The sequence below is a fragment of the Taudactylus pleione genome, unplaced genomic scaffold (assembly GCF_031769625.1).
Source record: "Taudactylus pleione unplaced genomic scaffold, aTauple2 ptg000266l, whole genome shotgun sequence".
Classification (NCBI taxonomy): Eukaryota; Metazoa; Chordata; class Amphibia; order Anura; family Myobatrachidae; genus Taudactylus; species Taudactylus pleione.
Window position 1 is genome coordinate 2,470,675 of NW_028284668.1, and position 72,089 is coordinate 2,542,763.

Sequence of the window (72,089 nt, forward strand, 5' to 3'; positions counted from 1 at the left end):
GGCTGGGACTACAGTAAATAAAGAGGGCTGCAGTACATAAAAGGGTGCTGCTGTGTTGTCCTGTCCATCAAGGGGCTGCAGTAACATCAAGGGGCTGGTCCTTCAGTACTTAAAGGGGTGCTGCTGTGTTGTCCAATAAAGGGGCTAGGGCTGCAGTACATAAAGGGGTGCTTTGTCAATCCATGGGTGCTCTTCCCCAGTACATAAATGGGTTTTGCTGTGTTGTCCTGTCCATCAATGGGCTGCAGTAACATCAAGGGGCTGGGGCTGCAGTAAATAAAGGAGTCCTGCTGTGTTGTCCATAAAGGGGCTAGGGCTGCAGTACATAAAGGGGTACTCTGTCAATCCATGGGTGCACTTCCCCAGTACATAAAGGGGTGCTGCTGTGCTGTCCTTCCATCAAGGGGATGGGGCTGTAGTAACATCAAGGGGTGGGGCTGCAGTACATGAAGGGGTACTTCTGTGTTGTACATAAAGGGGCTGGGGTTGCAGTACATAAAGGGGGGCTGCTGTGTTGTGCTGTTCTTCAAGGGGCTAGGGCTGCAGCACATTATGGGGTCCTGTGTCATGCAGGGGTGCTCTGTCAATCCAGGGGTGCTCTTTCCCAGTGTAAAAAAAAATGTTAATAAAAATATAATTCCACAAAAAATAAAGATCTTTTTTTCAGGTTTTTTTTTGTGTGTGCTATTATTGTTCGGTGACACTTCCAGCCAGACCACAGTTTATCATCCACGTATTGTGACACTATAAGTCGTAGTGCAGTGTGTTATTCTTATTCATAAAAAATATTGTGACATTGTAAATGGTAGCAAAGTGTGTTATTCTTTTCTTCTTATTCCTAAAACATATTGTGACACTGTAAGTGGAAACGCAGTGTAATATTCAACACGTATTGTGACACTGTAAGTCATTGATACCGCAGTGTAATATTAAAATTGACGTGTGTGCTGTTCCCCAATTCATTTGTGTTTGTTGATATGGAGAATGATCAGTTAAGAGGAGAGCAGGAACCACATAGTAGTGCTGGAGGTGCTGTCAGTGCCACCAGACATGACGATACTAGTCCGTCTACGCCATCTACTAAAGCCGATGTCCAAGGGCATACAGGGCTTAAGTCAGGGCATCTAAATTTAAAGTAGCAATCTTTTACATTGGTAAAGAAAAAAACATCAAAGGGAAAATTAGCTGCAAAATCTCTTTGTTTCAGCTCCTCCTTAAGTTTCTCATGCTGCTTTTCCAACAGTCTAATCAGGGGAATTACCTGACTAAAGCTGGCAGTATCTGTACTCACTTCACAGGTGACTACTTTGAAGGGTTTTAGCACTTTGCACAACATGGAAAGTATTTTACACTGAGCTTGAGTAAGGTGCATTCCCCCTCCTCTTCCTATTTCATAGTTTGCTCTGTAGCTTTGGATGGATTTTTGCTGTTCCTCCATCCATTGAAGCACATTGTAACTACCTCTTGCTTCAGCTGGTGGCAGGGCACATTCAACATTTCTTGCAGATGCTGCAATCTTCTACAAGTGCCTGCTGAATGTACAATGGCATTTTGGAGGATACTAATTCAGTTGTTTTTTTTTTAACGTCCCTGTAGGAATTGCTTTTCAAGTGAAGTGGAGTCTTGATAGGATTTGGTAGCGGGGACATAAAAACTGTTTAAAAATCACTTCATAATTGGCAGATATTAGATGCAGATCTAATACCATCATAGATGTTATGGCATCAGTGATCCACTGTGCAGCTGGGTGACTCCTGTCTTACTTAATCGCCCTTGCAAAGGATTGTTTAACAGTCAACAGTTTTTTTTTAACTACTACTAGTAGTCTCCCTTGTCCCCTTTTGGGATGAAGATCCACTCCCAGCAGTAGCAGCAGGCATAGCGCTCAAAGATTCTTCTGGGGCAAGGACTGATGTGAAAAAATTTTATTTATTTTTTGTCAATGCCTCCCCTCCTCCCTAATGAATTTGCTTCGGAATCAAAAAATTTAATTAAATTCACTACTAATCAAACCTTACTTTCCCTGCCTTCAGCTATATACATACTCCAACTCCCTATGGCCTCTTGAATAAGAAACACATTTGTTTCCTGATATGCCATGTTGGAGGTTGAACTGCCACAGCCGCTGAAATCTTCTACATGTGGTTGCTGAATGCCAAAAATGTCCAGAAATTTTTCTGGCCACAGACAGCATCCCCTATATGCCCCTTTTATTTAAAAAAAAAATTATGAAACACCAAGTTGATTCGGTGGGCAAAACATGGTAGATTTTAAAATGTACCCAATTTTTCATTGCTCCCAACCCCAATCGGTTGACTCAGGAACCTGGTGAATTGATAGGATGTTATAAATAATGGTTCAGCTCAAAAAAATGCCTGCCTCCTTTGTATGTTGGTGACTCTAAGTGGAATAACTGGATAATGTAGATTGTAGATGGTGGGTGTCATGAGAGAGACCAGAAATATGAACAGCAACACAGAGCATCTTCCTGCCAGGATATGTGCAATAAAGTGCAAATACGTTGAATACAAAAATTAGTTGTGTATATTGGACACATTACATACATATTTAAATGTTACATACAGTTCATAAAGCAGGTTGAGGTAAGCTGAAGCATGCCACCCATTGTTGACAAACAATTTCCAGTATGCTTGGCAAACAGCATGTATGTTGGGAGTTGTAGTTCAGCCGGAGAGCTACAGGCTGCTTTCCTCTGATTTAAACAGCAAGTCTTGGTCCCATTGTCCATACCCAGTGTGAACTATCTATCAGCACCTCCACAAGCAAGGCCACTGCATTTCTAGTAGATGTATAAAAAAACTCAAAGATGTCTTTTAGGAACTTGATGCTACATTGATCTTCCCTCATAAATTTTCTTGACAATCTAAACATTAAAAGAATAAATAAATTAAAAACGAATCAATCCTTCCCTGTCTTCAGTCCATAAACCTATTCCAACTCCATTGGGCCTCTGACCTAGTTCTTGATTAATGAAAACATTCTTAGTTTTTAAACTTCCTATTGGGTCAAAGAGTTTATTAAACTGCCATCCTACCTACCACTGTAGTGCCATGTTGGAAGCTGAAGTGCCACATGTTCGTGCCACCCATTGCTGTCGCTTAGCTTAGTCAGCCAGCTAGCTTGATGCAACCTTTTGGCCTAAACTGGATGAAATCAATTTTGTGAGATGTGAGGTGGTCAAAATTGACTGGAAATTACTGGAAATAAATGTTATTGAGGTTAATAATATTGTAGGAGCAAAAATAGGCCCAAATATCAGCTATTTTATAATTTTTTTATTCAAAAACAAAACACGCAAGGGTGGTTTTGTAAAACCAAGTCCAGATCCAAAACCTAGATGCAGATACTGGACCTGATTCTGACCCGGACACTAAGAAGCGGTGCGAAAGATCGGGATGCATTTGCTCGTTGCGCATAGACTGCCCAGCAGAGTGAGTAACAGGAGAAACCATTTGTGGGTGGTGACAGGGGCTGGCCACTAAAAATGGGGGAGTGGAGATGCGAACGCAGGCATGCCTGTGTATCCCAATGCCATTTCAGAGATGTGCATAATTAAAAGGAAGCGTCATTGTACACGTCACCTGGCTGCGTTCGCTTCCGATGGTACCCGATGTACCAGTGCTTGCATTCACATCCTGGAGATGACGTGCATAAGTGGTGGTCTTAAGACAGGCTGGTGGGCATCTGCATGCACATATTGGTCCCACGCCAAGTCATAGTGGGCGTGCTTATGCCTTGCGATCGCTTGCTGTGCCATCACTTAGCCAGATTCGCTAGGTGCGAAAGAACGCATCTAGCGAGCGGGTCTGAATGAGCTCCACAGATCCAAAACCAAAATACGGGGGTCAGCACACATCCCTAAATTGAATGACCCTGTTGACCTTATGTCTATGTCGACCCTTTGACCATGTCAACATTATGTCGGTCGACATTTTGGTGTCAACCTTATGATTGTTTAGATTTCCACTGTCTATATGTTGACTACATCCTGCATAAGGGGTAGCCATCTAAGGAGTGTGTTGGCGCACACTCTGCATACACTGTACGCATGTCTATGGTTTTCCTCCTCTGTCAGTTGCTTCATGCTGGCTTTCTGGATGATGCTGATGGTTATGGGCCTGATTCAGATGTGGATTCTAATGAAATTGCAGCTGCGATCATGTACACAGCCGCTGTGCGAAAAAATGCTAATGCTGTAGCCATCTAGAAAAGTACTGTATTCCCTCAGTGAGTTGCGTCGAGCACCCCATACGTCTTGGCACACCATGCTGCTACACTGCTCAAACATTGAGCCAGACTTGCTTTTAGACAGAAAGAGGGTATGGAGAAAGATGCATACAACTCTGCATACAGCAAATATGCACATGTATTTCTAAGCATGCAATGTTGGAGTAAATACAATTGATACAACTCAGCGTCAGGTCTAATGTATTTAAAGGCTAATGCAGGGTGAAGATTGCACATATTTCAAGGGTCTTCTGTTTGAGGGTCATTTTATCTTTATTTCTCTCCCAATAAAGGACCACACTACTGTACTCCACTAATTGTGGAAATCAGTTGGTTCGCATCAATTTTAAGTCCCTCCCTGAATTAAACCAATTTATTTAATACAAAAATAATTGAAATATGTATCACTTTATATGAAGGCAGGCCCAATGTCCACTTGCTTGCAGGAGTTACTGTATGTATGAAATACAAAAACAGTATTTTGGATTTAAAATATAAAGCTTAAATTAATGAGGGGGTGAGCCAAATATGAAAGTGTGCTTAGTGGTCACACTTTTATTGTGGAAGACCTGTACCTTTGAGCAGTCTCAAATGAGCAATAATGGTGCACACCAGATATTATTAGTATTATAATCAGCGGTGACTCCTATCCTCTTAGATGAGAGGTGTTGTCACCACCTTCGAAAACCACTCACCCGGCTTCTCCTGACTGCTCAATCGACCTGATAGGTGCCGGGACCGGAGGGTGTCACGACCAGAGTTTCTCGGCATGGTGGTCGACGGGTATTACCTGTGAGGTCACTATGGTGGGGGGCATCTGGCGGTGGCGCTGGTGTTTGGTGAGGGGCGTTGGCTGTGCGTGGTTCTGTGCGGGCATGTTGTCACTTTGGGCTGGTGAGGCCTGGTGGTGCTTCTGTTCCACTCCGGCATGGGCGCCGCCATCTTGCCTCCGGTCACGTGACCTAATCGCCCAATCCTGGTTTGTCACATTCTCTCTCTGGCCAGTCACGGCACAGCACTTGGTATTTAGGGAGGTTCAGAGCCTCACTTCATTGCCAGTGCAACGTGTTTCTCAGCATAGCTGAGAGAGAGTTCCCTGTGCTCACCACCTGTTTCCTGTAATACGTTACTTGCCTGCCTGCTTGTCTGCTCCAACCCCGCTGGACTACCCTGCATCCTCCATTACCTTCCCCTTGCCTGAGTACCTGAGTCTGCTGTTTATCCTGCACCTTGCCTCCACTGACACTCTGCTGGATAATCCTTCCTCAGCCTGCATTCTTCATTTCAGCCACTACACCTGATTTCTACAGCCTGTCATCATCTGGACATTTCCCTATTAACCAGTCACTACCTGGACAATTCCCATTGTCTGCCACTACCTGAACATTCTCTATTAACAAGTCACTTCCTGGACATTGTTTAAGTCCTGTCACTAACTGAACTTTTTCCCATTATTTCACCACAGCTTCAAAGTGCACTTAGTGCTATATCTGGACTTTAGTTTTTGTCATATTCATGTCTATCAAACCACTCATTAAAAGTTCCACCTTTTCATTTAAACCTGCTTCAGTATCTGCTCCTATCACAACCCCGGGCCCACAACAAAACCAGAACCTCACAGTGGGGCACTGTGCATGTGCATATCACCGGGTTCCAAAGGGCTGCATCATCTGCAGCCCCAAGGAGCCAGTTAGGGCTGGCAGAAAGGCAAATAAGTGGCTTATCACTGGAAGCCGCTCTGTGCTAATAGCAACCCAGACTGGCAGTCCCAGGGGGAGGAGACACCTTCCCCTGAGACTGACTGTTGTGTATGCAACTGGCAGATAGCGCTTCCAATAGGAAGCCACTGCCAGTAACAGTGTAGCCAGTGCAGTCACATACTGCACTGACTACACTGGTGTGGTGGATTTTACTGGGGGGGCTGCAGCCCTGCAGCCTTTAGGCAAAATCCACCACTGTGTATGACTGTCTTTACCCCAGGGTTTACAATTATTCAAATATCTTTCTTATTAAAGTTCACTTGCATTTGTGCCATCATTTTGTCATGAGCACCAACTTTTGAGACAGTCATTACACTGAGGTGGTGGATTTTACTGGGGGAGCTGCAGCTCTGCAGCCCCTAGGCAAAATCTGCCACTGATTATTATTATTATCCTTTATTTGTATGGCTCAATAAGGGTTCCGCAGCACTTTACAAAGTACATAAGCAAATGATCACACAAGAAAACAGTTATTAACAATACCAAACAATGCAGGACAAGGACATTGGTTATACACTTCGCAGCAGGGCATCAGCAACCAAGTGTTAGGTGCAGTTGTTGGGAGTTATCAATAAGTAATAGTGTAAGTAAAGGAAGGAGAAGCACATGAGGGAAGAGGGACAAAGAGGGACCATAAGCTTGCTTAAATCATCACCAGGATAATTTATTTGCACCAAAGATTCTGTACTGCCTGATATAAATTAAATACATGAACAGTAATCATAAAAACTGTTATGCTGGTACAATGAAGCAAAATAATGTATGAATGAAAACAATAAATCACATCGCACACAGGAAAAATGTTGCAACATACATGACAAGTCATATACAACTGAACAGAGTAATACTGTATATGCATGTATGCAATTAATAGAGGGTCTGATTCAGCAGTGCACTATCTGATCACAGAATCCCAATCATCTGGAATCCGCGCATGTGCAGAACAGGTCATGCGAAATTGCACTGATAATAAGCAGAGGCATTTGTGGGGCGGTTTGGGGGCAGGGATGGCCTACAAGTGGCAAGGCCATGATATGCATCCATGGACGCAGACTTCCTGACCTTGCAGCCTGAGAGGACCCGGCCAGGCTGCGGTAAGCTTTAACTACTATTGCCTGACCAAAGGGGCAACCATTGAGACCGCTGGTCACGGTAGTTGCAATGGTGATCAAGGCTATGACCTCAGTTGCAGCTATGTGACCTCAGTCACAGCGATGTGACCTCAGTCACAGCGCTGGGATCGCAGATGCAGAAAGGAGCTGTCAGACACCTCTTCCTGCATTTGCATTTTACAGGATGGAATTGCAAAGCCTCTTGTGTGCGGCTTTGCAAAATCTGTCCTCTGTTCAATCTTGCCCACAATGAATACCATGGCATACAGGACATGGTTGCCTAGCTTTTTTTTTCTCTTCCTGGGAGAAGCCCGGGTAAGAGAAGCAGGAGGTGGCAACAGGGGGCATTCAGCTCTGCCCCATTTGCTTAAATTTCAATAGGGGAGGTGCCAAATGATGCAATTCATAAAGAATCGTGTCATTAAGCCCCACCCCCTGTACAGAGAACTGCGATCGCCGCGGATATTCTCCCCATTATGCCCACTTCAGTAGGAAGTGGGCAGAATGCATGATAAGTGCCTACCCATCCGAGAGTGTGGGGGGTTACCTGAAAAATCGTGAGCCTCCCGCGAATTCCGGGAGGGTAGGCATGTATGATACAGGCATAGATAAGCATCATATATAACAAGACAAATACAACTGAGCAGAATAATAAATACATGGATGCAATTAATAGACCAGATCAAATGGCTTACAGAAATAATTAACATAGGGCATGACCTAGGAACATACGAGAAATATGATATTATTCAGTACAGAGAACTTCAAACAGCATGTGTTGTCATTGAAGAGAGAATACATAGCAGTGTAAGGGGCACAAGTGTTCATGTGGCATATTTTTCCAGGAGAATACAAAGCAACATATGGTTCTACTAACGTGTTTGTACCGCACACCAGAAAAGTGTATTTTTTTTTTGTGGACCAGTTACATTTTAATTGTGAAAAAAAGGGTGTATGGCTTGTGGGTTAGAGGAAAGCACCTTAAAGTTACATTTTAGTACAGGGGATCAAAGGTCATAAACATGCACTTAGGAAGAGTTTATTGTTGTCCAGGACTCCTCCATCTTTGCTGAACTTGAATCATGCGATATGCCTGTGGATTTCCAACACTGGTCTGCCACTTTAGGAGAAGAGTAATCACATTGATACAATTTTGTCTTTTTGATAAATCCTACTAATAGAGGCAAAATGTTTTAGCAAACCGCTGCCTGTCAATTAGGGTTGAGCGGGTTTGGTTCCCTGAGAACCATACCCACCCGAACTTTGGGGATCCGAGTAAGATCCAAGTCGGCTTGCGTTTTCCTGCCTGACTTGGATCTGAAAACGAGGCAAAATGTCATCATCCCGCTGTTGGATTCTCGCGGGTTTTGGATTCTATAAAGGTCCCGCGATCGCTGCCATTTTTCATTCAGGCTGTGGAGAGTGAAGAGTGAGGGAGCTGGGAGCTGTGCTGTGCTGCTATGCATAGGGGCTGGCTACAGTTGTGTTGCTTAAGGGCTGGCTGTTGTCCATAAAGGGGCTGGCTGGATGTTGTTGTGACTGAGGTTGTCCTGTCCATCCATAGGGGCTGGCTGTCTGTTGTCCATATATAGGAGCTGGCTGGCTGTTTTCCTGTCCATAGGGGCTGGCTGGCTGTAGTCCATACGGGGTGTCTGGCTGTTGTCCATAGGGGCTGGCTGTTCTGCTGTGTTAGACAAGAGAAAAAGGTTGTTCCCAAGCGCTCCTAATGGGAATGGTGGACAGTATTTTAAATGTCTTTCTTACACAGTTATCCGTGCGTGATGCAATAACACCACTAATCAATCCAAGTAGAATGCTCCTATATCAATGTCACTGATCCGGAAAAAGTTTGAAATAATTCACCATAACTTCTATTATATCAGGTCTTCATTCAAAATTTTGTTTAGATTCCTCCTTCCAGGGCAGCACCTCCTTTATACTGGTATCTTTCAATGTGCATACATGCAAAACAAAAAAGGGGGTTGCCACAATAGTGTGAAATCTTCACAATTTTTAATAAAGTTTAAAAAGTACAAATGGACCCGTACCATAAATGACCTTTCACGTGAGGTACACTGTAGAACATATAGGGGTATTAGTGTGCTCCCCCTATAGAGCGTTACCTTCCCAGTCTTAGGTACTCCAAGTATAATCACCATACAACCACCTACTTGGATTGATTAGTGGTGTTATTGCATCACGCACAGATAACTGCGTAAGAAAGACATTTAAAATACTGTCCACCATTTCCATTAGGAGCGCTTGGGAATAACCTTTTTCTCTTGTCTGACATTACGGTGGTGATTTGTGAAAACCACTTTTAGTTCCCTTGCTGCCCTATTTAATGTGGATCACTATTGTTTTATATTGATTTATCTGTTCTGCTGTGTTGTCCAGGGGGTGCTCTGTTCATAAGGGGTGCTCTTCACCCCCAGTGTAAAAAAAAAAATTCCTGTGCATGTTAGCAACACTTGTCAGCAACGTAGGTGTGCAGGGGCGTTGTGCTGCTGTCTGTTAAGGGGCTGCTGTCTCTTTCAGGGGTGCTCTTCACCCTCAGTGTGAAAAAAACAGAAAAACTTTTTTTTCTATGTGTGGTTGTGTTCATTATTCCCAACTTAGCTGCACTATAATTGCTTTGTGACACTGCTGTAAGACCGAGTGAGTATGGAGGACAGTCACATGACTGGAGAGCAGGATCCACATACCAGTCTTGTAGCTGCCGGCCAGCAGTCATGATGACGATGCAAGGCTGTCAACATAATCTATGAAGGCCGATGTACCAGGGCTTAAGTCAGGCCAAAAAGTCAGGCTAAAAACTCTAAAAGCTAAGTCAGCTTTAGCATAACAAAAGATTGGCAATATGCCATTCACTACACAAAGTGGCAAGGAAAGGATAATGCCTTGGCCTTTATTTATGACTGGTGATGATTTAAGCACTTCTGCTTGTAGAAGAGGTACAAAAAAAATTTAAATTGTCTCCGAAAAGTCACAGATCCTCGAGGAGAGTCCAAGTGTGTCCGCGGTTGCCATGTGTGAGCCTGACCTTTCTAATACTGTACTTGAAGAGGATCGTACTTCCACCATTTGTGTGCCCTCTGCAAATGTGGGGATGAGCAGCACAAGTCAACATGCTGATGTAGAAATCGAGGATGCTTTTGTGGAATTGCGCCAGGAAGATATTTATGTAGTTGGCGATAACAACAACAACAAGGATGATGAGGATGTTGATGATGATGAGGATGTTAATGAGGATCTTGATGCCGAGGATGTTTGTGCAAAAACTGTAAATCACAATCAGACAACAGTTGTTGCCCATGGTTGGAAAAATCCCATTGTTGGCATACGTGAACAGTTACATGAACAGTTAAAAACCAAATTACATTTATCTGGATCTAACCATCTTCTTTTTTCATCTCTCAGGTTTGTGATCTCCACCCTCCTGCAATCATACTCTGAACTTTATTCATTCAACTTATTTAAATGTATGTGATCTCCACCCTCCTGCAATCATACTCTGAACTTTATTCATTCAACTTATTTAAATGTATGTGATCTCCACCCTCCTGCAATCATACTCTGAACTTTATTAATTCAACTTATTTAAATGTATGTGATATCTTAAATTGTTGCAATAGTTATTTCCTATATTTGTGATGTTGTTGTTAGTGAAGCACAGTTTATGATGGCAAACTGGGCTCTTCTTTACATAGTCAAACACAAGGCAATTTAACACCATAGGTCAGCTGGACATGTCCTCAGTCAGATGACTGAGGAAGCGATAGTGAAACGCGTGTCTCAGACCCGCGAATCCGGCTGTGTACAGGCAGGATTCTCCTAAGCAGCACACTGACAGGTTCTTCTTGTGGCAGATTACACCGGCTCCCTGTATGTGAGCACCCAGGTACTTTCTTTATACTCATTTTTCCAGCGCACTTAGCGGCTACACAGTACAGAGATGAGATAGTGACCCTGCAATACCTTTAGGGCAACAGAGTTCCACTCACTCTATGTTAGCCACATTGCAGCTATACTTATTTTTTTTCTTCTAATCACTGCATACGTTAATCTGGGTTTCCCACCACTCACCACTACCTTATGGTATATGATTGGCAGCAGCACAGACCGCAATCCTATGCTGTGCTATTAAATCTATTTATTGCATAACTATTTCTATGAGTACTCTCATTGGGGTTCGGCCATTAGAGGCTCCTGCACTATTCATACCAGGATCCCTCTTTTGAACGGGGTCTAAAAGCAGATACTCATTATACTTATTCCCTACCCTGGGGGTGCCAAATAGTACGCGCACGTGCCATTCTATGATATATTATAATGGCACGCAGCAGCTGCTGTTCTGGAGATTCCACATAAGGGAGTAGTTGAACTTTATCTGTACCTTACTGTCCATCAGTACCTGGGTAACCTCACAGGTGGCTTGTGTGCTATCTGCCTCTCACAACAACCTGTGATTGACATACATTATCATATATTAAGGGTCATTTATTCTTGATTTTTATATTATTTTTGACTTACTTGACCTCTTTACCGTGTATAAATAAGCATCAACATGTACCAGGAATCTTGTTGTGTTACCTCACCCAAACTATATTGAAGACAGATTACTTTTTTCTGAGGAGCTTTTTTATGTCTGTGTCTGCTGCATTTTTTGATCAGCCATTGCGCTAATATAATATTATGTAGTCATTGGACTTTGAGACCTTTTGTTGTGTTTTGGTTTCAACACTATATGAGATAGAGAATTAGAGACCAATTTGTACTATTTCACTCAGCTTCACACATTTGTGTTATTTATTGTAATTATATGTCTTTTTCATGTTTTGTGTGTTTGTTTTTACTGCCGATATTTCACGGCTGTTATTTCAAACGTCAGGGCCATATTTATGGGTTCAGACTTGATATTGGCATTTTAATGTATACCCAATAAAAGTTATTTATTATCATATATTGTTCTCAAAATATATCATTATACCTGAGTGCCCCCGAAAAAGAGAGTTTTCTCTTTCTTCCCCTTACTACGTCAATTTGTACTCTCAAGGGGAGCACCTCCACACCTGATATAGACCTTTTTGATACCCGCAATAGGGTTTGATATTTACGATTGTGGATTGTCATAGTTTTCTTTTTATTTCATAACAACTTATACATATCAAAATATACAAGATCCTGTGCTCAAATTACATTCCCCCATTCCCCTTTTCCCTGGTTTTTTATGATATACAGTTCTTCCACAGGTACCATCCCTTACATTTACATAATTTGAAGTACATTCTATTAGGACTTTCACTCCTTTCTCTCTGCACATTGCTGCTATCTATTATCCACCTGGACCACCCAATCAATTTCTGGAACATTTTTCTGCCTGGCTCCCTCACTTCCTATCTTCTGATATCTCCACCATTATTATGGGTGATTTCAATATCCCCATTGACAGTCCACAATCCCCTCATGCCTCCAAACTTCTCTCCTTAACTTCCTCTCTTGGCCTCTCCCAATGGACTGAGGGCCTGATTCAGACCCGCTCATGTGCGCTGAGCGATCGCAAGCGGGTCGATGGTGCCCAAGTGCGCATGCGCACAACAGAGTTGGCTCTGTCGTGCACATGCGCGAGACCCGAATAACGATGGCTAAGCCGTCGTTAAGGGTTTCGCACCAAAGGGGGTGTGCTGTCAATGGTGATTAAGCCAAAAGCACTCCTGGGCTTGCGGCAGCAAGACCCTACCGCAGGATCTCGTCGAAAGCCCGATGGTCGCGATGGTCTTGACCATCACTACCATCATCATGGCCGCTCACCCACAGCTATGCGAGCGGCCAGGAGGCCGCTACAAAAGGTAGGAGGGACAGCCCTGATTCAGAGCGAGCGCTCTGTCAGACCGTCTGGCTCTGAATCAGGGCCTGACTCCTCTACTCATCAAGATGGCCACTGCCTTGATCTTGTATTTACCAGACTATGCTCAGTCTCTGATTTCACTAATTCTCCTTTCCCTCTCTCAGATCATAACCTTATCACCTGCACACTCACCTCCATTACATCAGCCTCAATGCCAAGCAAATCAACCAAACCTCCTCAAACCCGCAGAGATAGTAATGCTATTAATTTTGAACAACTATCTACCTCTCTGCAACAATCACTCTTACCTATTTCTAATTTCACTTCTCCTGAGACTGCTGTATCACACCTGAACCAGACCCTAGAACTAGCCCTTGATGAAGTAGCTCCAGCTACCCATCACATTCCGCGTAGACTTAGACGTCAACCGTGGCATTCCAAATTCACAAGACACCTACAAAAACTCTCACATAAAGTAGAACATCAGTGGCGAAAGTCTCATACTCCAAGTGACTTCCTCACATATAAGACTATCTACCACTCTTATCGTAATGCACTGGATAATGCCAAACAGATATATTTCCAATCTGTTATCTCTGCCCAAGCGTCTAACCCCAAGCGACTTTTTAATACATTTAAATCACTTCTTACCCCTCCATCACCCAACCCACCTGCTACTATCAGTGCACAAGATCTTGCTTCCTATTTCAAAAACAAGATTGATAATATCCGAAATGAAATGGTATGCACTTCCTCAGCCAGGGTCTTCTTCAATTCCCTACCTGAACCCAGTGGCACATTCTCATAATTTGACCCCACTAATGAAGATGAAGTAGCTACACTCTTCTCATCCTCCTACTCTACTACCTCTCCTCTTGATCCTATACCCTCACAAATCAGTAAAGCTCTGTCTCCTGTGCTCATTCCACACTTCCAAACATCTTTCCATCACTGTTCAAGAATGCAGTGATCACTCCCATTTTAAAAAAACAAAATTCTGACCCTAACTCTCTCTCAAATTACTGTCCTATCTCCCAGCTACCTTGCCCCTCCAAGCTACTGGAGAGACTTGCCTACACTCGCCTCACACACTTTCTTAACACCCACAACTTATTTAATCCACTTCAGTCAGGCTTTCGTTCCCAACACTCCACTGAGACAACACTGACTAAGGTAGTAAATGATCTGGTCACTGCCAAGGCTAAAGGCCATTATTCAATTCTATTTTTTCTAGATCTCTCAGCTGCCTTTGATACTGTTGACCACTCTCTTCTCATACAAACACTACAATCCATAGGTCTTCAAGACACAGCCCTTTCTTGGTTCTCATCCTACCTATCTAATCGCTCTTTCACTGTTCACTTTTCTGATTCTACCTCCACTTCGCTATCTCTATCAGTTGGAGTACCACAAGGTTCAGTATTAGGTCCTCTGCTTTTCTCAATATATACCACCTCTCTTGGCACACTAATCAGCTCTTTTGGTTTTCAGTATCATCTGTACGTGGACGATACTCAAATTTACCTATCCTCCCCAGATTTGTCACCATCTGTGCTGGTCCGTGTCACTGAATGTCTGTCTGCCATTTCATCTTGGATGTCATCTCACCACCTCAAACTTAATATATCCAAAACAGAATTAATTATATTTCCGCCAGCCAATAGCAGTTACCAACCTGATATCTCTATTACTGTTGACAACTCGACAATCAACCCCACCCCACAAGCTCGCTGCCTAGGTGTGATCCTTGACTCTGAACTGTCTTTTGTTCCCTACATTCAATCTGTCTCTAAATCCTGTTACATACATCTATGAAACATAGCCAACATTCGACCATATCTTACGCAAGACACTGCAAAAACTCTAATACACGCACTCATAATTTCCCGCATTAACTATTGCAATAGTCTCCTTATTGGTCTTCCCAAAAACAGGCTCTCCCCACTACAATCCATTTTGAATGCAGCTGCGAGGTTGATCTTTCTCACCAAATGTTCAGTGTCTGCTGATCCTCTGTCAGTCCCTCCATTGGCTGCCGGTCTTCTACCGTATTCAATTTAAAATACTTACACTCACACATAAAGCTATTAACCAAACCACACCAACATACATCTCTTCACTTATCTCAAAATATCTTCCAACCCGACATCTCCGTTCTGCACAAGATCTGCGTCTCTCATCTCCGCGCATTACTTGTTCCCATGCACAGTTACAGGACTTTTTTTGGCTGCACCCACCCTGTGGAATGCCCTCCCATGCACAATAAGACTTTCCACTAGTTTCCAAACATTCAAGCGTTCTCTGAAAACTCACCTCTTTAGACAAGCTTATCAGATTCCAGGACCGCCCACCTAACCTTTTATAGCTCCCTATCTAACTCTCTTCTTATAGTAAACACCTATCACATCTTCTCATTCTTCAATTAAACATTCTCCTAACCCTAGGCCAACTTTCCAGTGTGATTGGATTATACAGCCCACCAAGAATATCTGCAATTGGGCTCTACCAATTTGCAATATGTAGCACCTCTCCTTGTGTATCAACACCTATTTCCCTATAGATTGTAAGCTCTGTCAAGCAGGGCCCTCTTACCCTTATGTATGTCATGTATGTAAGTCTTTTACAACCCAGTATAATGTTAATCTTGATTCAAATTGTAAAACGCAACGGAATTTGCTGCGCTATATAAGAAACTGTTAATAAATAAATAATAAAATACGTGGGCAAAGGACCAAAAAATCCACATCTCAAGTGTGGAATCATTTCCACCCAAATCCGGACAACCTTTGCCAAGCCATTTCTAACCATTGCCATGTAACAGTGAGTAGAGGTAAGGACCTTAACCATCTTGGAACCACTTCCCTGTTACATCACTTGCAGCACATTCATCAAATTGGAAAGGGTATTGAAACTTTGGGGACAAAAAAACAAACAACAATCAGTCCAGTGTCAAAAAGCTGCTCCCTTCTATTTGGATCTAAGCACCTGCAATATCCCCCACCATCACCTGCATCATCATCAACATTCTCATTCATGATTGGAAGTAGTCCTACATCCAATATCATAAGTACTGACTCCTCTCCTATCCTTTGTTCCTCAGAAGGATCCTTGATTGTTATGCCTGCTGCTGCTCTTGGTATGAGTGGATCTTCATCCCAGAAGGGGACCAGGAAGAAGACTACTTTTAGTAGTTCAAGAAGTTCAACCAAACAATTGACTGTCACACATTCTTTGATTTGGCGAAAAAGTATGACGGCAAACACCTAGTTGCACAGCGGATTACTGATGCCATAACAACTATGCTGGTATTAGATGTGCATCCAGTATCCACCATTAATGATGTGGGTTTTACACAGTTAATGGAGGTCATGTTTGCCCGCTACCATGTCCTGTCTAGATTCCACTTCTCTAGAATAGCCATTCCCAATTTGTACAAAAACGTTATTAATGTCCTCCAAAATGCCATTGTGCCCACTGTCCACTTAACCACAGATATGTGGACAAGTGGGACAGGGCAAACTAAAGATTACATGACTGTGACAACCCACTGGCTAGGTGTATTGCCTCCAACAGTGCAAACAGCAGCAGCAGCTATCAAATGCCAGGCATACCGCTGAGACCCTCTTAGAAAAACTCTGGGAAATCATTGCAAAATGGCTTACCCCACTTGGACTCTCCTCAGGATTTGTGATTTCTGACAATGCCAGCAATATTGTGCGAGCATTACATGTGGGCAAATTTGAACACATCCCATGTTATGCTCACACAATTGATTTGGTGGTGCAACATTGTTTAAAAAATAACAGGGGTGTGGAGGAGATGCTCTCGGTGGCCCGAAAGATTTCAGGACATTGCCCTGCCATCAGCTGAAGCAAGAGGTAGTAACTAGGTGGAATTCTACCCTCTATATGTTTCAGTGGATGGAGGAGCAGAAAAAAGCCATCCAAGGCTACACTATGGCCTATGACATAGGGAAAGGAGCTGGAATATACGTTAGTCAAGCACAGTGGAGAATCATTTCCATGTTGTTCAAGGTTCTCAAACCCTTCGAACTTGACACACGTGAAGTTAGCTCAGACACTGCCAGCTTGAGTCAGGTCATTCCCCTAATCAGACTTTTGCAAAAGCAGCTGGAAAAACTGAAGGAGGAGCTGAAATGGAGTGATTCCACTAACTATGTGGGACTTGTAGATCAAGCCTTTCATTTGATTTGACAGGATCCCAGGGTCGTCAATCTCTTGAAATAAGATCACTATATTTTCCGACCATACTTGATCCTATGTTTAAGTCATACCTTGTGTCTTTCTTTCCGATGGACATAAATCTGAAAAGATGCAAAGAGCTGGTGGTGAAAAAATTGTCAGCTCATGTGGACACGGCAGCATCTCGTCCTTCAGTTTCTACAGCTGCCAGGAAAAAACATTTTCCTAAGAGACCCACTGCTGGTGGTGATGCAGATCAGTCAGCAAAAACTAATGAGATCTCGTTGGGTCTGAAAGAACTGCCTACAATGAGTGACATGTCTACCATGACTTTGTATGATATGGTCACCATTCAGAGAATGGTGGATGACTATTTTAGGGATAGCATCTAAATAGGCATGTCAGACAGTCCGTTTCACTACTGGCAGGAAAAAGAGGCAATTTGTAGTCCCTTTCACAAACTGGCTTTGCTGTACTTAAGTTTCCCACCCTCCAGTGTGTACTCTGAAAGAGTTTTCAGCACAATGATCAGTGATTGTCGTAGGAAGTTACTTCCCCAAAATGTGGAAAAGATGATGTTCATCAAAATTAATTACAAATTCCATGAGGAAGACCTTTACCAGCACTTAAGGCCAAAAAATACAGCAGCATCTGTAATGGTGGATTCCAGTGGGGACAAATTCATATTGTGTGAAGAAGAGGAGGATGCGCACACTGATGGGGATGTTGACGATGGCGATGACAGCATTGAATAATCTATTGTATTGTAAAGCCAGTTTGTGTATGGGATCATTGTTACCAATGTCCACTGCGCATTGGCAGCTTGTTTTGTGGGGTGTCCAAACAAACCAATCACATCAGCCACAAGTGGCAGTCCCTGTCTCTGAAGTGATTGGTTTGTTAAACTGTGAATGTCCTGTTTCATATATACAACATAAGGGTGGGTTGGAGGGCCCAAGGACAATTCCATCTTGCACATTTTTCCTTTCCATTATGTGCTGGTTGGGGCATTCCTGTCTAACATTTTTAATGTTATGGTTTATGAATGTCCAGAAATTGTAATGGTCACAGACAGCATCTCCTGCATGCCTCTTTCATTTTTTTTAAAGAAAATTCTGAACCAATTGCTGCTTGTTGTGTCAACCTGACGGCACAAGTCGCACAACAGTGACATTCAGCCAAGAGCTCTCAGCCCTTACGGCTGCTCCATGGCCCAAAGGCCGCGTCCTTCTTCACTGCCCAAAGCCCACCTGTCGTCACTCCTCACCAGACCTCAAGGCTGTAATGGCCACAAATTGCCAAGAGTTCCAGGCCTCAAGGTTGTTGAAGGACTAATCATAGCTCTGTATTCCACTACTACTCAGCCTGGAGGCTGCATCAACAATTAACTGTCAACTATCAATTCTTCAGCCAGTGGCTGCACCAATTATCAATTCTTCAGCCAGGGGCTGCACCAACTATCAAGTATCAACTCTTCTTACTTCAGCCAGTGGCTGCACCAACTATCAACTATCAATTCTTCAATCCTCAAGGGGTACCCCAGCCATCATCTTTGAACAGTCCTCAACTCTATTTATCACTCAGTTTTGAGCCAGATAGCTGGATGCAACCTTTTGGCCCTTAACTAGATGGAAAAAAAAATCAATATTGTGAGCTGTGTTGTGGTCAAAATTGAGTGGAAACTAATGGAAATAAATGTTACTGAGGTTAATAATACTGTAGGAACATAAAAGGCCAATTTTATGTGATTTTAGCTGTTTTTATGAGTTTATAAAAAAAAATCCAGATCCAAAATCAAAACCGAAAAATAAAACACAGAGGTGAGGTTTTGGCAAAACCAATCCAGATCCAAAACCAGGGGAGATCCAGAGCCAAAACCAAAACCAAAACACGGAGTCAGCGCACATCTCTACTGTCAATACCTACCTTTTGAAACTTTCCACATTGTGCAATACAATACAGCCATCAGTCTATTGTCACTTGCTCAGATTAAAGCAGTTGCTCCTAGACACACTTGTAAGATCATACCAGGACAGTTCTACAGTTCAGTTGCATAACCACACAGTGGGAATGTCTTTCAGCTGCACCTATCTGGATCCCCATCAAGCAATGTCTGTCTCCATGCCAGATATTATACTGGTAAATAGGATTCCTTCACATTAATCTTTTGGATCTCCAATATTATTGTGCAGTTTTAGGACTTGAGCAAACTTTTTCTGTCTGGACTACACTTGATGTCAGATTCTGAGATTCGTTTAGACTCAGAACTAGAACCACTGAGCTAGATTGGCTGTTGCTGGAGTAATGAAGTGAAGTGGTTGTTGGAATATTGCAACAGACTGACTCATTTATTAAGCAGACTTAAGCTGGGTACACACTGACAGAAACATTGGGCGATCAATTGATCGGCCAATATATCTGCTGCCCCTCGGCCAGTGTGTACCCGCGATATCGCATTGGCTGTGCTGCACAGCCGATGGACAGATATGTCTGCAGACATATCTGTCCATAGGCAAGAGTTTTGTCGGGTGGTATGCAGACCGCCCATACACACACAGCGGCAGCCGCGAGGAGGGGGGTGGGACATGCCCCTGACCCACCCACAGGCCACCAGGTCCCGCCCCCCGGCTGCCGGGACCTGAGGGCACAAGCAGATGATGGCCGTTCAGTGTATATGAATGACCATCATCTGCAGATATATCTCTCAGGTGTGTACCCACCTTTGCAGTATGTTGATCATCGCGAATTGTAAAAGCACTGGCAGCTATTTATAATAACAGTAAAAGAAAAAACTAAGGGGAGGTGCTAATTAATTAATTGAAAAAACATAACAACTAGCAGCAAAACAAAAACAGATCTTGTGCCAGCTCTAATAAACCAACATGAAATTTTAGACAATAGTTTTGCACTCTTAACCTTACAAATGAATTTCAGATCAAATAAACAATCTTTTTACTCCTACACCTATAATTGCATATGGTAGAAAGAATAAGCAAGGTGCCAGTCTCTGGAATAAAAATGACTTTATAAATCATTGTCCTAAAAATACATTTAGACTTACAGCAAGTAAATCACAACATAAAAATGCATATAATACATTAATATACTTTTACTGATCATCCACTGTAAAACTTCCTGTACAGTATGTCCCTTTGCATGATACAAAATAAAACAATGGCCACTTGTATATATATATCACTCCTACTAGAAGATGTCAGTTATTCACTTTAAGAAATACCTCTCATGCACCAATATTGGAAAGTTTATACAGATTTTTGTTGGTTAGCTGCAGTAGTATAGCATAAAGTCATGAATTATTTTCCGCTATAAGGCTCCACGTTGTATCCACATATAAGATGCCTGTTTATTTTTGGTCACTCATATGGGTCACAGTATTACATCCTTATGGCCAGAATGACAACATTGATTTTGAGTCTTTTGCCTAGGGTCAGGAATTGGCTGACCCCAAGACTCCATGCTGGTTGTTTTTAGGGGGGTTCAAGGTCAGTCAGTAGACATTTTGGTCATTTATTAATAGGCATAGGTTTATTCAATATACTGTATCCTACTTGTATGTCCTCTCTTTATCTTTTTCATCTACTTTAGTTCCGTATTGGAGGTGATGTAGTACTGTTGTGCTGGATTTTGTTCCATCATACAGTGTGAGCTGTTCCATTATCTAAGTGTATATTAATACAGTGTTATATTTGATCCATTTAACATATACCGGTTATGGCCCTGGTGTAGTGACATGCTTTTAGTCTTTCTCATGACATCAGTGAGGTTAGGTTAATTACTCAAATACATTGGGAAACGTGAGGATTAAGTTCACCTCAATTTATGTATCAGCAGGACATATAGTGAATTTGGTATATGATTGGTTTAGAGAATATGAGACCAGGGATCGAATCCCAAGAGGGATCATTAGGTTATATTTTGGTTTTCAACTATGAAGTTTGATATAAGCTGTGACTGATCCCTCAATATTATTTTTCATGTGGGACTTTTTAGACCATATCAGTATTGACAGTTTATAGCATTTTGGGCAGCGCTAAGACACCCAATACGGAACCTTGGAGAGGTAAGTTTTAGAAAATATGGGTGCAGGGTGTGTGGTGTAGGCCCCTCCTGGACTCAAGGGCCCGTGAGCACCGCACACCCTGCACCCATTATAGATATGCCCCTGACTGGATAAGTGACAATGGCTAGAAATAAATTTCAAAGAAATCCATTTGCATTTTGTAGCAACAATGGAGGTCAATTCAGAGAACACAAAGTAGAACACTTGCTAAGACAACTCGGCATAGCGGCTCGCCCCCCCAAACATTTCAATGGAGTGGCAGCTGAGGACTATCAGGGCTGTGCAGCTTTATAGTAATAGGCTGCACAGCCCCTGCACCGCATGGAGGAGGTGTAATGTGCAGTCTTTAAGTTAAAACACTGCACATTACACTTCCTCCGTGTGGTGCAGGGTCTGTGCAGCCTGTTACTATAAAGACCCTGAACAGTCCGCGTCCATCTCTTAGGTCAGATTGATGGGAGGGGAGGTGCGGTGCCAAACAACTTTATGCTGCCCCAAACATAAAATCGTTCCAACTCCCTGTGCAAACCAGATAGCAAAGATACAGAGAGTATGGCAGATGAAGTAAGGTGCTCAACCAGAGAAAATAAAGGTAAAGAACCTGTGTGCCTTTCATCTAAAGCTAACACAGTTGAGATGCGTGGGAGGTGTTATCTGACTTGCCAGGAGAGATTGACAGATGGATAGAGGCAGCAAAAGAAGAAATTAATCCATGCATGACAACCAGACATGAACCTTGGCTGGGCTGTCAGCAGGAAGAGAAACCAAGGGCTGCCAGTGGACATGATCGGGGATATTCTCACCAGGCCATTGGCAGGAGAGAGACATTGCAGACTATCTGAATAAATTGGTCTCTTGAAGAAAACTATAAAACTGTCTCAGAGAGCCAATCAGAGTGCAGCCCTTGCCCAGCAGCAGTCACTCACACAGCAGAGACACACTCTCTCACTGTCAGTGTCAGCTGTGTCTCTGCTCCTCACTGCCTGGCTGTAACACACTGGACTCACTTCAGTGGCCTCCCCACCAGTGCCGGGCATGATAAACTCCGGAGCCTTACTGTATATGTTAACAGCAGTGCTGCTAGCTACACTAGGGAGAATACAGTATGTATGTTGCTCCGGGCCCCGTTCGAGCCACACGCTGATCCCACCCCATGCCAACCGCTGCAGGGTTTTTTGCACATGCACAAATCATATGAATAGTTTTTACCATAGAATACTGTTGATGTGACGGTTAGTTACCATCACATCAAAACTTTCAATGGTGGAAGTCCAGCCATCATTTGATGGTGAGCTTCCAATGTCCATCCCTACTCCCTACCTACTAGAAAATAATATTTTATAAGTCAGAATACTTGAAAATAGTGCCAGCCGATCTTAGAAGCACACGCGGCAAAGATGCCATTTTGTGGCAAATTGCAATATTTTGACCTTTTCTTTGGGGGGGGGGGAGGACCCTCTCTTAAACATCTACCCCGAAGTTTTGTATCTGAGTTCAACTAAAGCATTTTCACCTAAAAACAACTTCATTGCCAAAATATGTACCCCAAAACCGTGGCTTCACCTGATTATAAAATATCCTAATTTGTGTCAAAATTTCAAAACTTCAATTGTCCGCTGGGGATAGTAAAAATTATTCACCCGAGCTGAAATTTTGCACACAAGTCCAAGTACTGTGATGCCTCAGGCCATACCCTTAGTGTGTATCCATAACACAAGTACTGTGACGTCTTAGGCCATACCTTTAGTGTGTATCCATAACACAAGTACTGTGACGTCTTAGGCCATACCTTTAGTGTGTATCCATAACACAAGTACTGTGACGTCTCAGGCCGTACCCTTAGTGTGTATCCCTAACACAAGTACTGTGATGACTCAGGCCGTACCCTTAGTGTGTATCCGTAACACAAGTACTGTGACGTCTCAGGCCATACCCTTAGTGTGTATCCATAACACAAGTACTGTGACGTCTTAGGCCATACCTTTAGTGTGTATCCATAACACAAGTACTGTGATGTCTCAGGCCGTACCCTTAGTGTGTATCCGTAACACAAGTACTGTGATGCCTCAGGCCGTACCCTTAGTGTGTATCCGTAACACAAGTACTGTGATGCCTCAGGCCGTACCCTTAGTGTGTATCCGTAACACAAGTACTGTGATGTCTCAGGCCATACCCTTAGTGTGTATCCATAACACAAGTACTGTGACGTCTCAGGCCGTACCCTTAGTGTGTATCCGTAACACAAGTACTGTGACGTCTCAGGCCGTACCCTTAGTGTGAATTCATTACACAAGTACTGTGACTCCTCAGGCCGTACCCCAGTGTGTATCCATAACAAAAGTACTGTGATGCCTCAGGCCGTACCCTTAGTGTGTATCCGTAACACAAGTACTGTGATGCAGCAGGCCATACCCCAGGCTTGCCTACCCTCCCGATTTGGCCGGGAGCCTCCCGATTTTCGGGTGCCGCTCCCGGCCCCCCGGAAAGGCAGGCAAGCCTCCCGGAAGCTTGAGACCCTCCCCACCTCCCCCCTGACAAAAACGGAAACCCCCGCAGCGGGGGACCCGGTGACGCGATTCGTGCAGAATGGCCCCGCCCCCTGCTTCACAATGCTGAAAATAATAGCATTGTGAAGAGGGGGCGGAGTCACGATGACGCGATCGTGCGTCCCCGCCCCCATCCCCGCCCTCAGTGTGCCACCAAATGGCCGCCCCCACCCTGGCTCCGCCCCCAATGGCCGGCCCCGCCCCCTGCTATTAGCCGACAATCAGCTCCCTCCCGGAAGGCTGGAGCTGATTGTCGGCAAGTATGCCATACCCTTAGTGTGAATTCATTACACAAGTACTGTGACTCCTCAGGCCGTACCCCAGTGTGTATCCATAACAAAAGTACTGTGATGTCTCAGGCTGAATCCCAGTTTATATCCATAATGTGAGTACAGTAACACCGCAGGCCTTACCCTTTGTGTGTTTTAGTAGTTTAATAAACTGCCATACTGTCTGCCACTGCAGTGCCACTCTGTATCCTAGATGTGCCATGTTGGAAGCTGAACTGCCACATGTTTGTGATGCCCACTGCTGTCGCTTAGCTTAGTCAGCCAACTAGCTTGGTGCAACTTTTCGGCCTAAACTGGATGAAATCAAAATTGTGAGCTGTGAGGAGGTCAAAACTGACTGGAAATTAATGTTATTGCGGTTAATAATACTATAGGAACAAAATTATGTGATTTCAGCTGTTTTTATAATATTTTAGAAAAAAGATGCAGATCCAAAACCAAACCAAAACCAAAACACGCAAGGGTTGTTTTGGCAAAACCAAATCCAGATCCAAAACATGAAGAAGATACAGATCCAAAACTAAAACCAAAACATGGGGGTCTCTCTATATTATAAGGGCATAGTCATGCCCTTATATTAAGGCTGGTGTTTAAGGGGCTACACCTCAAAAGCTATTAAAGATACCGAGCTGAAATTTGGAAAGGACTGGTAGAACTGTTGCTCGGTGCTGCTCAAGGCAAAAAATAAAAAATGAGGAATTGGGAGTAATCTAAAGTTCCAAATGTCAGTTTTTTCTGACACTCTCAGTCAGGACCACTTTTCTGCTGTTCTCTATGGGGGATTTTTGGGAAGGCATAAGTCAGGGTACAGGGCGAATTTAGACTTGGGGTTTGTTTTATTATGTAGCTCTTGTTCCAGGGTAGGGTATCTTTGGGTTTTAGGTAATTGAGAAAGTTACAGTTTTTAAACTATTATCTCACAATTGCTCCATTATAGAGATAGGAAGCTTCAATTTGTTGCGCAGCCTCAGTAGGTGCCTCCAGCAAGTGTGGCTTCACTTGGATGCACCAAGATGGCTGGCCAGTGTGGGTGGTACCGGCGGTGGGACCCATTAGAAAGAAGCGGCCATTAGCTGCAGCTGGTACCAGGGGGGGGGGTAGCAGGCATTAGCGGTGGTGGTGTGGACCCAGTCCTGGTGGTGCTAAACACAGGAAAAATTATGTAGAGGTCCCCTGTATTAAGCACAACCAGCACTGGGCTGTTCAGAAACAGTTCTACTGTACTTGCCAAAATATGGGGGACATATGATGTAGGGCTCTGAGCCGGTCCTGGTTCTGGAAATCAGGGGGAAAAAATGCATAGGGTTCACCTGTATGTACCAGAACCTAATTTTTTCTAGTGGCAGGCTAATGCCACAGCCAGGGAAGCCATTTCACTGGGTTCCCCAGCCGTAGCATCAACCCTGACCACTAGTCAGCCCACGCTGGGGATCCCTGGTTTGCTGTGGAGCCCCCAATAAAGGGGTCCCCTTTTCCAGGGCACCCCAGACTGATAGCCTGGGGCTATCCTCAGCCCCCCTGGGTGGAAGGTGCTGGGTTCATTGTGAATAGTGTGGTGCATTTGTTGATAATAAAAATATTGTCTTTTGCTGTTGAACTGCGGGACCCAGCAAGCCTCCCACGCATGCTGGTACTTGGAGAACCACAAGTACCAGCATGTGGGGCATTACAGGCCCACTGGTACCTGTAGTACCACAGCAAAAGAAATATTAAAATACACACAATACACACACACCATTGAAAGTAAACGTTTATTAAACACATACATGCACACACACATGTACAGACACATGCACACACTATCTCACATATTCACCTAATATCCCTGAAGCCAATCATGTCCACTTATCCAAGTATATAATCCATAGGGTACCTGTGATTAAAAAAAATCCATACTCACCTGTTCCTATGGTGAATCAGGTCTTTTTCATTCCATGTAGCATCTCCGGTCTTGGCAAAAAAAAAAAATGAAGTACGGAGACCCACGAACATTAGTACTGTCCTCTACCCAAATGACAGCTCAGCCGTAGGATTTCACTATAGAAATCCCGGTGCTGAGCGTTCATTGGCTGAGAGAGGCGAGCCTTCTGCCTCTCAGCCAATTATGATGAACCACGAAAGTAACTTAAGGTTACTTCCGTGCCCATTTCAAAATTTGCGCCTCAGAACCATATTTAAAATATAGAGATGGCCGTCATCTCCCCGCCCCCTCGGCTGGCTTATATAAGCCAGCATGAGGCAACGGCATGGCAGTCCGTCGGCGAGGAGGCAGCAGTGAAGAGCTGCTGTAGGAAGAAGATGCAGGGGAAGTCCTGGATGGGCGGCACCCTCCAGGTAAAGATGCCGTGGAAGTCCTGGGGAAGAGCTTAAAGTCTGCTGGCCCCCAGATGAAGGTGTAGAAAAATAATTTATTAAAACAAACGATGTTCTTGTCTCCTTTATGCCCCGCTTGCTGGTACTTGTGGTTCTCCAAGTACCAGCATGCAGGGGAGGCTTGCTGGGACCTGTAGTCCTACTGCAAAAGACCATATTTAATCTTTGATATGCACCACATTATACACAAGGAACCCTGCACCCACCGGCTAAGAGTGCCGGGGATAGGGCACCCCTTCATGGGGGGGTCCTTAGCTCCCCAGGGATCCCTGGCCTGGGCTGACTAGTGGTCAGAGGTGATGCTATGGCTGGGGCACCCTGGCTGTGGCATTACCACCCCCCCACTATAAAGGGTCCGGTGCTGGTTCTGGTAAGAATACAGGGGAACCCTACACATTTTTCCCCATGTATTTCCAGAACCAGGACTAGCTAAGAGCCCAGTGCTGGTTGCTCTTAATACAGGGGACCTTTATGTTGTTTGTTCCATGTATTTTGGCAAACAGGACTGGTCCTGAAAAATGCGGTGCTGGTTGTGCTTCATACAGGGGACCCCTATATTGTTTGCCCCATGTATTTAGCACAACCAGTACTGGGTCTCCAAAGCCTGGGACTGGTTGAGCTGGGGAGGAAGGGGATTACACCATTTTGTTCCAATACTTTTATTCTTTTTCTAACACAGCTGTACAGACAGATTTCACTGATGCGTCCATGCATCTGTGTCTTTTATCACAGGTGCTTGCCGCACAGATCGCACTAATCCATGCGGGCATCTGTGTTTTGATGCATGCAGGGATACTAGGTGAGTATTTGAGATAGTGAGTGTGCATGTATGTGTTAATAAACTTTTACTTTCATGGTGTGTGTGTAATGTATTTTTTATATGTCTTTTGCCATGGAACTACAGGTACCAGTGGGCCCATAATGCCCCGAATGCTGGTACTTGGTGTTCTCCAAGCAAAGACAATATTTTTACTATTATCAATTGCACCACACTACATAATCAACCTGGCACCCACCTGCCAGGGGTGCTGGAGATAGCCCCAGGCTATCAGTCTAGACCTGGGGGGCCCTGGAGTGGGGGACCCCTTTATTGGGGGGTCCCCACCTCCCCAGAAATCCCTGGGCTGGGCTGACTAGCAGTCAGGGTTGACGCTTTGGTGGGAGAACCCAGTAAAATGGCTCCCCTGGCTGTGGCATTAGCCCCCCACTAGAAAAAGTCTGGTGCTGATTCTGGATACTATAGGGGGACCCTACACTTTTATCCCCTGTATTTCCAAAACCTGGACCAGATCAGCTGAGCCCAGTGCTGGTTGTGCTAAATACAGGGACCCCTATGTCTTTTGTCCACGGTATTTTGGCAACCAGGACTGGCTCTGAAATGCCCGGTGCTGGTTGTGCTTAATAGAGTGGACCCCTATCTCATTTGTCCCCTGTATTTTCACAACCAGGACCGGCGGTGCAAATCCCGGGACTAGTTGTGCTTTAGTGAGGAGGGTGGGGACACAACATTTTTTTTTTTATTATTTTCACTTGTTTTAATTTTTTTAACACATAGATGCATGGACGTATCTCACTGATTCATCCATGCATCTGTATTTTATTGATTTTTATTCTCAAATGCAAGCCACAAGGATCGCACTGATCCATGCGTGCATCTCTGAATCATTTATTTTACACACTACATCATGAATCTCTATCTTTAGAACTTGCATGATAGTTCTTATGTCAAAATGTGCTGTTTAAGCAGCATATCATATCCTGGAGTGCCGTGGAGTGTTCAAGGGAAATCATTCATGATTTTGCAATGTGAGCACATCATTGTATGTGTAGGGGCCTTAAGAAGCAGTTCGGCATTGGGACCATCAGTGCCAGTGAGCCCCTCTGTTCCCTGCTGCTGCCCCTGTGCATTGCCCTGCTTCTGCTTCTGCTCCGCACCCCTGCTGCTACTCCTGTGCACTGCCCTACTGCCCACATGCCAGCAGCCTGCCCCCATGGCCGTCACTTTCTCTGCACCCCCGAAACACTCCTGTGGGCTGTCCCCTCCAACACCAGAGCTAGTGTACCATTTTGTTGTTCTCCCCTCCCCCTAAAAAAGCAATGAAATTCCTTACAGTTTCTCATGTCCCATTAAGGCTTCTTAGACTTTTTAAACTTAAAAAAGCAATGAAATTATGATCATTTAGGCTGACGCCTTAATGGACATGTTCCTTGCGCAATACAGAAATGGAATGCTATCACACCCTGTGACAGAGTGAGATTGCAGTCACTCACAAAATGATGGAGCTGCTAATTCACAGAATTGTGTGCTCATTGGAATTTTGTGAGCGACAGCAATCTCACTCTGTGAGAGTTCTGATTCTGCAGTTAACCAAAGGGTGTGATGGTATACCATTTCTTTATTGCACAAGGAACACGTCGATTTAGGTGTCAGTCTTAATGATCAGAATTTTATTGCTTTTTTAAGTTTGAGTGGCAGAAATGCAGTAGGTTTTGTGAAAGTTCAGATCATATCTATAAAGCCTTAATGGGACATGTAAAACCGTAAGATTTTTGTCTATGGAATATATATACACACATTAGGTGAAGTACCCGGCATTGTTTAAATCTTCAAGTTATTAAGCTTTATTATGTGATGTAGTCCAAATCTATCCAGTAAAAGGCCCAGAACAGACACCCTGGGTTCTGCCTGGTACACTCTGCCATGAGGTCCGACCAGGACCCCAACCACTCCATTGGCATCCAAAACCAATTGCCACCCACCTGTGAAGATTTCATCCAAATCCATCCAATGGAAGGCCCAGAACAGGCTCTCTGGGTCTGGCCAGCATTCCTAGGTCAAAGTTCTGCCCAGCATACACCAACGAAAGTTCCAACTGGGACCCTAACCCCTAAAACCTGGCTAGGATCCAACTGGACCACCTCACATTGGTTTCATCCCAATCGGTGAAAGGGTGTCGAATGCATAACCAGAAAGAAAAATGGTAAAAAAAAATAATATATATATATATATATATATATATATACATATATATAGTGAGCCACTTTAGTGGGAAGAAGCACACACACCGGCAGTTTTGCAGGGTACTGTAAAAGTGGTCTTTATTCTCTCCCAGTGGTATACATAGCCTGATTCAGAGATGTATGCTAACACGATTGTTAGCGCACATGTTCGATGTTTGGAGGACTGCGCATGTGTAGCAGGTGTACTGCGCATGTGCAGCCCCCTGACTGCGAGCCAGCTTGCAGTGTGTCCCAGCTGCAGCCTGATTGACAGGCTGTGGCATTTGGGAGGCAGAGCAGCAAAGTTTCCATTTTCCTATAAGGACAAGGCCAGGGTCTGCGTGGGTGCATGCAGAATTCCTGGCCTCGTAAGCTGCCAGTACTCGGCCAAGCTGTGGAAAGCTTTAGCTCCTGCAGTCTGGCCAATGGAACATCGACCGTTTCGATGGTGACCAAAGGGGACCCCAGACTGTGACCTAGGTCGCAGCACTGGGATCATGCAAATGCAGCAAGGAGGTGTGTGACACCTCCTTCTGCATTTGCATTTTAAATTGACAGAATTGCACAGCTGCTTGTGTGCGGCTGTGCAATTCCGTCCATCTCTGAATCAAGCCCACAGTGTTGAACCTGTTGGTATCTTTTTTGTAACATGTTGCTCAGGTCCTGTTGTTCACCTTGCTCAGCACAAACTCCCTAATGCTTCCTAGTTTTCCACAGGCCTGTGTCGAAGCTGGATAATTGGCTGAGACAGAATCAGTTTAAAATTAGATCGGAGCGACGCCATCTTGCAAATGGCGACAAGACTCCATCTTAGAAATAGGTCACACAGCACCATTTTGTCAAAACCACATAGAACACAAAACACAACGCTAAATTGCTAATAGATAGCAATTTGTCAACACCACATAGTACACAAAACACAACGCTAAATTGTTAATAAACAGCACGGCCAGCTTTTTAACAATCTTCCCCAAACACATACCGACAGTGTTTAACATACATAAAAATGACTTTCCAACACATTAAAATCACTACAGACTTAAATAATGAATAGTAGCAAATTAGTGGTGTTTTCCCTGCATTCACATTAACACATACATGCGATGTTAAACAGTGCACAACGCAATATAGCTAACTATTAGCACGTTCAGCTTTTTAACGATCCTTACACAACCAATCCCGACTTAGGGCCTGATTCAGAGCCGGAGGCAAAACTGTGTTCGCCTGCAGTAGGTACGACCGTCAAAATGTCAAATCAAGCGCTCGCACATGTGGTCGCTCGTAGTGAGTCTTCCGCCTCATATTTCCCCAACCCCTCCTCTAGCTAACGAGCGTCCGAAATAGCGAGCGCTCTACTAATTTTTTGTTGATGTGTTCGCTCACACAAGTACTACCGGAAGTAGGCCTGTCATTTGTCGATTGCCTTGTTTCTCGTTCCGTGAATCGGTTGGTGCCAATCATTACCTTAATTTACTTAATTGTTGGTCGAATGTTTTCAATCTTGTTTGTTTTTTGAACGTCAATAAACTTTATTGTTTGTTTTGTGTACAATTTGTTCCGTAGATTTGGTCTGCTTTTAAGGGCAAACTTGTTGTTTCTTTTAATTCCACAGACTGTTTATTTGTTTTTGTTTTTTTTTATTTGGTTTATAATATAGAAAATCTTTTTTTTTTTTTTTTTTTTCGGATTGTTGCTAACGCACCAAAATGCATCAAGCCAATCCTACGTCACAATATATTTTTATGGGTTGTTCACATGACTCACACATTAACCAATAGGATTGTTCATGTTATTTCTGAAAGTACATTAGCCAATCAAAATTTAGGGGTCCCTGTAATAAAACTGATGTGTGTAAAAAAAAAAACATTGCCATCATGAGAACCAGTGCTTTTACACGGCGTGAGCTGCTGGTGCTCGCCAAAGTCATGGATAGCCGGATAACGGATAGGCCACCCCCGTCACCAACATCCTAAAGCGACGGGCGTATGCTGAGGTGCGGTGGAGGCTGCGTACTTTGGGGTATCGCCGGACCATCAGACAATTGGAGCGCCATTGGTCCGATTTGCGGCGCAGGTCCCCGCACCTGCTTGCGCATCTTCGGATGAGGATCCGTCAGCGTAAGTGTATATTTGAATGTTTAAATATCTATGTCAATCTTATTTTTATTTTTGTCTATGCTAATGTAAATTTGCATTAATGCGTGTGCATGTGTGCAGTATGCGTTTTTATTTTGCTAAATGAGATCTTGTTAATGTAAATTTATTGCTTTTTTGGGGGGGGGTTAATGTTTTACATTTCAAATTTTTTTTGCAATACATATTTGGTAATATTCCAAACTATACATCATTTAGGTCAGGAGCGGAGGCAGAGACGTCATCGGAGGCCTGCCCGACCCCACTCCCCAACTCCCACCATGTCCTCCCCTGCCCACTCCTCCCAAATTTCTCCACCCTCCCCTGACCTGGACATCCCTCTTTCAAATCCCTCTCCTAGACCCCAATCCCAAATTTCCCCTCCCTCCCCTGTCCTCCCCATCCACATTTCCACACCCTCCCCTGATCCACCCACTCTTTTTTCAACTCCCTCCCCTTTATCCCCATCTCAAATAACCCCTGCTTATTCCTCAATCCATTGGCCGACATCTTCTGAGGAGGAGGATCTTGCCCAACCTGTCCCTGTTCCTGAAGCTGCAGGTAATTTGTTTTACATGTGTGCAAGTAATTTCTGAAAAGGTGCCCTATATGCATACACTGTGGTATCCTGGAATACAATCTAAGGGCATTACCAATTTGAACAATTATGTGGGGGGTTTTTTGGACATTCATCACATGGTTTTTTTAATTTGGTTTAAATGTAAAATTTAAGGTCCATTTTTAACATTACAATGTCTTCCATTTTTTATTAAATTTTGGGGTGTACAACAAAATGTTTTTGTTTTTTTGGGGGGTGTTTTCTACATTCTTCTTTACCAAATTAATTTTTTCATGACCACAAATGCCACAGCCCAATACAAGTTTCTTGTTGCTTTTTTTAATTTGTTGTATTAAATCAAAATACAAATTGTGTAAGGATTATTTCAGATGCCAAAGTGATTGTTCAACCCACTATTCTCATGTTGTTGCTTCTTTTTTTGGGGGGGGCAATTGGTAATTTAGGATATTTCTTTTAACCACAACATTTTGATCAAAAATTTTGCATGGTATGTTAATTATTTTTCATAATAAATAATACTGTCCTTTTTTTGATTTAAAAAAAAAAAAGTATATTAATACACAGATTTCTCTTTCAACAGAGCCAAGGATGTGGGATCATGTGATTTTGGCTGAACTCCACAATATGCGTGGCCATTTGATACACATTCTTGTGGCCATGAACCATTTGGTGTCCTTATTGCGCCATTAATATTGTTTTTGTGTTGATTTTGTTATTAAAATTTTTTACATTCAAAAAATCTAATTTATTGCCTCAAACATTAGCTACCAAGGACAATCAATTTGTTTGCATGTGTTAAATGTTTTTTGCTTCATTTTTTTGTGTTTTTGCTTATGAAAATGCAAACAATTTTCCAGACAAAAAAGTTTGAAATTTTTAGGGTCCAAAATTTTAGAAATATTTTTAAAAAATGATATAACATACAGTCTGAGTGGATTTCCAGAAATTGGAGACATAACTTAAAATTTCTAATCTTTGGAAAATTGACATTAACACCATAATTGTTTGCTAGAATACCCTTATGTAGTTAATGCATTTTTACCCCAAAAAATTGCAAAACCGAAAATGGGAAAAGAAAGCAGAAAAAAGGTTGTCAAAACTATGCAAACATGTTGTTAATTTTTGGTTCTAAAAATTGAAAAACCAAAAAAAAAAAACACTTTACACTTGGAAACAAATTCAAAGGTACTGTCCATTTGTTAAAGGTTTTTGGTATATTTTAAACTTTAAAAAACACAAATAAAATTTTTCAAATTTTATTACACATTATCACAAAAAACAAGAAATATACACACAAAAGTAAAAATCACAAAATCAAGAACTGGTTGAAGATGTTGCATGCCAACATGTTGTCCAAATTCAGGATAAAAACACATTTGTCCAGGTGTTAAGTTCATTTTTGAGTCATTATTGTCACAGTCGTTCAATTTCAGGGAGTAAGCCGGTTGTTGTTTTGTTTGGGAAAAAACAAGAAAAGAAGCATTTTACAATTCAAAACATAGGATAGTTAACACACATAATTTGCCTTCTGCCCAATGTAAACAATTGTTAAAAAAAGGAAAATAAAATACATGAAAAAGCGAGAAACTACCTCATCACGTATGGCCCCCCCAGACACTGTCCTCCGACCAACCTCGGGGGGGGCATCCTCAAGCAAGGCATCCTCTGGCTGCATAGGGACACCACTACTTATGGCAATGTTGTGAAATATCCCACACAGGGCCACAATTTTGTAAACCATAGCCGGCAAATACATGAGGTTGTCACCAGAGCGGTGGAGGCATCTAAATCGGCCTTTTAAAAGGCCAATGCAGCGCTCCACCACCTGCCTGGTGGCAGTAAGTGCGGAATTATATTGACTTTGTGGCCCTGGTGTAGGAACCAAATAAGGAGTGAGCAGCCAGGGCGTGCAAGGGTAACCACTTACTCCTATGAAAATAAAAAAACATTCAGTACCATTTCTAAGTCAACAGTGTTTGTTTATAAAATTAAGGGTACCACTTAACCAGAAGCCACACATCACCAGCTTGTACGTTGTTTAATTTGTGCCAAAGCCCTGATTGCCGGATAACAAATGAATCATGTGCACTTCCTGGAAATTTGGCATTCAGGGACAGGATCTGGAGGGAGGCATCACATACCACCATTACATTCATTGAATGGAAATGTTTTCGGTTCCTAAACATTGCCTCCAGCGCTGCTGGAGGCTGAAGTGGTATGTGAGTGCCGTACACAACCCCTATGATGTGTGGGAAGCCTGCAATTTTGAAAAATTTCAGCTTAACCACATTAAGGGACCCCATATCCAATGGCATATTAATAAAATGATGGATGTGCTTAAATAGGGCATCCACTACCGCCTTCAGGATCCTTGAAAAGGAGGATTGGGAAATTCCCGCAATGATGCCAACTGTGGTCTGGAAGGATCCTGTGGCGCAAAAATGTAACACCGACATTAACTGCGTAAGTGGTGGTATTGCTGTTGGATTGTTAATTTGCCTTTCAAGATCACTCTCTATTAATGAAAGAGTGTCTAGGATGATTTGGGGTGGTAGGCAATAACGCCTTAAGACCACATCATCAGGCATTCCAAAAATGGTGACACGTGTTCTAAATATCTGGGGCCTTGCACACCTATGAGGCCTATGCCTAGGACAATGTTCAGGTTGGTCGGGGTCATGGACCATCGCCACTATAATTCGCCCAACATCAATCTGAAATGTTAGACAATGTAATTATTTTTTTGAAATTTAACAATGTGAAAATATACTTATCTTTTTTTCACATTAAGAAAAATCTTACAGGGTTAGGCAGTGAAATCTTAAAGTAAACCTAAGAATTTGAATTTCCATATAAAAAATTTAAAAATTTACACAAAATAAAGACAGGCTAAGGCTAAAATATAAAGAATGCATGTACTACATAGATGATGTTGTTATTCTAGGATTTTACATGAAAATTGTAATGGACACTTAAGCCACAGACAGGAGATATACAAACTATACGCAATACAGGTTACAAAATAACGCTTAATGGTACGCTTAAGCCACAGACAGGAGATGAACAAACTATACGCAATACAGGTTACAAAATAATGCTTAATGGTACGCTTAAGCCACAGACAGGAGATGAACAAACTATACGCAATACAGGTTACAAAATAACGCTTAATGGTACGCTTAAGCCACAGACAGGAGATGAACAAACTATATGCAATACATTTCAAATTTTTCATGAAACACAAAACATTTAAAAAAAACATGTTTTTACGTACACCTATCTGCATAGTGTGACCCCTTAAATAAACATGAAAAATTATTAAAAAATAACGGGGTCTCATGTATGACAAAAAACACCTACCGCACAAAGACGATAACACCAAAATAAACGATATCCACAACAGCAAACGCGAAAAAAAATAAACCTAAATAAAAGCAAAGTAAACACGTATTAACATTAAAAATGCTAAAAATATTTGCTAGTTATAATCGACCAAAAATGCTTTCACAAAAACTTACCTCAACAAAAAGAAACATTTGTGAAAGAAAAAATACGCAAAAATGCGAAAGAAAATAACCAAACAAAACAAAACTCACCAAAAAACCTCCAAACTCTCCTCCAACAACCACAACTACTACTCCGACTCACTCTCAAACACCAACAACTCCAACGACAACCACTACAAACAACCCACCCCGAAACAAGGCCACAAAAAAGCCTTAAATAGACCGAACTTTCCCGCTCAAATCAATGACGCACAATAGATGCACCCGTATAATGCACATGCATCTATAAAAACGTCACAAGAGCCCACAATGGGTCTGCTGAATTCAAGGGTTTAATCATGTCAACTGAACAGCAGCAAAGCCAAAATCCAGGACCTCACAGTAAGTAGCTCCAAAATTAAAGTTACCACCAAAAAAAATAAAATAAAATATATAATGTTTTTTTCTACATTTTTTTGTAAGGTGTTGAGACTGAGAATGAGGAAGCTGCGGGGCTTAGTACCCAGGCCAGGGCCAAACGCAAAAGGCAGCCGCAATTCACAAGAAAGGAGATGAAAGCTTTGGTGCAAAAGTTCATTGATAACCGGGGCACAGGCACCCTGAAATATGGGTGCAACCCAGAGATGGAAACTGTGGGAGGAAATAGCCAGTGCTGTCAATGGGGTTGGTGACTTTGTCCGTTCAACCAAAGAGGTCAAACGCCAGTACGTAAATGCTGTAACCTATTTCCACATTTTTATTAAATGATGACAAAATCTAACCCTACATTTTTTAACAACAGATGGAGCGACTTCAAATATTGGCTAAAACAAAAATTTGCAGATAGGGCTAGGCATGCAGGGGGACAGGTGGTGGGCCAACCACTGTGTCATTGGAGCTAACAGATTTGGAGGAGTTGGCACAGGGATGTATGCAGGAAGAGGAGGTGTTTGGCGTGTCCAACATGGACACAGACATGCCAGACTTTGCGGCTCCACATGTTGCCGCAGGTAATTTAGTAAAAAATGTTTGAAAACTTGTTCAAGTAAATTTACAAATGTACTAATATTTGTATTATCTATCTTTTTCAGACAGGCACAGAAGAGGATGAGTCTGCTCCAGAACTGAGTTTTGGCCGCAGTAGATCTGCTGCCTCCACAGGGGAGGAAGCAGTATATCCGGCTGGGGACCCTGTGGCGGACAGTCCAGGGCCTTCCCCCTCGCAGGCAGTGGCCCTTCTCACAGATCTCAATGAAAAAACGGATAAGAACACCGAGATTCTGATGAGGATGGACACCAATCTGCTACAGGTGGCGGATGCCCTGGAGGCAAATGCTGTGGCCAATGTCAGAATAGCTAATGCCCTGGAGCAGCTCGTCCACCTGCGCATGTTGGAGCCGGCCTCCCTTCCTGCCAGAACATCAGGGCCCTCCACCTCTGGCGCAACATCAGCCATCCCTCCAAATGTGCCTAGCCCTATTCCTAGGCCAGAGGAAACAACATCTACCTCTGGCCAGGCCAGGCGCACGACCAGACAGACAAAGTCATGCTCCCTCCAACATCAAGCCAAGCGGGGGAAAAGGCATTGACAGCACTGGCTAATTCCCCAAAATTCCATCTCTGTATTTGCCCCATATTTTTGCACCCCAAAACCTCCCTCTCCTTTCTTGTGAATTGTTTTTTTTTTTAATTACTTTGTATTTTTGCAAATGTAAAAAATTTAATTTTTTGCAGAACAAAAAGCCCCCCAAAAAATAAAAAATTGATTTAAATGTTTTTTTTAAATATAACCAAAAATCAAAAGTTGTGTGTCAATTTCATTATCAACTGGCTAAAAGGGACTGGAACAAACATACTTAAATACATACCAAAGGTCATATACTAAAAAAAAGATGAAAAAATAAAAACATCAGGTAACAGGTAAGTAAACAATAACACAAGCAAAGCAATTAGTAGTTGATTGTCTTTCAGTATTTAAAACAAAACGAAAAGAATATTTTACAAAAAAGTAGATTGGTGTTGGGCTATAAAAAAACAAAAGAAATCTGACAACAACATGCGTACGGAGTATATAAAAAAAATCAAGCATTTTTAACATAAGTGAAACATTTATTTGGTGATTGCTGTGATTTCAAAACACTAAAAAATAGGAACACAACATGCGTTCTAAATTTAGCTAATAAATCAGGGCCATTGCAAATCACCTTCTAACTAGTGAACCAATTATTAGGTGATTGGTCTTGTGCCTTCTTAAGGAGAATAGCAAAACATCGATTCGCTTAGGGAGCTACGAAGAGACCATCGTCTTTGCGAGATCCAATACCCTACCACAAGCTGAACGAGCAGTAATAATGGAAACTGGATCACACAGTGACGTATAAAAAATACCGTCCAAATTGGACGTTCGTTCAAGATAATACATGTACGCCCAAAAGACGGCTTGACACGCCTGCGTTTTCACTTCTCCACCCCCGTTACCACCCATATTATTTCTGTCAATCAAATTACATAGGTCACTTCCTGTTCGCTGTGTATACGAGTGAAAGAAAAATGACCGCAAAGATACGGACGCACATGCGCAATGATAACCGGACGCACGCGTGGTTAAAAAAAATCGAATGCGTACGAGCGAACGGCTGCTTGCGACCGGCTCTGAATCAGGCCCTTAGTCCCATACACTCAGAGATACCTTTCCAGCTGTGTTGCTCGCTAAGTACCCCACAGACCCCGAGACGCACAACGCTATTTATTTAGTGTCGTTCTCCCTTGCATACATACACTTAAAGCAATAGTTCTGTAGCGCAAAAGGGTTATTATTACATGATTCATTCACAATGCCAGCGTGTAAAGAAATGACTGTTTTCTGCAACTAAAGTTTAGTACATGATAAGCAAACCGTATTTGGTGTTTTACTGATCTACTCTGTCTCAACAGCTTTCCAGTGTCATCGGTGAGAAGATCACAACATGCATTCTCAAATTATGGACTGTAGAAAGTTAAAACACTAGAATGTACTTTGTGATGTTAGCAGACTAGATTTGCATGCGGCGGGAAAAAGTATACAAAGGGAGGTTGGAGACCGTTTGTATCCATTTGAAATTGTCCAATAAACCAAGCCAACTTTAAGAAGAACCAATGGAACCTCGCCAAACTTATCTATTGTATTCCCAATCCCTGCAATGGTATAAATGTGCGTACAGACTTCAATCTGGAGTCTTCTTGCTGATGCTGTTGATGGAGGTTTCTTGCTGATGCCGGTAACTGGTTCCAGGGCGCATGCGTATGTATAACTGTACTTTGGATCTGTATAATTTCTTTGCCCTAAATTGTCTTTAGATCACAGCATGTAACCTACTGTTTTTATGTTGAATATTATACTTTAGCGTATGCTTTGGAAACACATTTCAATGTCTGAAGGTTTTTATTTTACTGTGACTGCATACGCAAATAGCGTCAACTTAGAAGGTATAGGCAGGAGCATATAAAGGTTTAGAAGGTATAGGCAGGATTGTACAGAGGTTTAAAGTCAGTATCGTTAGTTGGGGGCTCATCGAGTTAAGTCACTATACCAATTTATATGATAAATATATACGGTTATCAATCTCTCATCAAAGGGTGGAGTGGCCACACGCAGTTTACCTGCAACCACTTGATGCTGAGAGATCGCTATCCATTATCGTGTGAGTTAAGGTATGCTGACTAGAATCCAGGGACAAGAAAGGAAAAAGTTTGTTTCCTTTGTTGATAGAATTGCATGCTAAAAGTGGTGCCGCAGTATTGCGTACACGGCTGGGTCGCATTTTTGCGTACACAGCAGAGACGCATTTTTGCATACGCAGTTAAGGGTAAGAGTCATACGGTTGTGTAGTAGTCGCATTATTGTGTATGCGACAAGTCGCACAATAGCGTCTACATATTTCCGATCTTGCTGCCACGTGTTTTAAACAAAGCCGTTGAGATTACATTATCAATTGTTGCCAATAACTGGGTTAATGGGTATTTTTCTGCGCAGGAAAAAAGTGTGTAACTGTGAGTATTTGTTTAGGGTGTAACACGGGACCTAAATGTTAAGGGTATCGTAGGACCCTTAAGTGCTATGCGCAGGAGTTGGCCTAGTGACTCGGTAGCAGCTTACGGTTTACTTTACACAAGGCAGGTGTATGGGTTGTTATTTTTGTTAGGGTTCAGCTCCCAGTGTGATTATAGTATTCAGTAATCAGTGTGTGTGATCTGTTAGGCTTATTTGAGCACTATAATTGAACCGCATAGTTTTGGGATAAACTGTGATTGTGAACTGGTGAGTGGGTGGACGAAATCAACTGGAAAACAAAGCGTACTTTGTTGCCCCCTAGCAGTTGAAACATAGTCAAAAAGGGATTGCTGCGTGGAAGCGGTCTTTCTTCCATAGGTGAGTGGAGGCATCTAGAGCTTTTCCATAGGGTTCGTGGATACACCCTTTTTCCAAGGCGTCCACAGGTAAGTGAAAGTATCTTGACTGTCTTTCACCAGTTTAAATCTTTATTGAAAAACGTAGGAGTTGTCCCAAGATGGGAGCCACGCAAACAATAGAGATGTTAGACAATGATGTGCTGCTAATGGAAGCGCCGCTTGGATCGGCCCGTCGTATTATGCATACTAAGTACGGTGCTTATGCAAAAAGGTATTGTGACGTATGGTTTAAGATAACGATGAAGAGTGTTAGGCCGTTTCCCAGAATTGGTAGTTTTGATAAAGATATATTGAACAATGTCCGAGATCACATCAGCCTGATGCGTTCTCGAGTGAAAAAGATAAAACGAATGTTTAAAATTGTGGCAGCATGAAGGGCATGCGTGGCTTAAAGGTGTGCAAGCGACGCCAACTGCTGTTGTGAATGCATTACCAGAAAGTACACCTGCAGCGCTAAATTGCAATGCGTGCAAGCCGCAAAATAGCGTGCACGTGCAGCAAAGGAGCATTGTGGAAGGTATTGCCAGTGGTTCACGTGCACCACCGCCACCTTATGTGGATGGAGGTGCAGGTTCAGTTATTGAAAAAACCCATAAAAATGTAACAAGTAATATGCACCCTCTCTTGAGTAACCGTAAGGAAAATGTTTATGATGTGGATGATGAGCCTATTGTTATGTCTGCCATTTCCCATGCTGTACACATGTTAGATGCAGCACCACGACAGGCACAAGTGGTGCCGCCATCTTCATCAGTAGTAGTACAGGAAGTGTTAACATCCACTGCACCTGTTAACTCTATATGTTGCAGTAACAGATTAAACCCCCAGGCAGGCAATAAGATCAAAAGTAGCACTGCGGCCAGTCTGCATCCCATCAGGACAATAACTGTTCCGAATGGGAATGTGGATGCGAACGGAGTAGTACCCACAAGGGAAGTAGTAATGCATTGTCCTTGGACAAGAATGGAGCTAAATTCCATAATGAATGATTTCCCCAATCCCAAAAAGGAATTAGCCAAATGTCAAAGATTTTTGAGAAATTTGGGTAGTTCTCATGAGCCAACCAACAAAGATTGGTGAGTAGTGTTAAGGGCTTGTCTTCCATGCAATATCGACGTGACAAAATTTATCATGGATTGTGTATTGGATGGAGACGTTCCCTTAACAGACCAAGTAAACCAAGATAATATTTCCCGCATCATAACTCAATTGGGTATATATTTTCCAGTAGTAGTTAACTGGAACAAAATTTTCACCATAAAGCAAAAGGAGATTGAATCTGCAGAAGATTATTGTGACCGGGCTCTGCAGACTATCACCCAGTACACTGGGTTAGAAGATATTAAAGATAGCACTCACCACAGGGGAATGAGTGTCACTATACTCACGGATAGTCTTAAAGAGAACCTAAAGATCCGGGTTCAGACCTCACAGCCTGGCTGGAGGGGAGTCACAATAGACACCCTCATAGAATCTGCAATTGAACATGACAAAAACATCTCTAAAAAGAGAGAGACCCAGAGCATGAAACTAATGGCTGTCAGTATTCAAGCTCTAGAAGGAATGACAGTAACATCACAGCCTGCACCCCCACTTGCACCAGCAGCTGAACAGTTACACATCCTCACTAACTCCACACCAACACAAATGCAGCCCTACCCCACTTATCACACACAGCCACAGGTCCCATACTATCCACAAACAACCCCATATCCCCCACAATATCCTTTCCCTCAATATCCTTACCCATACCCACCACCTTTCTCTCCTGCTCAACCCACACAACAATCATTTCATCCACTTCACCCACGAAAGTGTTTTAATTGCAACCAACCAGGACATGTAAGTAAGAACTGTACGGCAAAGAGGGTAGGACCCTCAAACCAGGGAGTACCTGGATATCCCCATAAAAGATATACATAGAGACCAGCCAATATCCAACAGGCACCAGCTCCAATTGTGTCCATTAATGCTTTGTTGGAGAGTGGGAGCCAACGCTAGGGGTCAGGTCATACCTGTAGTCTACAGATAGTCAGGTTAATAGGAAGTACTAGAGAAGAACTGGTAATGATGGTTGATGTAGCTGGTACTCAATATCCTTTTCTTGTAGACACAGGGGTGACCAGGTCAGTGATAAAATCTCCCATTAATTTACAGGTATACCAACGAGACACTACCAACAATGGGTGTAACAGGTAAAGTGCAACATTATCCTTTAACAAAATCCACAGAGGTTACTAATGGGCCATTGCATACCAGGAATTCTTTCCTCCTGGCAGCAGCAGCTCCTACTAACCTACCTGGAAGGGATTTGTTATGTAAGATGGGATGTGTCATATATTGTACGCCTGATGGTGTATTTTTAGATATCCCAGAGAAAGTTGCGCAGGAGGTGAGGGATGTGTTGGACACTCCCCAAATGATAATGTATCACTCTACCAGTTTAAGTGAAAATCCATCTCAGGTAGATCAAATGTTATCCCAAATTCCAGATTCACTTTGGACCAAGGATGGACAGGACACTGGATTAATGGCAAACGTAAGCCCTGTAATGATAAATTTAAAAGGCAGTAGGCAAGCTCCAAAAATTCCCCAGTACCCATTAAAACAGGAGGTAGAATTAGGGGTATATCCCATAATTGAGCGATTGCTGCAACAGGGAATTTTAGTTAAAAAAAAGCCAGTGTAGCCAACAGTCCCATCTTTCCTGTAAAGAAGAGTGGTGGGAAGGGTTATAGGCTGGTACAAGACCTTAGAGGTGTTAATAAGGTGGTAGAGAGCCAATTTCCCATAGTGCCAAATACAGCTGTCATTCTCATGCAAATACCACCAATTGCAACCCATTTTACTGTCATTGACCTATGTTCTGCTTTCTTCTTTGTGCCTCTTCATCCTGACTGTCAGTACTTATTCGCTTTCACATACAGGGGTGTACAATATATATGGACACGATTTCCCCAGGGTTTCATAGACAGCCCTAGTATCTTTTCCCAGGCCTTACACTGGATCTGTTCTAATACAATATGTAGACGATTTATTGCTATGTTCTTATTCGTTTATGTCATGTTTAAATGATACTAAACTTTTGTTGCTTCATCTCTCGCAAACAGGACACAAGGTTGCTAAGGACAAACTACAGCCGTGCCAATCCAGAGTAAAATACTTGGTACACTGCCTAACCCAGGGGTTACGACATCTAACTACTGATCAAATCCAGGCCATACAGAACATGACACTGCCGCATAACCAACAGCAAATTCGTACCTTCTTGGGAATGTGTGGATACTGCCGAATGTGGATTCCAGGTTTTTCTATTTCGGCCTTGCCATTACAGGACTTAGGACCTCATTCAGAGTCGGTCGTAGTGGCTGCACGGTCGTAAGGGAAAAGGGGCTGGATATGCAAATGATGCCCTAGCAAGTTGCGTCCTTAAGATCGGATCGTTAGCTGGCCGACCAAGGGGAGGATGCGGCCGTAAGACAAAAAACACGCCCCCTTCTCGTATGCATTACACATCATGTCCGGGCATATAAGGATTAATCGAGACCATCGGGAACCATCGGAACTGGTCGTAGAGCTTAAGGTTGACCATACCCTCTCTTAAGCACTACGATCTGGTCAGTGTACAAACCACCCATGTCACGTGTGCCATGACACTACTTTGTTAATTATGCACTCCCATAAAACGCCATTCGCATAATTTGGCACGCCTGCATTCAGATCTCCACTCCCCCGTTTTCAAGCACCTTCCCCTGTTACCACCCACAAATGCCTCAATCTGTCACTCAAACTACCGACCTGACTGTGTTCAAGAAGAGAGGAATTTCTGATCATAGCAGCTAGTTTGCGCACGTGCATTGCGAACTTTACGCATTCGCGCAGTTTAACGAACATCGGTGGCGTACGACCGTGCGGCCGCTACGACCGACTCTGAATAAGGTCCTTAGTCTCTTCCTCAAAGCCCGACCATGTCATACACACAGAGGAAACAGAGCAGGCTTTCCTTAATCTTAAGGATAGTCTGACAAAAGCACCTGCATTGGGAATACCTGACTATGCAAAACCTTTTGATTTGTATTGTACGGAAGACGATGGTTGCGCAGCAGGAGTCCTCACACAAAAACATGGTGATGCCAGTAGGCCCGTAGCATACTACAGTGCCCAATTGGACACTGTGGCAAGATCACTCCCAACGTGTTTAAGAAGTGTAGCAGCAACGGCTCTATTGGTGAGTAAAAGTGAGGACGTAGTATTGGGCCATGATATGATTGTCCATACTCCCCATGCTGTATCTGCTCTGCTGAACTCTGCCCAAACCAAACACAACTCTTCAACTAGGTTTACCAAATGGGAACAAGCTCTAATAGCATCTACAAACATCACTGTTAACGGTGCAATACGCTGAACCCAGCAACGTATTTACCATTTGTTCAACGTGATGTACAAAGGGTGGAAGGAGACAAGTTGCTGGTGGGAAGTGAGTTCAGCAGACATAGTGATGCACATGATTGTATGGAATATCTAAACCAGACCTTTACTGCAAGACCTGACATACGTGACACACCTTTAGAGAATGTGGATGTGACATTTTACATGGATGGGAGTTGTCATAGACAAACAGTCACAGGTGAATTATGTACAGGTTATGCTGTTGTAAATGACACAGACATCATAGAAGCTGAACCCCTTGGTCCTCCTCACTCAGCCCAGGTGACGGAGTTAGTAGCACTAAAAAGAGCGTGTGAATTGGCAGCAGGCAAATCTGCTAACATTTACACTGACTCTAGGTATGCATTCAGATTGGTACACGATTTCGGAGCTCTATGGCATCTGAGAAATTTATGACAGCAGCAGGCACACCAGTTACACATTTCAGACACATAAACCAATTCTAATAGCAATTGAATTGCCCAAAACATGTAAAGCCCATACATGTGAGGATGATCCGGTGTCACTGGGCAACAACAGAGCAGATGAAGCTGCAAAATGGGCAGCAGGGTTAAAAATGAATACACCAACAGAACAAATTATGACTTTTCAAACAATTGATATGCTGAAATTAATTGAGATGCAAAATTTGTGTTCTATCCAGGAAAAGTCAATCTGGAAGTCCAAAGGATGTGGGCAAGAGTCCTCTGGAATCTGGAGGGACGGACAAGGTAAGCCAGTAGCTCCCAAGGTGTACTACCCCAGCCTGGCTGAGGCAGCGCAGGGTCTGACTCACTTGGGAAAGCAGGGTATGTGCAAATTGGTGAGAGCATACTGGTGCTCACCTGGGTTTTCTTCTCAAGCGGAAAAGAGAGCAATGTCCTGTCTGACCTGCTTGAGGAAAAACATTGGGAAAACCATCTCTACTGAATCATCCCACATTCCATCAACTGACGGACCTTTCCAGATAATACAAATTGATTTCATCCAATTACCACCTTGCAGGAATCTTAAGTATGTATTAGTGTGCACTGACATGTTTTCCAACTGGGTTGAGGCATACCCAGCGGCCACTAATACTGCTGCATTTACTGCCAAGAAAATTGTACAGGAGTTTGTATGTAGATACGGTATCCCTAAAATTATCGATAGTGATAGGGGTACTCATTTCACAGGTTATGTTTTTCAAAATATGTGTAAACTGATGGGTATTAATAGTCCACACCCCCTACCGACCGGAAGCCAGCACAAAGGTAGAGAGGATGAATGGGACTATTAAAAATAAGTTAAGTAAAATCATGGCAGAAACTGGACTAGGATGGCCAGAAGCATTACCATTAGTCCTATATAGCATAAGGACCACTCCTAGACCCAGTCTAAATCTGTCCCCCTTTGAAATACTGTTTGGTAGACAACCTCATTTGATTATAAGTCCACAGGAAGACTTGAAGGGTAACAATGAGGTAACTGTAAGGTATCTTATATCAATGAGTAAACAGTTAAAACAGCAACAGCAGAAACTGAAATTGTTGTCACATGATATGTCTGAAAGTAACTGTCATGATGTTGAACCTGGAGAATATGTTATGATCAGACATTTCTTACATTCAGGTTGTTTGACTGGTCATTGGGAGGGTCCATATCAGGTGTTGCTGATGAGTACCACATCTTTGAAGGTGGCCAAAAGAGATACCTGGGTCCATTCCACTCACTGCAAAAAGGTCAACCAACTGGTGGAGAAACAAGGCGGAGACAAGGCTGATAACGTGGACCTGTCGATCGCGAGCTTGCTTCGGGAGGATTAAAAGGTTGTAGTGAGATACCTAGGCTAAAAGAAATTTGCAGGTCCTTGTTGTGTAGATGGACTGGTCTGCTGTGTTCATTTTCATATTCTCTTCCAGAGTTTCCATCATCCTGGTTTGCTCGGGGATATCTGGTCCTGTGATGGGGGACCGATAGAGGAGATGGGAGCTGATGGCAGTGCGGATGGAGTGGAGTCAAGAAGAGGAGTGCTTTGCCAATAAGGCGAGTGTCTGACCAATCTTAGTACTGTAATTGTTAATAGATCTGCTATTCCAGAAACTCGAGGACCATGTAGAGGTTTATTGTCTAAGTATTCCTGTTTTTGTGAGCTTTGTGGGTCCCTAGTTGATGAAAAATTTATTCAACGGTGCCAGCCAAAATATAACCCATACTGGGGTGGGTATCCTTTAGAGGATTATCATAGCATGGTAGGCAAAGTTATAAATCAGAATGATTGTTGGGTGTGCTCACACATGCCACAGGGACAGTATAATGTAGGGTTGGTGCCATTTCCGCTGAATATTATGGAAATTTTAGAATTACAAAAAGGGAAAATGTTGGATGGAAAATTCCTCTCATCCAAACCACCTCATTTAAAAGTAGATAGGTCACTTTTGTGTTTAAACATAACCAACCCCAATAAACCAGGGAGTTGGGAAGTGACGGGGAATAATCAGACAATGACCTTCTCACTGAGAGCTGATAATGAGCCTATGATTTATGATCTGTTACGCTCAATTAGATTTAATGGGAAACATTTTAGGTATCGGTATACACTAAGTTCCACCAAAGAAATGATTGGTAAGGTACCAGACGGATACTGTGCTAAGATAATACAAACAGAAACTTGCATATATCAGATGGGAGAACCTGAGATAGGATTATTTGCAAGGGAAATGTGTTTAATGATAATAATGCATACCATTCCTTATGTTCTCCCCGATTATGTATATTTTATATGTGGAAGAAAAGCGTATAAGTGGCTCTCCCCGAGTTCCGAAGGCTTGTGTTACCTGGGAAGAGTAGTCCCAGAAGTTATGACCCTCACACATGTTGAAATGCTTGGTATTCATAAAAACACACCATCACCATATCTTCACACACAGTATGAACACAGAGGCAAAAGAAATATGATACCTGGTGATGTGCATAAAGCCACACAGTTAATTAGTGAGACAACTGGCTTTCAAGTTCTAGTTGCATTGGATCCCACCAGGATTGCTCGGGGAGCACTAAATTTTAGATATATCCAAAATCTTGCTAAATTGATAGATAATATCACCGAGATATATGATGACACATTCAGGTATACAGGTAGGGAATTACAAGCGTACAAGAAAGAACTGGTGCAACACAGACTAGTATTAAATTATTTAACAGCTGTCACTGGGGGGTACTGCGTAACTTTGGCCACCCAATTTGGAGTGAAGTGTTGCACTTATGTCACAAATTATACCAGCAACCCCAAGGAGGTGATAGACCGGAAGATGGATGAAATTTTACAGCTAGAATGGGAATTTTGGAAGAACCATAATGCTTCAGTGGCTGAAGTAGAGGAGAAGGTAGAGGAATGGGTTTCATGGTTGAACCCATCAAAATGGTTCTCAGGTCTAGGAGAGTGGTCCCAGGAAATGATCGCAAGCATAGGTAAACTCCTGATCCTCATACTGGTTGTCATCATAGTAATTGGAATATGTGTCAGGTGTGTTCCTACTGTGGGTTATTATGCAAGATTGAAGTGTGAAAGATGTAAAAATACGGTAAACCGGAAGAATGAAATTATTATGGTGGTTAATAGTGACCATATGAATACTGAGGTAAATGTAGAACTGCATTACAACCCTGAACTAGGAAATACCATCATATAATGTATTTTATTTAGACATGCACAAAATGTATTATTAAAATGTTATTTTAAAAACACCTCAAATAATGTATGTCTCTAATCCCCTCAAGACTCCCTTTATAGGATAGGTGCATCCCCACACCTTTCCCATGATCTTCCAAGATCCGCGGTGTGTGTATAATGGCAGTTTTATGTCCTCTCCTAGAGCCCCATTATTGATGGATTAAGAACCACCTTGTGCCATCCCATAATAACATTAAATAATATGTAAGCCTAAATTAATTTTAAGACCAGTGTATGATAGCATGTTGGTTGCTATCAAAGGGTGGACTGTCGAAGCTGGATAATTGGCTGAGACAGAATCAGTTTTAAAATTAGATCGGAGCGATGCCATCTTGCGAATGGCGACAAGACTCCATCTTAGAAATAGGTCACATAGCGCCATTTTGTCAAAACCACATAGTACACAAAACACAATGTTAAATTGCTAATAAATAGCAAATTGTCAAAACCACATAGTACACAAAACACAACGCTAATTTGCTAATAAATAGCACGGCCAGCTTTTTAACAATCTTCCCCAAACACATACCGACAGTGTTTAACATACATAAAAATTACTTTCCAACACATTAAAATCACCACGAACTTAAATAATGAATAGTAGCAAATTAGTGGTGTTTTCCCAGCATTCACATTAACACATACACGTGATGTGGTGCACAATGCAAAATAGCTAATTATTAGCTCGTTCAGCTTTTTAACGATCCCTACACAACCAATACCAACTTAGTCCCATACACTCAGAGATACCTTTCCAGCTTAGTGTTGCTCGCTAAGTACCCCACAGACCCCAGACGCACAATGCTATTTAGTGTCATTTTCCCTTGCATACATACACTTAAAGCAATAGTTCCGTAGCGCAAAAGGGTTATTATTACATGATTTATTCACAATGCCAGCGTGTAAAGAAATGACTGCAACTAAGGTTTAGTACATGATAAGCAAACCGTATTTGGTGTTGTACTGATCTACTCTGTCTCAACAGCTTTCCGGTGTCATCGGTGAGAAGATCGCAACATGCATTCCCAAATTATGGACTGTAGAAAGTTAAAACACTAAAATGTACTTTGTGATGTTAGCAGACTAGATTTGCATGCGGCGGGAAAAAGTATACAAAGGGAGGTTGGAGACCGTTTGTATCCATTTGAAATTGTCCAATAAATGATCCTGTAACCAAGACAACTTTAAGAAGAACCAATGGAACCGCCAAACCTATCTATTGTATTCCCAATCCCTGCAATGGTATAAATGTGCATACAGAGGCCCTGATTCAGAGCTGGACACTCTGACAGAGCGCTCGCTCTGAATCAGGGCCGTCCTTCTTAATTTTTAGAGCGGCCTCCTGGCCGCTGGTATAGCTGTGGGTGACAACCCACAGCTATAGCGAGTGGCCAGGAAGATGGTCGCGATGGTCAAGACCACCGTGACCATCGGGCTTGCGACGAGATTCTTGTGGTAGGGTCTCGTTGCCGCAAGCCCTGGAGTCCATGGGAACGCCTCCATCTGGGCAGCCACACCCACCAGAGGGGGTGTGCTGTCACTCACCATCGACAGCATGCCCCCTTTGGTACGAGACCCTGAGTGACAGTTTCCTCGTCGCTATCCGGGTCTTGCACATGCGCACGACGGAGCCGGCTCCGTCATGTGCATGCGCACTGGACCAACATCGACCCACTTGCGAGCACTCAGCACTCGCGAGCGGGTCTGAATCAGGCCCAGACCAATCTGGAGTCTTCTTGCTGATACTGTAGACGGAGGTTTCTTGCTGATGCCGGTAACTGGTTCCAGGGCGCGTGCGTATGTATAACTGTACCTTGGGCCTGTATAATTTCTTTGCGCTAAACTGTCTTTAGATCACAGCATGTAAACTACTGTTTTTATGTTGAATATTATACTTTGTGCGTTGGAAACACATTTCAATGTCTGAAGGTCTTTATTTTACTGTATGACTGCGTACGCAAATAGCGTCAACTTAGAAGGTATAGGCAGGAGCGTATAAAGGTTTAGAAGCTATAGGCAGGATTGTACAGAGGTTTAAATTCAGTATCGTTACCTGACTATTGCCTGGCCACTTGCTGGCATCAGGAGCATTGACTACTCTCTTTAACTCAGCTAAATAGGGAAGTTTCTCTCTGCAGTGTTTCCAGGGAAACTCATATTCTGGACTTCAGGATGTAGTTCCCCCACTAACCTCTCTCAGACTACACCCAGGTTGTATCCTGTATTAGTGGGCTTTCCTGGGTTCCTGCCATGCACCCCCCTGCCACACACCCTCCCCCTAGGCCTCTGACCACGTGGTGAAGCTTTCAGTATCTCAGGGAAATTCACCAATTTCACTTCATTCCGCCCAACTTCACCAACAGGTTTTGGAGAAATACCTATTTCAGCAGTCTCCCCCCCCCCCAGCTTCACCATATACGGTCACTGTGTGCCAACATAGCATTCTGTTTGTACAGGGTATCCGCATTCGTATGCATTTTGTCTGGCCTATGTTGTATCAAACAATTAAACAATTGCTAAAAACAAAGGGGCATGGTCTGTTATCAACAGGAACTCTCTACCTAGAATATAATATTGTAAAGAATCCACCACCCATTTTATAGACAGACACTCACATTCCACTCAGGCATATTTCTTCTCTTGGGGTAGGAGTTTGCGGTTAAGGTATAGAATTGGTGTTTCTTCTCCATTCACAACTTGAGCCAATACAGCTGCTAGACCTGTCTCTGAAGTGTCTGTTTGTAAAATGAACCTTTTCTTCAAACCTGGTGCCTATAAAACTGTTGCTGAACACAAGGCTTCTTTTTAAATTGTTCTACGTAGCTTTCACCAATTGTGACCAGATACTTTTGTCTGGGTTATTTTTCTTCAGGCATTTGGTTAAAGCTGCAACTCTGGTTGCAAAATTGGAAATTAATCTTGCATAATAACCCACTAAGCCTAGAAAGGTCTGTAGCTAGGTTTTATAAATGGCAAAGTGAGCACAGGTTTCATTTGTCCTCGCCCCACTATATATCCCAATTAATTAGCTTCATTCATACCAATAGCGCACCTTTCTAGTTTGCGGTGAAGCCGTGAACACGGAGGGATTTGAGGACTGCATTTACTTTGGAAAGATGGTCTTCCCAATTTTGAGTAAAGACAACAATGTCGTTGAGATATGCAACAGCGTTACCATGGTGAGGTTTGACTTTGAATACTCTATTCATAGCCCTCTGGAAGGTGGCTGGGGCCTCATGAAGACCAAAAGGTAATACTCAAGATTGGAATAACCCATCAGGGGTTGAGAACGCCGTCATTGCCTTTGCCTGCTCCCGTAGAATTTGGCAATACCCTTTTGTTAGGTCTAAAGTTGGCAAATAATGACTTTTGGCAAGATGTCCCACTAAAGCTGGCCACATATTTAAAGATTATCTGTCCAACCAGCCAACTAGTTGATTGGTTGGAATGAAAATCTGGTAATGTATGGGAGTAAATGATGATCAGCAATTTGCTCCTAAATGCCAGAAAACAGATTAATATGGTCGTTCAGAGAAGTTTGCTAAATGTTTGATCTAAACAATTTGTTCAAACAACAGTTTTTGTCCATTTTCCGGCTTTTGGGAGCAAATTGCTGATTGTCATTTGCTTTCATAATTTACCAGATTTTCATTCCAACCAATCAACTAGTTAGCTGGTTGGACAGATAATCTTTAGATGTGTGGCCATATTAACTCATAAATTCGGGGCATGGGTTAGGAGTCATTCGTTGAGACCTTGTTCACTTGACAGAAATCATTGAAAAACCTCCAGAGTGCCCAATGGTTTGGGTACAAGCACAATTGGATTATTCCAGTCACTGTTGGTTTATTCGATAACACCCAGTCGCAACATGTCGCAACATGATTCTTGTCCCACCGCTGCTCTCTTGACTTGGGCTATTCAATAAGGTTGCAGTTTCAACTTTATCCCCGGGGGAGTCATGATATTATTATTATTAATATTATTACTATCCTTTATTTATATGGCACCACAAGGGTTCCGCAGCGCCTTACAATGTACATAAACAAATGAGCACACAAGAAAACAGTTATTAACAGTACAAACAATGCAGGACAGATACATGATTAATACATTGCTGCATAACACTTAGATAAGCAGCATGGTGTCGGCAACCAAGGGTGGGGTACTGTTGTATAATCAAGTGAAGGAGAAGCACATGAGGGAAGAGGGCCCTGCTCGTGAGAGCTTACATTCTATGGGGAGGGGGAAGACAGACAGGGGTGACACAGATGGCTGGATACAAGGGTGACAGTAATATAACATTTATGGAAAGGTTAGTTTAAGTTGATCCAAAATTCACCAATCCTCAAGATTTGGGGGCCACAACCAAGGTCCATTAGAGGGGTCAACTTGCTGCTTCATTTGGTATGATATAATGCTTTATAACCTGCATCCAACCTGAAGAGGGGAGAATACATCCTGGTTATTTCTTGCCAGTTCTTCGGACTGGAGCCGTTGGCTTGGAGACAGGGAGCCTGATTCAGCAGTGCATGCAAGTGCAAGGGAACGGTGATGCCCTCCGTTCCCTGAAATGGAGGCATGTCGCAGCCATTGAGGGGGAGGGTAGAAGCCAGAATCTCCGTCGGCTGATGGAGATTTCCTGACTTCTTCATCTCAACTGCGGTGGCTGGCAGCGTGACCCCATGGGTTACCCAAAGTGCCACAAAATATACGATGCTGTGTTGAAGAATGCAGCTTGGATACGTAATTCTGCAGGAGGCATCATACCTCCTGCTGTATTACCATATCAGCACAGACAGAATTGCAAAGCTGCTTGCGAGCAGCTTTGCAATTCCGTCTGAAGCTGAATCAGGCCAAGAGTCTCTTCTATAGCCACAGGACAGCAGAATTCTTCATGGCTATATTGGAGACATGGATTGTTTCCTCCTTCCAGTTTTAGCAAGTTAATATGATAAATTTGCTCTGGTTTCCCTCTTCCTTCTTGTTTGATCTTGTAATTTACAGGCCTGACCGCTTTTACCTCTTGATACGATCCCTGCCAGTGGGCATACAGCTTGCTTTCCTGTGTATGTACTAATACTAGTACCTTGTCTCCCTGTTTGAATAATCGATTAACCGCTGATTTGTCATAATAATTTTTTTGTTGACTTTGGGCGAGGTGCAGGTTGTTGTAGAAGAGGCTATTTGGCATATGTGTTGGTAGAGTTGGGACACAAACTGCACTACATTGGGTTCTGAGGCTGACTGCCCCTTCCAACCCTCCCTTAACAGATCGAGGATACCTTGAGGCTACCTACCAAACAAAAGTTCAAAGGGACTAAACTCTGTAGATGTTTGAGGCACTTCTCTATTAGCAAACATTAATTATGGGAGCAGTAGATCCCAGTCTTGCTTGTCTTGGGCTACAGCTGCCATATCATCTGTTTCAATGTGTGGTTGAACCACTCAACCAGGCCATCAGTCTGTGGGTGATACACAAGTTTTTTCATCACACTTAACAATTTGCACATACAGATGTGACCAGCTAGTTTGTTGCTCATGGCGTGGCATGCAGGCCTCTGAGTCATGCCATGGACTTGTGGCATACCATGGTATTCTTCAACTAAGGATATGCTATGGCATGTAATACATCACTTAACCGCTGGGTGGCGAGTGCTCCACTGTTGTAATTTGTACTGAATTCCATACTGTTAAACTTGAATTGGATGGATATCACATTCACAGCATTTGCATGTTCACACAACCAATATTTTTAATGTCACATACTGTACATACAGTAAGCTCTTATAATGGGATGCAAATCAGTACACATACAGTATTGTACATAACTGTACAATAGTGAAGTTGCCCAAGTTGTTATCATGGTATAACCGATACAGTAGATTAATGAGATGCACGCACAGCTTTCACTGAGATGGGATGAATTATTATCTAATGGTGGAGTACTGTATAATGGCCCTCATTCAGAGCCACTCGCTAGCGGCAGTACGCTCGTTCCGAGTGATGTTCGCACATCTGCGCATGCGTACAGATCGTTATACGCATGCGCGAACCAGTCAGTGCGGCCGAAATTCATGTGCTCGCAATATAGCGAATGCCTGCTATTTTGAGTGACAGAATGAGGCGTATGTGGGTGGTAACAGGGGAAGGTGCTTGAAAACGGGGAGTGGAGATCAGAACGCAGGCATGCTTAAAGGTCAAAACGGGCGTTTTATGGGTGTGCATAATTAATACAGCAGCGTCATTGACCACGTCACTGGGTTATTTTATAGCCAGAACTGCTCGCAAGATTGTGGTAGCAAAAACCAACCACAAGAATAGCGAGCAGTTCATACGCTGGTCGATGTACTCGATTAATCTAATAAATAGCGGACATGACGTATGGTGCGAGCGGCCAGGGGGCGTTTTTAACAAATAAACGAGCGTATGTTTTGCTCGCTCGTTCAGACTTAGAGGTGTGAACAGACTGCAATTTGCGAACGGATCATTTGAATAGCCACCCCTTGTTTTTGAACGAACGACCGCAAATAGCGAACGGCTCTGAATCAGGCCCAATATTTGGAAAGGAAGACAATTTTTTTTATAATTAAAAATAGCAGCGGGAGGAGTGCACAAGGATGAGGCCGCTCTGTGTGGTTCTCAATATACTGTAGCTGGTGTGTGGGCTAGTGGTTAGGTGATCGCTTTGCAAGAATGATGGTGCCGCGTTCGATCCCTGGAAAATAATATTTTTTTTTGGCACTGTCGGCTTTGGACACTATATTGAAACTACTGTAGTAGTGTTGTACTGTAATACTGTAGTGTTGTTGTTTAAAAGGCTGCTTAAAAGTAAGACATTACAATCTGATTGTGCGTTTAAAAAGTGCAAACTTGCGTCAATGTCTGCCCTGTGGTGGCTGTCAGCTCTGAGCGGTTGCAATGGGATTTCTTGTGCATGCCCATGCAAGGTTGAAAAATTTCAGTTGGGAACTGATTGGTTGGTACCTTACAGTATCTCTTTTCACTGTCTCCTAACACTGCTTAGTACTGTATACAGTTCAGTATGTACTGTGTTTGATTGAATCTATATTTACTGTTGAAAAAACACTCAAAACAACTTTTAAACTAAAACTGAAAGTAAAGTACTGTACTGTATCTTATAAAAAGTAAATGTTGCCCTGTCAAACTGTATTGTAGTTAATGAGTAGTACAGGAACTGAGATCTTGAAGAAAAATAGCCCTGCCCTTTTCACACAGAAAATAATGTAGCAAAAAAATCCTGTCTTTATCCGGCATTTGAAGCACAGGTTTATTTGATGATCCCACTTTGTAACCCTTTTGGCACAGACAAACAAATTACTGGGCATACAGTACAGTAGCAATTTTAACCAGTGATTTGCAGATGGACATGAGCATTTATTCTGTGTGAAAGGGTCAACATACAGTACTGTACGTCAAAATTACCAGGTCTCCGACCCAGGTTAAATGTACGGTCAAAGTGACCATTTCACACAGTAAAAATCTGTTCATCAGCAAATTACTGCACCAAGTACAGTAAAGTGCTTTACTGTAAATGCTACAGTACTGTAATTTGCTTTTCTGTGTGATAGGGTTATTACTGGAGTTGTATAGAGTACAGTAGCAGCACATTCTTGAAAGTACAGTACAGTATGAGTATTGTAATTATTTACAGTGTTGTAATGTGAAACATTTACTGTATACAGTATTTCCACTATTTTGCTTAATATTGTATTTAGTGTCTTTATACTTGTGTATTTCAGAGTGCACCAAACTGTGAAAATGGTGAAGAGCGAAGGTTTTTACAATGGAAACTCATCTTGCCCACTTCCAATGACCAAAAAGCTGAGTGCACTAGTCCCTCAACTGTCTACAAGCAAACCTTCCAAGAAGAAAGCAGGGAAGGAAAATTTACCTGTTCTTGTCAAGGCAAGGAAGAATGCAAAGCCAAAGAACAACATTTTGCAACTGGCCATAGGACAAAATGGAACAGGGAAAGTGGAGCAACTGATGAACATCCAGAACCAGGAGGAAACACCAGTGATTGATGAACCCGAAGAACTGGACACCTTGGAGCCTCTGGTTTGTACACCTGTGGAAGATGTATCCCACTCACCAACTTGTCAAAAACTGTCCTTCCAAGAAGATAATGCATGCACATGTAGCTGTGCTAAGATGGTGAGAGACCTCGTGGGAAAAGTTGGTCATCTGGAGGTGAAAATTGACAACTTGAAAGAAGGGCTGAAGGACACCATTGCAGAAGCAATGAAAGAAGCAATCCAGCAAAGTAAAGAAGAATGGCCACTGCCCAGAGTACCAGGAACAGACATGACCAGGCAGTAGAGTATGAAATGGTCACACCTGATGAATTTGAGCCTGAGGATAACGATGACTATTTCAACTTGGAGACTGACCAATCATTCCACTTGATAGATATGGACACTACAGTGGCATCAGAGCGCTTGGACATGACACCAGTGCCATCATACAGCCTGCCTCAGTGGGAGAGTACACCAGTGGCATCATATCGCCTGCCTGAATGGTCAGTTGAAGAATCGAGGATCAACAATGCAAGTTTGCCTGTACTTTCACCAGGAACCCCAGCACCACTGACTGTATTTGGAACACCCTTACTGGATATACCACTGGCTGTAATCAACGTTGACAAGGACAATGAAATTTACACAGCTGCCAATTGTGAGATGCATCGATATGCACAAGCAATATTTCAAGAACATGTGCCCTATCACCTCTATTGCAATTGGACCAAGCAGGTGAACTTTTATGGCAGTCGGAAGAAAGTGCCAATCCCCAACAATTTAAGAGAAGATATCCTCTCAAGATGTCGGACAAGATTCAGGATTGGAAAAGACGAACTTACCCGGATAAAGGACACATTGATTGGGGTGCTGCGCATGCCAAGGAAACATGCATGGAAGACCATCACATATACAAGTACAGATCTTCAATCAAGAAACACGACTTGAAGGGACTTGTCAGAAGACAGTACGACCCAGCACCACCGCTGGCCAGGATGTGCCAGTGGCAGAAGAAAGAAGCGGAGGATAGGAGAGGACTACAGGGGTGGAAAGCAAAAGAGCTAAAGAAGTTCCCCCTCAAAGCCTCTTTCACCATAACAGATAGACCCTCTGTGAGGCCAAAGGAACAATAACCCCAACCTATAGTAGACCAACAGGTCTGAAGAGAGGAAGACCCAGCAGAAGAAAGAAGTGGAGGCAGGAGAGGACTACAGGGGTGGAAAGCAAAAGAGCTAAAGAAGTTCACCCCCAAAGATTCTTCCACCATAACAGGTAGGCCCTCTGTGAGGCCAACTGTACTGTACATTAATACTGTAGTTTGTTAGACTGGTGAGTTACAGTAGGGCAGAAATTAATGTTAGATTAGTGTGATACACTGTTAGAGCAGGAAAGGGCCTTGCATGGCATGTTCTCTCTCCTACAGGGATCTCTGTGTGGGATCGAGCAGGACGAAGAACAAGAGTATCTCCAGTGAGTACTGTACCTGTGTATCTGTCTTTTACTGTCTGTTCATCTCTGCCTATCCTCCTTTGTTCAGGGCGTACAGTGGACCTTGCACTCCGGTGCGAGGTAGAGTCTGCACCTGGTATAGGTTAAACTCTGGATCTGAGGCCAAAAGTGCCAGTGATGATTTTAACTTAAAAGCCTAATCTTTTTGTGTAGTCCTCGGTCTGGTAAGGCGTATCGGTCGGGATTGAGGAAGGACTGTTCTCACATCATCTCCTTCCTCCTAGGTACTGTACAGTAGTCATGTCAGTGTCCAGCTTGGAATTCCAGGATGTGCCAGTGGCAGAAGAAAAAACTGGGGGACAGGGGAGGACCACGGGGGTGGAAAGCAAAAGAGCTAAAGAAGTTCCCCCCTCAAAGCCTCTTCCACCAGTCTGCACCTGGTATAGGTGAAACTCTGGATCTAAGGCCAAAAGTGCCAGTGATGATTTTAACTTAAAAGCCTAATCTTTTTGTGTAGTCCTTGGTCCGGTAGGGCATATCGGTTGGCATTGAGGAAGGACTGAGCAATGTTGAGCAATGTTAGCAGATGATTTATGAGTCTGCACTGAATGACTGCTTGTTCAGTGCAGGCTCATCATAGACTGACAAACGACTGCATGATTGCAATTTACTGTACACTGTGTTTGACCGTACTGTACAGTACTTACAGGTACAGTACAATCATTTTTGTTTACTTTTTCTAGTTGGCATCATGCAGTGACCATTGGCAAATCAATTTTGTTTATCTAAAAACATGTACAGTATTAAAAAGATGTGATTAACTGCATACAGTACAGTATATTACAGTACAGTACTGTATGTTGTCATTAATTTATAAAATTGGTGTTTGTGTGTAATTCAATCTTTAAGTGCGTCTGAGACCCAACATGTGCATCTGTCATTAAAAAGGTACAAAAAGTCAATAACACACAGATGCAGGGGCGTATCTTCCTATTGGCCAGGATTGCCCTCACCATGGGTGCGCCGGCCGATGGGGGTTGCCGCCCACAGTCATATACTGTACAGTATCCCTGTTGCACGTCCCAGTGATTTCACTTACAGTAGTATACAGTACAGTACACATACTGTACTGTACACACTGAGGGCCGTATTCAATTTATGGTGTTAGGAGACAGAGTGAAAAGTGGTAAGAAAGTGATAAGGTGCCAGCCAATCAGCTCCCAACTGTAATTTTTCAAACACAGCCTGTGAGATGACAGTTGGGAGCTGATTGGTTGGCACCTTTTCACTTTCTTAGCACTTTTCACTCTGTTTCCTAACACTGCTTAGTACAGTAAATAGACCCCTTGGAGCGAAAAGACGAGATCGGCTAAAAAGGTTTTGCCGATTACGTAATTTTGCCAGGCAGAAAATTATTGCCGTATTCAGTTTGAAAGACTTTCCGCCTAGGTGGGAAGTCAATGCAATGTACAGTAATATGCGAAAAAGTTTTGCCTACTGTATGAATAGCAGGCGGAAAAAAGTGGTGAATTGGGGTGCAACATTGCGGGAATCCCCATGCAGCCTTCAGACAGTCCCCCAAAGGTACTGTAAACTGTGCCAACATTTTTTTAAAAAAACACTGACATGAAGAACACCCCAAAAATTCACTTTCATTTTGGGGGCAGAAGAAAAAAAATTTGGGGGACAAAGTTAAACATGTAGGGGTAAATTTACTAAGATGGGAGTTCTATTTAAGAAGTGATGTTGCCCATAGCAACCAATCAGATTCTACTTCTCATTTGTCTACAGTAGCACCTTCTAGAAGATAATACCTGGAATCTAATTGGTTGCTATGGGCAACATCACTTCTTAATAGAACTCCCATCTTAGTAAATTTACCCCCTAGTACAGTATATGAAATGTACTGAGTTTAGTAAGGCTTGGATAACAATACTGAACTACAGTAGTGAAGAATGAAAAGAAAAAACATTTTTTATTAAGGTCTAGAAAAGGCAGGACAGGCAGGTAGAGAGACAGAACACCTAACCGCTTGTCCACGAGCCTGTCGTAGCAAGACAACCCACTTTAGCTGCATTTGACTCGCGACCCACTGGGCATGCGCAGTGCTGTGATCTTCCATATGCCATGGCATAGCGCTACATGGGTATGGATCTGGCCATGTGCCAGAGATACGATGACATACAGTATTGTAGGACACACTCAAGACAGGTGCAACCTCAGTATTGCAGGCAGCTGTAGTGTAATGGTAAGAAATCAAACCAATACATTACAGGCGGTAGTACAACCATTTTCAGTGTTCGAAACTTGGAAGGTTACTCTTTTTATTTTTTATTATTATTATTATTACACAGTCAAGGTTACACTTTTTTGTCATAAAGTACTGTAGCATAGAAATGCCAGATTGTGGATAATGTATTAGTGAAGATTAAAAAAATAAAAATTATACAGTATATATTTTAAAGGTCTCGAACCCGCTGGACAAGGAAATGGTAGATGCAGTGAGGCTAGGCATTAGCCCCCTAGCCTACTGCCTCTACTGTAGTTTCTGAAGTATTCAGGCGGCTGTAGTGTAGAGGTAAGAAATCAAACTTCTAAATTGCAGACGTCTGTACAACCCGTTTCCATGGTTCAAAACCCGGAAGGTTACAGTTTTTATTTTTTTTGTTATTATTATTATTACTACACAGTCAAGGTTACAGTTTTTATTTTTTTATTATTATTATTACACAGTCAGTGTGTAATATGGAGATCCCACTTTCACTGTGTGTGAATCATGACCCGCTACTGTATGATCTTCCATACTGTACACCATGGCATAGTGCTACATGGGTATGGCTATGGCGCAGCACCACTGGCATTGCATTGCAACCCCTCCACTGGGCATGCACCAGAGATCCCATTTGTAACCCCTCGCAACTGACTAACAGCCACCACAGTGCCAACCGTGCTGACATTGATGCAATTTTGCGGTTGAAACGCACAGTCAGTTTGTAATGCAGAGACTTCTCTCTCAAACAGAGCCCACTACCAGTTACAGAACTCATAAAATCACTAAAGTGTCCAAGTGTGGGACAGCATCGACATTGACACAAGTTTGTGCTCTAATGCACAGTCAGTTTGTAATACAGAGACTTCCCTCCCAAACAGAGCTCACTACTGTAGCACTTTCTGAAGTCATGAAATAACTATTGTGTACAAGTACAGTAAGTCTGGGACAGCGCAGAATGGCACAAGTGTGAAAATTCAACAGCATACTGTAGGAATACAGACAACTGGGCATGCGCAGTGATGATCTTCCATACGCCATGGAATAGCGCTACTTTCATTGTAACCCCTCCACTGGGCATGCGCCAACCATGCTGACATTGACACAATTTTGTGGTTTAAATGCACAGTCAGTTTGTTATGCAGAGACCTCTCTCAAACAGAGCCCACTACCAGTTACTGACCTCATAAAATCACTAAAGTGTCCAAGTCTGGGACAACATCAACAATGACGCAAGTTTGCGCACTAAATGCACAGTCACTTTGTAATACAAACCGAGCCCACTACCAGTTGCTGGTCATGAAAAATCACTATAGTGTCCAAGTCTGGGACAGCGCCGGCATTGACACAAGTTTTCGCTCTAAGGTACAGTATGTAATAAAAATCCCACTTTTGCTGTTTGACTCCCAAAGCACTGGGCATGCGCTCCACATGTACTGTATTGAATACTGAATATTGTAAGTGAAGATTTTAAAAATAATAATAATAAAAATATATATATATATTTTCAAGGTCTCTAACCCACGGGACAAGCAGAAGGGAGAAGTGGTGATACTAGGCATTAGACTGCTAGGCTACACGCTTCACCCATTACTACAGTTCTGTAGTTTGTAAAGTAATGAAATCACTACACTGTCTAAGTCTAGGACAGTGCCGACAGTATTTACATTGGCGCAAGTGTGCAATTTCAACCGCACAGTCAATGTGTAATACAGAGCTTAATGATTTCAAACTTTATTAGACATTCTTCTACCGCTTTATTATACATTCCTGATTCCATGTGGAAAACGCTCTAATACTGTATAGTGTACCGAATCACCGCTTCTGTCAGCCAATCATCGGGCGGTGATACAGAACATGCATTGGAAATCAGACGCATGCGAAGTTTAGGAAAAGTGACACCTGGTGGGCAAAAAGTTGTATTACACGTAATGACTTTTTTCCAGCGTTACGCTACGCTACATTACTAAACTTTCTGTATGGCGCGACTCATGGCGTGGTGTGTGGTGTGCTTCAATTGGCGCAAGAGATAAGCCTATGGAGCAACAAACTAACTGGGCACTTCTGTATGTGAAGCATCTTTGGATGTGGTATCTTTTTCAGCAAGCAGAGCTTTATGGCTATGAGCTTGGGCATCAGAGGCCCATTCCAAGAATATGCTGGCAACTTTACCATTTGAAGGTATTTTATTGTTTGGTACTAAACTTGAGTCTATGAGACAGAGATTATCTGGTGGAATATCAGTCAGGCTGACGCAAAATAGAAGGGATCAATTTTCTTTACCTACATCTTCCAGACAACAATTTAGAGAGGCTAAAAGCTATAGACCTGGCAGACACTATGACAGAAGGTATGCCTCTGGAGTATCTAGGCAATCCTTTTGTCAGTTGTATAGAATAACTAATACAAGACAATCACTGCAGAAGGTTTGCCTCACTTTGCCGAAAGGTGGAAGATTTCTGTTCAGTACAAATGGGTGACAAATCTGGTTACCAAGCATTACCACATAGAATATCTGAAGGTTTCAAAGAAAAACAGATTTGTAATCTTGAGACTACCAAGAATGAATATACAAGTCAAAGCATTGGAGAATCGTTTGAAATATCTGTTCAATTCCCAGCCAGTGTAACCTGTACCTCTAATGCAAAGAAGGAAATGGTTTTATTCTCGTCTATTTCTGGTAAAAAAAAAAAGTACATGCGGTTTTCAGAACTATCCTAGATCTCATAGACTTAAACAGTTTTGTACATGTAGAACATTTCCATATGGAGACATTGAAATCAATCCTTGCAGGCATAAAAGGGAAGATTTTCTGGCATCGATCTACTTAAAAGACGCATATTATCATGTACCTGTCAGTCAAGAAAGTCAGAAGTATCTAAGATTTTGTATTCAGGACAAACACTTTCAGTTTACCTGTCTTCCATTTGGCCTAGCAACATCACTGAGGACATTTACAAAGGTCCTTATAACATTGATGGCATGTCTAAGGAAACAGGACATAGAGATTTTGCCATATCTCAACAACATTTTAATATCCGGAAAATCGGAGGAAGTAGTAAAAGGAAAGTTTGGATTATGTGATACAGTTTTTTCTACGGATGGATTGTGAATTGGGAAAAATTCACTTCACCCAGTACAGAGGAATTTGTTTTCAGGGTTACAAATAGACACCAGAAGGTTCAATTACACTTTGTCAGAAAAAAGATGCACGAAAATTAAAACTTTGGCTGCATACTGTATGTGATGGAAAGTGACAGTTTCCCTCTAAGACCAGGACTTCGCCTCCTTGGGATGATGGCATCCGCCATAGGTATAGTTCCTTCGGCCCAATGGAAAATGAGATGTCTTCAATGGAATATACTCCAGTACAGTCAGAAAAAATATATTTTAGAATCCCTAGTAAAATTGAATCAGAGGACAAGACAATCCCTGTCTTGAAGGATAGACAAAGCATTAAGAAGCAGAGTGACCTCTCTTGCTTAACCACAGTTTTTGGTAATGACAACAGATGCAAGTTCCTCAGGTTGGGGATCTCATATCAATCAATAAATGAAAGTGAAGTTGGACCCTAAAAGATAAACTGATATCATCAAATTGGAGAGAGGCAAGAGCAGCCTGGGAAGCGATATGTTTTTTTCAAAATTAATTAACAGGAACACACCTAAGAGTCTATTCAGACAATATAACTGTTGTGGTGCACCTGAATCATCAAGGAGGTACAAGAAGTTGTTTTTTAATGCAGGAAACAACAAAAATTATGACATGGGCAGAAAATAATCTGAAATCTTTGATAGCAATGCATGTGCCAGGGAAACAGAATGTATTAGCAGACTTTCTCAGCAGGAAAGTTGTTCTTCCAGGAGAATGATAGCTGAATGGCAAAGTGTTATCTTGAAATAATGAAGGATATTAGAAAATCCTAACACATTTGTTATTCCAGGGGGAATTAAAAGAGGTTATGCCCCTATGAAACAAACCATTTCAAGATATATTAGGGAGCTGATCATATTAGTGTACAAGAATGAAGGTCGGGATGTTCCAGTTGAGATTAAGGCACCCTCAACTAGGGAAATGGCTACTTCATGGGCAAGGAAGGCTCAAGCTTCAGTGAGAGATATTTTTGAAGCAGCCACATGGTCTTAAATTCATATATTCTCTAAACATTATGCTCTTAATGTTTCTACTGCCTACTTTGGGGGTCATGTTTTGCAAGGGGCACTTGCAGAATAAATTGGCACGATAGCATATATCTTGCTGGTTTTATTGTCCCTAAACCTTATTCAGCTTTGGTATATCCCATTGTAATGACATCTGGGCAGTACTGCAAGCAGCGTATCAAGATGGAGGTCTCATGAGGGGGATACATTTAAGACATGTATTATATAGCACAAAGTTGAATGTATGCAGCAGTATGTGTGATTACATTACATTATGTCTGTCTCTCAGCAATTAATGTCTGTTGGAGTGCAAATGGATGAAAGTGAGATTGTTACAGCATTGCTGCAGAACTTAAAATCTGAGTTTAACTTCCTGGTTGTAGTGTTGGAGAAAAACACAGCAAAGTTAACAACAGACATGGGGACTAATTCACTACAGAACACAACTGCGAATGTAATAGCGCTTATGCTCGAAGTTCAACTACGATAGTATGCTAATCCACTGTGATCGCAATTCCTTCACAGCATAACATAAGGATGCCCACTTTACTTACCACACATCCGTAATCCTTAGCAAGACTGCAAAACCATTGGTACAATAGAGTACCATCGCAGCCTCAGCAGCTTTGGTATATCCCATTGTAATGGCTGCCATGGGGGATCGTAGAAGAAAGTAGAGAATTATACTCACCGATAATTCCATTTCTTCATAGAGACCCCATGTCAGCCTTCAGAATGCCCTCCACTAGTAGTGTTTTCCAGGGACCAATTATGTGGAGACACTCGAAAGACACAGAGGAAGGGGAAGAGTATATACCAGCAGGTGGGTGGTCCCTAGAAAATGTCCTGTCTAAACTATAGGAGAAGGGATATAATCCTATTGTAATGGCTGCCAAGGGGTCTCTATGAAGAAATGGAATTATCGGTGAGTATAATTCGCTACATTTTATGCACGAAGGAGGTTTAATAAATAAGGTAACAAGATCTCTCATTGCATAAATGCAATCAACTGCCACCCAGGTGCTTCTTCAATTATCCAAAGAGATAGAAATCATTTGGTGACAGTTCATGGCTGTAGGGAGGATGGTGCAGTACCTCCCAATGGTAGCCCCGTACCAACACATGCATGCAAGCGGCTGAGATTGGCCTGGCGTTATCATGCAGCAATACAACGCCAAGTCCAAACCTGTGTCCAGGACATGACGTTATCACTGTTCACCTCCACAAGTTGGTGATGAATCTCAGCTGCTAATGTGTCTTTCCGGGGGGTCGGGAATGGCACCCGATGTTCAGGAGGCTCCCGACCAATTCGGGAGGGTAGGCAAGCCTGTAGTGCAGGGTGCATAAAAGCACAGAGTGAAGAGAGCATAGAGTGTTTCCAGCACAGTATAGCAGCAGTGAAGCTGATTAAAGTACAGAAGCTATATAATAATTAGGGGTGAGCGGGTTCGGATTTCTGAAATCCGAACCCCCCCGAGCCCCCCCGATCCGAGTCCGATCCGAGTCAGGATCGACTTTTCCCGCCTGACTCGGATCTGAAATCGAGGCAAAACGTCATCATCCCGCCTTCCGAGTCTCGCGGGTTTTGGATCCTATATAAGGTACCCGCGTCGGCGCCATTTTCTCACTCGGCTGTGGACAGTGAAGAGGGAGGGTGGGAGTTAGGGCTGTGTAGTGTAGTGTAGTGTAGTGCTGCTGTTGTCCACTACTTCAAAGTCCATAGGGGCTGGCTGTGTTGTGCTGTGCTGCTGTTGTTAATAGGGGCTGTGTCCACTACTTCAAAGTCCATAGGGGCTGGCTGGACTGTGTTGTGCAGTCAGTTCTCCATAGGGGCTGTGTCCACTCCAAAGTCCTGTGCAGTGTCCCAGTCCTAAAGGGGTGCTGTAGTGTTGTCCAGGGGGTGCTCTGTCCATCAGGGGTGCTCCCCCCAAGTGCTAAAAAAATTATATATTTTCTGTGTTTGTGAATTGTGTGCGCAGTAGCCGCACGTGCATCAACAAAGTAGTGCCAAGCGTGCGCCTGTGTCATAAGTAAAGGGCCGGCTGGATTGACCATTAAGGGTGCTGTAACCCCCGAAAGTACACTCCAGTCCAAACCAAAAAAAAAATTATTTTCTGTGTTTGTGAATTGTGTGCGCAGTAGCTGCACGTGCATCAACAAAGTAGTGCCAAGCGTGCGCCTGTGTCATAAGTAAAGGGCCGGCTGGCTTGACCATTAAGGGTGCTGTAACCCCCGAAAGTACACTCCAGTCCAAACCAAAAAAAAAATTATTTTCTGTGTTTGTGAATTGTGTGCGCAGTAGCCGCACGTGCATCAACAAAGTAGTGCCAAGCGTGCGCCTGTGTCATAAGTAAAGGGCCGGCTGGCTTGACCGTTAAGGGTGCTGTAACCCCCGAAAGTACACTCCAGTCCAAACCAAAAAAAAAATTATTTTCTGTGTTTGTGAATTGTGTCCGCAGTAGCCGCACGTGCATCAACAAAGTAGTGCCAAGCGTGCGCCTGTGTCATAAGTAAAGGGCCGGCTGGATTGACTGTTAAGGGTGCTGTAACCCCCGAAAGTACACTCCAGTCCAAACCAAAAAAAAAATTATTTTCTGTGTTTGTGAATTGTGTGCGCAGTAGCAGCACGTGCATCAACAAAGTAGTGCCAAGCGTGCGCCTGTGTCATAAGTAAAGGGCCGGCTGGCTTGACCGTTAAGGGTGCTGTAACCCCCGAAAGTACACTCCAGTCTAAACCAAAAAAAAATTATTTTCTGTGTTTGTGAATTGTGTGCGCAGTAGCCACACGTGCATCAACAAAGTAGTGCCAAGCGTGCGCCTGTGTCATAAGTAAAGGGCCGGCTGGCTTGACCGTTAAAGGGTGCTGTAACCCCCAAAGTACACTCCAGTCCAAACCAAAAAAAAAATTATTTTCTGTGTTTGTGAATTGTGTGCGCAGTAGCCGCACGTGCATCAACAAAGTAGTGCCAAGCATGCGCCTGTGTCATAAGTAAAGGGCCGGCTGGCTTGACCGTTAAAGGGTGCTGTAACCCCCAAAGTACACTCCAGTCCAAACCAAAAAAAAAATAATTTTCTGTGTTTGTGAATTGTGTGCGCAGTAGCCGCACGTGCATCAACAAAGTAGTGCCAAGCGTGCGCCTGTGTCATAAGTAAAGGGCCGGCTGGCTTGACCGTTAAAGGGTTCTGTAACCCCCAAAGTACACTCCAAAACAAAAAAATATATATTTTCTGTGTTTGTGACTTGTGTGCACTGTGGCTGCACGTGCATCAACAAAGGAGCAGCGCCAAGTGTGCGCCTGTGTCCCATAAGTAAAGAGCCGGCTGGCTCATTTCTTAAAGGGTGGTGTAACCCACAAAGTGCACTACTCTCCAGCAAAAATAAAAAATATTTTCTGTGTTTGTGTGCGCTTTAGCCGCACGTATATATCAATATAACATAAATGGAGGACCAAACTTTCTCCGATAAAAATAAAATAGGGAAAGATCAAGAACCACTTCCTCCTAGTGCTGTTGCTGCTGCTGGGAGTTGTTCATCATCCCAGAGAGGAAGTAGGAACATCACTACTTTTACTAAACAATTGACCCTCCAACAGTCCCTAGCGATGAGGATGAAGTACGACAGCAGTCATCCTGAAGCAAAACGTATAACTGAGGCCTTGACCGCTATGTTGGTGTTAGACGTGCGTCCAGTATCCACCATTAGTGCAGTGGGATTTAGACAATTGATGGAGGTAGTGTGTCCTCGGTTCCAAATCCCGTCTAGATTCCACCAGCATCCTCAAAGCAGCAGCGACAAGCGTGCGTCTGTCTGTTAAAGGGTGGTGACACCCTCAAAGTGTGCTACACAAACAATTAAAATATTGTTCTTTTTTTTTCTGTCTTTGTGAAATGTGTGGGCTGTAGCCGCACCTGCATCCTTAAAGCAGTAGTGACAAGCGTGCGTCTGTCTGTTAAAGGGTGGTGACACCCTCAAAGTGTGCTACACAAACAATTAAAATATTGTTCATTTTTTTTCTGTCTTTGTGAATTGTGTGGGCTGTAGCCGCACTTGCATCCTCAAAGCAGCAGCGACAAGTGTGCGTCTGTCTGTTAAAGGGTGTTGTAACTCTCAAAGTGCTCCAAAAAATAAAAACATTTTTTTAATGTGTTTGTGACTTGTGTGCGATGTAGCCGCACTTGCATCCTCAAAGCAGCAGCGACAAGCGTGCATCTGTCTGTTAAAGGGTGTTGTAACTCTCAAAGTGCTCCAAAAAATAAAAAAAAATTTTTAATGTGTTTGTGACTTGTGTGCGATGTAGCCGCACTTGCATCCTCAAAGCAGCAGCGACAAGCGTGCGTCTGTCTGTTAAAGGGTGGTGACACCCTCAAAGTGTGCTACACAAACAATAAAAATATTCTTCTTCTTTTTCTGTCTTTGTGAATTGTGTGGGCTGTAGCCGCACCTGCATCCTTAAAGCAGCAGCAACAAGCATGCGTCTGTCTGTTAAAGGGTGGTGACACCCTCAAAGTGTGCTACACAAACAATTAAAATATTGTTCTTTTTTTTCGGTCTTTGTGAAATGTGTGGGCTGTAGCCGCACCTGCATCCTTAAAGCAGCAGCGACAAGCGTGTGTCTGTCTGTTAAAGGGTGGTGTAACTCTCAAAGAGCTCCAAAAAATAAAAAACTATTTTTTTAATGTGTTTGTGACTTGTGTGCGATGTAGCTGCACTTGCATCCTCAAAGCAGCAGCGACAAGCGTGCGTCTGTCTGTTAAAGGGTGGTGACACCCTCAAAGTGTGCTACACAAACAATAACACTATTCTTCTTTTTTCTGTCTTTGTGAATTGTGTGGGCTGTAGCCGCACCTGCATCCTTAAAGCAGCAGCGACAAGCGTGCGTCTGTCTGTTAAAGGGTGGTGACACCCTCAAAGTGTGCTACACAAACAATTAAAATATTGTTCTTTTTTTTCGGTCTTTGTGAAATGTGTGGGCTGTAGCCGCACCTGCATCCTTAAAGCAGCAGCGACAAGCGTGCGTCTGTCTGTTAAAGGGTGGTGTAACTCTCAAAGTGCTCCAAAAAATAAAAAACTATTTTTTTAATGTGTTTGTGACTTGTGTGCGATGTAGCCGCACTTGCATCCTCAAAGCAGCAGCGACAAGCGTGCGTCTGTCTGTTAAAGGGTGGTGACACCCTCAAAGTGTGCTACACAAACAATAGAAATATTCTTCTTTTTTCTGTCTTTGTGAATTGTGTGGGCTGTAGCCGCACCTGCATCCTTAAAGCAGCAGCGACAAGCGTGCATCTGTCTGTTAAAGGGTGTTGTAACTCTCAAAGTGCTCCAAAAAATAAAAATCTATTTTTTTAATGTGTTTGTGACTTGTGTGCGATGTAGCCGCACTTGCATCCTCAAAGCAGCAGCGACAAGCGTGCGTCTGTCTGTTAAAGGGTGGTGACACCCTCAAAGTGTGCTACACAAACAATAAAAATATTCTTCTTTTTTCTGTCTTTGTGAATTGTGTGGGCTGTAGCCGCACCTGCATCCTTAAAGCAGCAGCGACAAGCGTGCGTCTGTCTGTTAAAGGGTGTTGTAACTCTCAAAGAGCTCCAAAAAATAAAAATCTATTTTTTTAATGTGTTTGTGACTTGTGTGCGATGTAGCCGCACTTGCATCCTCAAAGCAGCAGCGACAAACGTGCGTCTGTCTGTTAAAGGGTGGTGACACCCTCAAAGTGTGCTACACAAACAATAAAAATATTCTTCTTTTTTCTGTCTTTGTGAATTGTGTGGGCTGTAGCCGCACCTGCATCCTTAAAGCAGCAGCGACAAGCGTGCGTCTGTCTGTTAAAGGGTGGTGACACCTCAAAGTGTGCTACACAAACAATTAAAATATTGTTCATTTTTTTTCTGTCTTTGTGAATTGTGTGGGCTGTAGCCGCACTTGCATCCTCAAAGCAGCAGCGACAAGTGTGCGTCTGTCTGTTAAAGGGTGTTGTAACTCTCAAAGTGCTCCAAAAAATAAAAAAAATTTTTTAATTTGTTTGTGACTTGTGTGCGATGTAGCCGCACTTGCATCCTCAAAGCAGCAGCGACAAGCGTGCATCTGTCTGTTAAAGGGTGTTGTAACTCTCAAAGTGCTCCAAAAAATAAAAAATTTTTTTAATGTGTTTGTGACTTGTGTGCGATGTAGCCGCACCTGCATCCTCAAAGCAGCAGTGACAAGCGTGCGTCTGTCTGTTAAAGGGTGGTGACACCCTCAAAGTGTGCTACACAAACAATAAAAATATTCTTCTTCTTTTTCTGTCTTTGTGAATTGTGTGGGCTGTAGCCACACCTGCATCCTTAAAGCAGCAGCGACAAGCATGCGTCTGTCTGTTAAAGGGTGGTGACACCCTCAAAGTGTGCTACACAAACAATTAAAATATTGTTCTTTTTTTTCGGTCTTTGTGAAATGTGTGGGCTGTAGCCGCACCTGCATCCTTAAAGCAGCAGCGACAAGCGTGTGTCTGTCTGTTAAAGGGTGGTGTAACTCTCAAAGAGCTCCAAAAAATAAAAAACTATTTTTTTAATGTGTTTGTGACTTGTGTGCGATGTAGCCGCACTTGCATCCTCAAAGCAGCAGCGACAAGCGTGCGTCTGTCTGTTAAAGGGTGGTGACACCCTCAAAGTGTGCTATACTAACAATAAAACTATTCTTCTTTTTTCTGTCTTTGTGAATTGTGTGGGCTGTAGCCGCACCTGCATCCTTAAAGCAGCAGCGACAAGCGTGCATCTGTCTGTTAAAGGGTGGTGACACCCTCAAAGTGTGCTACACAAACAATTAAAATATTGTTCTTTTTTTTTCGGTCTTTGTGAAATGTGTGGGCTGTAGCCGCACCTGCATCCTTAAAGCAGCAGCGACAAGCGTGCGTCTGTCTGTTAAAGGGTGGTGTAACTCTCAAAGTGCTCCAAAAAATAAAAAACTATTTTTTTAATGTGTTTGTGTGCGATGTAGCCGCACTTGCATCCTCAAAGCAGCAGCGACAAGCGTGCGTCTGTCTGTTAAAGGGTGGTGACACCCTCAAAGTGTGCTACACAAACAATAAAAATATTCTTCTTTTTTCTGTCTTTGTGAATTGTGTGGGCTGTAGCCGCACCTGCATCCTTATAGCAGCAGCGACAAGCGTGCGTCTGTCTGTTAAAGGGTGTTGTAACTCTCAAAGTGCTCCAAAAAATAAAAATCTATTTTTTTAATGTGTTTGTGACTTGTGTGCGATGTAGCCGCACTTGCATCCTCAAAGCAGCAGCGACAAATGTGCGTCTGTCTGTTAAAGGGTGGTGACACCCTCAAAGTGTGCTACACAAACAATAAAAATATTCTTCTTTTTTCTGTCTTTGTGAATTGTGTGGGCTGTAGCCGCACCTGCATCCTTAAAGCAGCAGCGACAAGCGTGCGTCTGTCTGTTAAAGGGTGGTGACACCCTCAAAGTGTGCTCCACAAACAATAAAAATATTCTTCTTTTTTCTGTCTTTGTGAATTGTGTGGGCTGTAGCCGCACCTGCATACTTAAAGCAGCAGCGACAAGCGTGCGTCTGTCTGTTAAAGGATTACATCGGTGACAGCATCCAAGTAGGCATGTCAGACAGTCCGTACCTGTACTGGCAGGAAAAAGAAGCAATTTGGAGGTCCCTGTACAAACTGGCTCTATTTTACCTGAGTTGCCCCCCCTCCAGTGTGTACTCCAAAAGAGTGTTTAGTGCAGCCGGGAACCTTGTCAGCGAAAGGCGTAGGAGGTTGCTTCCACAAAATGTGGAGAAGATGATGTTCATAAAATGAATTATCAACTCTTCCAGGGAGACCAGCCTCCAGAACGTACAGAGGGACCTGTGGTTCCAGCAGGGATGAATTAATACTCTGTGAGGATGAGGATGTACACACTGAAGAGGGTGAGGAATCGGTGGATGAGG